General features: G+C 41.7%; 3 protein-coding genes across 15 annotated transcripts; 2 read left to right on the forward strand and 1 right to left on the reverse strand.

The window, feature by feature from the left end:
- Positions 1-3,895: 3,895 nt before the first annotated feature.
- LOC118095080 (butyrophilin subfamily 2 member A1-like) lies at positions 3,896-21,056 on the forward strand. 11 transcript variants are annotated; one of them, XM_035136015.2, is made up of 16 exons: positions 3,896-4,061; positions 5,565-5,795; positions 6,050-6,236; positions 7,955-8,085; positions 8,246-8,348; positions 8,672-8,743; positions 9,702-9,977; positions 10,480-10,578; positions 12,414-12,440; positions 12,840-12,866; positions 13,675-13,701; positions 14,031-14,057; positions 15,450-15,476; positions 16,126-16,146; positions 16,245-16,271; positions 17,487-21,056. In XM_035136015.2, exons 5-16 carry the CDS (start codon positions 8,324-8,326, stop codon positions 18,023-18,025), a joined length of 1,194 nt encoding a protein of 397 aa, XP_034991906.1. In that variant the 5' UTR covers positions 3,896-4,061; positions 5,565-5,795; positions 6,050-6,236; positions 7,955-8,085; positions 8,246-8,323; the 3' UTR covers positions 18,026-21,056. The 11 variants fall into 11 exon arrangements, with proteins under 11 accessions (XP_034991906.1, XP_034991910.1, XP_034991911.1 ...); XM_035136019.2 differs by having other exon boundaries at positions 5,565-5,683; XM_035136020.2 differs by lacking the exon at positions 5,565-5,795.
- A 139-nt stretch (positions 21,057-21,195) lies between these two features.
- LOC118095074 (erythroid membrane-associated protein-like) lies at positions 21,196-42,121 on the forward strand. Of its 3 annotated transcripts, XM_035135997.2 has the most exons (12): positions 21,196-21,610; positions 22,674-22,780; positions 22,989-23,333; positions 24,503-24,898; positions 25,576-25,920; positions 28,930-28,983; positions 29,901-29,972; positions 35,581-35,601; positions 36,516-36,548; positions 37,079-37,120; positions 37,669-37,695; positions 38,067-42,121. In XM_035135997.2, exons 2-12 carry the CDS (start codon positions 22,708-22,710, stop codon positions 38,579-38,581), a joined length of 1,923 nt encoding a protein of 640 aa, XP_034991888.1. In that variant the 5' UTR covers positions 21,196-21,610; positions 22,674-22,707; the 3' UTR covers positions 38,582-42,121. The 3 variants fall into 3 exon arrangements, with proteins under 3 accessions (XP_034991888.1, XP_034991889.1, XP_060137528.1); XM_035135998.2 differs by lacking the exon at positions 37,669-37,695; XM_060281545.1 differs by lacking the exon at positions 22,989-23,333.
- A 127-nt stretch (positions 42,122-42,248) lies between these two features.
- LOC118095078 (butyrophilin subfamily 3 member A2-like) lies at positions 42,249-58,269 on the reverse strand. Its single transcript, XM_035136009.2, has 13 exons — positions 58,135-58,269; positions 55,104-55,200; positions 53,956-54,312; positions 52,882-53,166; positions 52,320-52,418; positions 51,384-51,410; positions 49,413-49,439; positions 48,824-48,850; positions 46,805-46,831; positions 46,032-46,058; positions 44,722-44,742; positions 44,521-44,547; positions 42,249-43,707 (listed from the first exon to the last, which is right to left on the reverse strand). The coding sequence occupies exons 2-13, from the start codon at positions 55,168-55,170 to the stop codon at positions 43,112-43,114; spliced, it is 1,587 nt and encodes a 528-aa protein (XP_034991900.1). The 5' UTR covers positions 55,171-55,200; positions 58,135-58,269; the 3' UTR covers positions 42,249-43,111.
- Positions 58,270-71,235: the final 12,966 nt, after the last annotated feature.

Genomic DNA, 71,235 nt, shown 5'->3' on the forward strand with positions numbered 1-71,235 from the left:
TCTGCATTAGGACAGTTTGGGTAGGTGAGAAGTTCTTATCTTGCCATAACAACAATTGGCCCCAAATTACTTCTGCCAAAAAGCCAGTATCAGTAGGTAACTGTTTTTGTTTGTTTGTTTTCAATTTTCAAGCCATCACCATCCCGAAATATAGAAACAACAGCCTATGCAACTATTACTCCACTGTACAGGCAACCTGCCTGAGAGACCTCAAACATTTCACATGCTGATGCTGCATCCTCACAATGCATGACAATTTATGGGAAGTGATGATATGGAAGAAGTTTGAACATGCTAGAGCTGGAGTGATTTGGGAGCTTTGCAGCCCCCAGAAGATCTGAGAAGACTTTCATCCAATTTTCTGTTTATTATTTTATTTACTCTTTCCTGCTTCTAATCATGCAAGGGTCATTTATGTGTTTTCCCACTGTTATGCACACTTAACCTTCAAATCCTACCATATCCTCATAGTTGTGTCTGATTGCAATTTCATTGGTAATGTCAAATGTTAAATGATGTAAGCACAGGTAGATGGAATTACGAAAGCGATGTTCATTCTGTTGTGTTAATAATGGTACCCTTGTTTGTTCAACACAATAGAAATACCTGGGAATTCTGCTTGCTGACATCCTAGGCCTGTAAATATGGGTATCACAGAAAGCATAGAAATCATGGAAAATGTAATTTGCCTATTGATTTATTGTATACAAAGTTGAAGTAATCAATCTCTCCTCCACACATGATAATGTTGGAGATTATCCTATATTCCAAATTAGCAGTGCAATCCAAGCCCAGGATCTGTCCAGATAAGAGAGTTTAGAGAGCCTTCTCTGCAGTTGCGCCTGCCCTGTGCAACACCCTCCCATCAGATGTCAAGGAAATAAACAACTATCTGACTTTTAGAAGACTATATGGAAGTTTTAAATGTTTGATGTCGTGTTGTGTTTTAATTTGTTGGAAGCCACCCAGAGTGGCTGGGGTAACTCAGTCAGATGGGTGGCAAATGTTGTTGTTGTTGTTGTTAGATTTTCCCAGGGCTGAGCCAGGGCAATGCTGGTTAAGTTCCCTGTTCTGGCTGAGCTGGAGATATGAGCATAAATTCCCACTGGTGAAACATAAGCCAGTGTAAGTCTAAAAGGGGGGTGGTGAGAGGGACATGATGGGGCAGGGAGATGCATACACTTATTCCAAATGCAATCTACTGGTAGCATGATCATGTGTCTTAGGGCATAATTCACAAAACTGGGCCCACACTCACCTGCCAGTTCAGGAATAGGGGTAACATATGCTTGCCAGTTTGGGCATGACTCAGTCTCATTGAACATGGTGGAATTTCCTTCAGCCTGAATGAATGAAACTGGGCTTCCTATCTCTACTTCATGTACACATAGTACTCTAGAGACCTGAACACCACACAACAATATGAAATGACTCATAACACAGTATGAGTTCAGAATTTAGGAACAAGCAGTGCTTTTTTCTGGGGGAACTCCAGGGTATGTAGTACCAGCACCTTCCCCCACCCCTTCAGTGTGGCACTTACTGCAACAACTTCATGGTGAGCCCTTGCTTAACCCCAACCCCCTGCTTCCCAAAGGATAGATTGGGGGGCACCACTGCCTCTGTCAGCCAATGCCTTGATAATTCATCACTCCCCTGGTAGACTGAGCCCTGGTGGGCTCTCAACCAGTCAGCAGGGGGTGGGACGGGACATGTTTCTCTCTGCAAGCCAAAATAGGAAAAGGCTGGGTCCCTCCAGTGCTGGTTAATTTGGGTTTGGTTAAAGGAAGATAGCTATTAAAAGGAAAATTTCCTGGATGCCTAAATCCAGGTTTGGGGCAAATCCTTGTTGGCAAGAGAACTGCAACAGAGATATAAAATCACAAAATATGCAGCAAAGTATGGAAATACAGGCTGTTAAACCTTTAAAATATCCCCTTCTAAGTTGCCTCCAAAGTTCCCTGCTACCCTTAGCATAGAAAGAGACCACAGGTTTAGTAAGTCAAAAAAGGCTTACTTACGAACTTTTAAAAGGTCAGAGTCATGTGTCATGGTCATATTTTTTTTAAAGCATCTCGTGGAGGTTCTCCACCTTCTCCTGTCCAGTGCAGATTCCCCTTTCTATTTAATCCATGATGAATTTGACAATGTATAATTGAAATCCTGCTGCCAATTTTTTTTATTTAAACTTTATTTGACAAACAACATTAAAATGACATAACATCCCACACCACACCCTAATATACAACAGAACACAACTATACAGAACTACACAGAATTATACAATATCTGCCTCACCAATCACTAGTTTTATCAATAACTAATTTACAGAACAGAAAGAAGAAAACAAGAAAAAAAAATTAAGAGAAAATAAAATTGACTTCCGATTAAACCCATTGTACTGTCACTTATTTTGGTTATTTTACACACAGCATCATACTATTATTTTGTCTTCCTAATTCTTATCCAAAGTATTTGATTATTTGTCACATTCGTCTTACAAGAATCAGTCAAGGTCTGCCAGAAGATTTTTATTGTTACAATGATTTTTTAAGTAAACTTTAAATATTTTCCATTCCTTGTGTACCTTCTTCGTTGGATATCCTCTGACTCTCCCTGTCATCTTGGCCAACTGTAAATATTCTATCATTCGGACCTGCCATTCAGTTATTGTAGGAATCTTTTCGCTTTTCCAGTTCCTTGCCACCAGAATCCTGGCTGCGGTTGTTGCATACATGAAGAGTGGTCTAACATTATTATTTTATTTCTGATAACATTGTCGTGGAAATTTGGTCCCAAAATGCGCTTCCCTGTTAGAGGGACAGGCGCGGCTTGGAAGCTCCGGGATTGCGCTTGGTTCGCCTCCGCCGGGAAAATGACAGAGACCACACGATGCTGTCAGGAAAAACAAACTGATCCCTTTATTGCAGAATGCAAAGCTACAGCTGTAGGGTCCCTGCCTCTGGAAAGAAGGAAGGACCCCGGGAAATGGTGAAGTCCCCCTATATACCCTTCTGTTCATGCATGGAATTCTCTGGACTGGGAGGGAGGGGGAGACAAGGGCGACGGGTGGGAGATCGGATTAACTGGGTGCGGAGATGACTTTTCCTTTCAGATGGAGAGATGTCAATCTCTCTTCTCCTGTCGTTGATGGTGCTCCCCTTTGTTTTGACAGGTGGGCAATCCTTCGAGATGGGCGCAGGAGTGGAGCGATTTCCTGACGATTTCCATGAGGTGATTTTCATCCGGCAGGTGTTTTCCTTGAGGCCGCGGAAAGATGGACTATGGCATATTTAATTTGAATAAAGTTGTCAAGCTAATCTTTCTATTGTCCGTGTCTTCCTTCGTTGGGTATGGGACGGTGATGGGGAGGTTTCAGGGGGGCTTGGGGTCAGAGAAGGGTTGCACAGAAAATAAGTATGGAAAACATTTCTAATACATCCTGACGTATACAGTTCTAAAATATAAAACAGTGATTTTCTAATACAAAGAGATACTAACAAACCTATTTCCTAATACAGAGGAACACTAGTCTAATTAATCAAGAGTAATACTGAGGTTGTGGTTAGGTTCTTAGGCATATAGGGAGGGACGCCTTTCAAGGGATATAAGGGGTTTCTCACATTTAAGGCACATAAGGCCAGCAGACATATAATCACAAGAAGCAAGCATATAATCACGAGAAAGTAAAAGTTCATAGCAAGTTTGTATAAGGTTTGTATAAAATGGTAAGGCTGTATAAAAATGGGCTGCGTTACTTGGTGGAGTTTAGAAAGTGTCACTTTGAAATTGGGTTTCTTCCCCCCCCCCCTCTTCTCTGGAGACGCTGTATCGGAGCTTGTAGCACTTGCCTCTTGGTTTCGGGCTGTCAGTGTTACAATGTTTACTTATGCCTCATTGAGTTCCGTGAAAGGATTATTGTTAGCTTGGGCTGTGACTCATCGGCTGTTTGTCTTGAACAGGAGGGAAGACGGAGCAAGGAAATGTGGAGTTTATGATAATTGTCTAGGCGAGGGTTGCATATGCTTGTCCTTAGGCGAAGGGGAAATGCAGATGTCTAGGTAAGGGTTGCATATGCTTGTCCTTAGGCGAAGGGGAAATGCAGAGTTTATGTTGGATTTTAGGAGGTGTTTGAATATGTTAATCCCTGCGGAGGGGGTGCGGGTCTCTGGAGGGAAAGAGAGCCAAGCTGTGGCGGCGAAATGGTGGTGCGAAGGACTCTGGGTAGCCGTAGCTGTCAAGCTGTGGTTACCCCTCTCTGTTCATTCGTAGCGGTGTGTAGGAAGTCCCAAATGTGAATTCATAATCATAACAATATTATCCCCAAAAGGAAGGCCTCTGGGTTTGTTTGTTTGAGAATGAGAAACTGAGTAGTTTTTTAATTCATTATAAATGGAATCCCATAATTCTCTGATTACCGTGCATTCCCACCACATATGCATATAAGAACCTGTACCTTTTTTGCACCTCCAGCAAACCTCTGGTCTCTTTTTATACATTTTAGCCAATTTGGCTGGGGTAAGGTGCCATCTATATTGCATTTTCATAATGTTTTCTCTAAGATTATAGCATGCCATAAACTTAATATCTTCCTTCCATAGTTTATCCCACTGGTCCATGCAAATATTGTAGCCAAGGTCCTGGCCCTTGCTTACCATTACCCCTTTCACTTCTTCCTCTTTTACCTCCCACTCAAGAAGAATATTGTACATCCTTGAGATATATTTCCCTTTTGATTGTATTGATTCTTTCTCAAATTTAGATGTTGCATTCTCAAATCCTTTCTTTCTATCCATGCTTAATCTCTCATTTATTTGAAAATATTGTAACCAGTCTGTCAGATATATCCTTATTTCTTCAAAAAAAATTGATTTGAGTTTATTATTGTTTCCTTCTAACAGGATTCTATACAGTATATGGCCCAGTCTCCTTTCATGTTTTTCTTTTTTACAGTCAGGGGTTCTGTTGGTGAGGTCCACAAGGGGATTTTGGGTTCTAATAGATCTTTATATTTATATTTTATAAAGTGATTTTCTTACTATATGGTTCAAAAATCCCTTGTGAGCCTTCACCTTCTCATATACCAAATACGCATGCCAGCCGAAGTGGTTATTGAAACCCTCTAAGTCCAGCACATCTGTATCTTTTAGAGTAATCCAGTCCTTAATCCAAACTAACCCGGCAGCCGCATGATATAATTCAAAACCAGGAAGGGCGAACCCACCTCTCTCCCTCTGCTGCCAAAATTTCTTGATAAAACCATCTTTTTGTGTGAAGATCCTGAAATCCCGATAGTTCCTGAGAGTGACTTGTGAAGGCATTGGCACCTTGAAACTTTATGTGTCCCAAGTTGTTTGTAAGCGTTACAATATTCATCTGAGCTAACATTACCCACACTTTAACTTTTAGTTGTTGTTTCTGGCACAAGTTTCTCTCTTTGCTCTTCAATGTTCCAAAAGGTGCCAGTTGCATTTCCTGGCTTGGAACTGACTGTTGAAGCAGCAAGAGGTTAGTCCTTTGTTGATTGTTTTTGGATAACAAAACCATTCCCCTTTTCCTTTCAGGTGTGTGTTTGTGTTTCGGAGAGCAAAGGTCAGGAACTGAAAGCCACAAAATAAATTGAAAGTGTCAACAGTGTTAAAGCCACCCTTTCTTGGAAAAGGAGTGGTTGTGGGGAAATCAGGTTTGTTTCTGTCCTGGTGGATTAAAAGTGAAAGCCTCTTTTCTTGTAAGGCACTCAATTCCAGGAAATCGGCTCCTGCAGAGACAGGCTGAATAAATTCCTCTCTTGATATGTGAGCAACAGTTTTCTATCTAAGCCAAGAGTTTGTGGGCATGAAGGGACAGAATAAGACCACCTGTCCTTTGTCATTGATACTATCTAATCTCTGTTTTAGCACTTTGACCTCAAACTGAGGAAACTGCTGTGCAAATGACTTGTTAGTGATTTGTGTGTGAGAGAGTGTGTCTGTGTGAGAAAGGACGCACATAGTTTGAGAGATGGTGGGAAAAATGTGTTAATTCGCTTTTATTGTATTTTTACTGCCAGGGAGGCAGCAATTCAACCTCATTTTCATGTGGATACCTATTTGGGCATCTAGAAGGCCTTTATTAACTAAAAAGCATTCTTGAGGGCTTCCCTGGCAGAACAGCTACTTGGAATTACCATTTCCTCAGACTTATCCCACTGCTGCATCAAACCTCAAGACAGAAATATCATGGTGTGGGAGCCTAAGGTCAGTGTTTCTCAACCACTGTTCCGCGGCACACTAGTGTGCCGCGAGATGTTGCCTGGTGTGCCGTGGGGAAAAGACGGCAGTGGGGCGCCTGGCTGGCTGGCTGAGCGTGTGTGGTTCCTTCCAAGAGGAGCCTGGCAGGCGCCAGCAGGGGGAAGTGCTTCTGCAGGGAAAGAAGGCAGAGTCAGCCTTCCGGGGCTTCCGGTTTCCTCGTGCTTGCTACGGACACGCTTTGCCGGAGCTCTGAAGAAGCTCCGTGAAAAAAGCGGCCGCCTAAAGGGGTTTTGGGGGCAATGCAGAGGCTAGGCGACCCCGTGAATCCTGGGGTGACCAGGACGAAACTGAAGCCTGCAGCGCCAGTAAAAGGGAGACCACCGAAGCCTACATCTCCGACGAGGTGAGACGGCGGCGGGAACTCGTGGCGCGAGGCAGAGAGCAACCCAAGGCGAGCAAGCCTTAGAGTCCGAGGGGGCAAGGCGGGGGAATATCCATTAACATAACTCCAAAATAAAACATAGAAAAAGTCATTAGAACCATCGAAAGAGAGGGGAACCGGAAAAAAAGACTGACGCTGAGCGCGGAAGTGACCAGCTTATTAAGGAAAAAAGGACTCTTTCCCCATTAAATGAAATAGACGCCAGTGAAGTATTTCGTGGGGAAAAGAAGGGAAAATACGAAGGAAGCCCTTCTAATATTACAAAACTGTTAACACTGGATTTCTTACGAGGCAAACATTAGTTAAAAAGGGACAAAAAGAACAAGAGAGACTGCGGTGTGTTTTACTTTAAAGACAGAGACTTTGTTAAAAGGAGAACTGAGCAGCTAAGAGTGCCGGTTCTAAGGAGCAAAAGCAACACTAATTAGGAGACTCTGAACGCCAACACAAAGCCAAAAAAAAAAAGTAATTTTTTTAACATTTTCTAATGGTGGTGTGCCTCGTGATTTTTTTCATGAAACAAGTGTGCCGTTGCCCAAAAAAGGTTGAGAAACACTGCCTAAGGTAACAAAACAGCTAGAATGCAAATACAAATAGTTTTAATGTGTTTTAAGTGAGGTCTAGTACCGGTATATGTCATGTTTCCCCCGCCTTTGCACTCTATTCCACAAAACTGGCAGGTGGGAGGAAGCTTCCTTTTTTGTGATCAACTGGAGATAATTTTGCCTCCTGGGTTTTCCTTAAACTGCAAATGGGCTTGAACAGGGATGGGGAAGATGTGGCCCTCTGAATGTTGTTGTACTACAACTCCCATCTTCCCCAACCATTCACCATGCTGGCTGAAGCTGATGGAAGCCATCAATATCTGGAAGGTCACAGATTCCCCTTCCCTGGGCAAGCTGCTTAATATCTTGAATCTGAAAGATTGGCTGGTGGGGGTGGGCTTTATTTGGTAGCCAGCTTCCTTTATAAGGTGGTTTGGGCACAGCCTGTCCTTACTCTCCATCCAAGGAGCCACCTACACTTAAATGCAAGAACTCTTTATGAAGAGTTTGTGTGAATTCTTAGACTTTAAGAAGATCAAGGCTGGATCTAGACACATCAAAAAACATTTCAGGAAAACGCGTTGTAAAGCTCACAATGCAAAATCACATTGCTGAAGGATTGAACTCTACAGCGCCATCCGGTGTCACAGTGTTATAACGCATTTGGAACGCTGTATTTTGACTGATGTAGTTGATTCCCAAGTCAGGTCTTCTTAGAATCTCCTCTCCTGTTTCAGATCTGAAATCAGAAACGAGGAACCTTTGGCCATCCAGACATTATACCAACTGCAATCAGACCTTGTAGGCATGGCGATGGTCAGCAGTGATTGCAACTGTAGTCAGCAAAAACTGGAGGCCCACAGCTTAGGTAACCCTGTCTTAAAATTGTTCTGGAGTCACAACAGCACTGCAGCCTAGGTTTTGTCCCAGTCTCATTGCTGAATGCTGAGTGAGGGAGTTGTTCACCTACATATCAATCAGCACACAACTCATGCAATTCCCCTTCCCTCTCACTGCTTCCCTTTCAGTGTATGATTAACCATTAACTGGAAAAATCTACAGCAAGAACAACAGCATATCACTTTTCATGCACTGCAAGCCGAATCATGAATATTATTCCACTTTTATGCGGTAAGATTTTTTTATATCTCTACACAAAAAAAACCCAGCAAAATTACCCACAGAAAACCCCAAATATTATGGGTATAAGGGGTGAAGGAAAATTAGAGAACTATAATCAAAAGGAGACTAAAGTTTAACTCACCTGGGAATACGTCTCATTCAATTCAATATGGCTTTCTTCTGAATAGAAATGTACAGGATTACAGCCTTATAACTTGGTGACAGAATAGAACTCCTCTTGAAATCCACTCTCATTCCCTTTCCATGTGGGTTTTGCCTATACATTTTTAAATTATCCAAACTGATGTTCAAATGATGCTTTGCTTTCATAGCCTTTCTCGCCAACTCCAGGAACAGTGCCATTCACTTGCTGCCGTTCCTGATTATGAGTTATTCAGCAGCTAGTAAGTATTCTGAGTGGTGTTTTTTTTTTAAGTAATTGCCTTGGCCAGTTCTCTGCTCTCTTTTTACTAGAAATGTCAGCTTTAATCAATTTAATTGGCAGTCAACTATAGATTTAATTGTAGGGACTTTCATTTTTATTGGTAAAGAATATATTACAGATGACCCTTCAATTTACTGTAACAATGAACCTAAAAGTGATACAAAGCTCCTTCAGTGTCTCAAGAGGACGGCTAATTTGAGTTTCTGATCATACATTTAATCCAGTGAATAGTCAATTCATGGGTTGGAATTATAGAACTGGAAAGGACCTTTATGATCATCTAGTGCAAACCCCTGATGATCAATAAACCTGTTTTGCGTTCAGTTTTGTTCATCTTTTCCTGTCTATGCAGTTTTGAGCATGCATAGAAGTGATTGCCCTTTTTTAATAACTGCTGTTTCAATATCCTTCAGACTGAGTCTTATAATTCTGTCCCCAAGCAAGCCTACATTTTAAGGGCGTGGAAAGCAACAGTTACCAGAAAACTTGATCATTTCTGAGCACACTCAAAACAATTCTTTGCTACAGAAAATGTTTGCTACATTCTTTGAAATAGAGTGGGTTTGAAATTGACAAGCGTTACCTCAGAGCCCAATGTTTTTTCCTGCTATGCAGTTCACAAAGTGGATAGCATCATGTACTGAATATTAGAACTTTTTTATTTTTTCAAACCCAGTGACCACTATTAATACTACCCTGAAACATAGGACTCACTTGTGATTTTCTACAATATGTTTGCGTCTCCAATTTATTTTATAAAAACTAAGTGGTGGTAGGATTGGGTTGGCATGCAAGTTTCAAGTACCCCAGTTGAATATCATTGCTATGTAACCCAGATTACAGAAATAAATACAATTTTTGCCCAAATACTTCTTGGTGTTTATGCTTCACACTGAACTATCTTCCTATCTCTTTAGGTAACAGTATGAGCCCTTTGATTGTTCTTGACCAATATGAGGGTAGTGGGATCAGACTTGTCTGCAAATCTGAGAATGTGAGATCTCCTGAGCTTCTGCAGCTGTCATGGATGGATGGCAAAGGACAGGAACTTTCTGCTACTCCAACCACTCTGGGCAAAAGCAGCATTGAAAATTCTGTTCTTCTAGAATCGGGTTCTGGGAGTGCTGTCTCCTGCAGAATCACCAATAAATCTTCAAATACACCAATGGGATCAACGTCTCTTGTAATTGCAGGTGAATGAGAAACGGTGCTATATAGAAACTGATGATGAATGTGTAGAATGAACACAATGTTAACAATGAATATCCAAAATGCTCCCTAACAATCATATGAACTTTTGGTGGAATATTATTAAGTGTATTAAGTTGCCTATGCGTATTGAGGATTAGGAGGAAAGAAACAGTAAATCCAGTCTTCTGAGTAGGATTTATTTTAATACTGCTTTCCTACATGGTCCATAGAACTAGGAAAAATAAATCCTATGAAGATTTGAAATATAACAAGAAACATGGATTGTTGCTCAAGTCCCATTATGGTTCCACATTGGTCTGAACTTAAAAATTCTGTCAATGGATGCAGAATTTGCCATGTGTCTTTTCTGCTATCTGCAGATATTTATATTTATTTAGCATTATTTTGAAACTTGGTTTAATCTGTGCTTATTGTTTCCTATGGACAAATTAAAAAGAAAAAGCAGAGACGATATTCTAACTGTTGACTTTGTTCTATTCACAGATATCTTTTTCCCTTCCACCTCCCTCTGCATGGTTGGCTTCTTCATCATTGCAGTACTTATCATCAATGTCATAATTTTCACCTATTTGAAACTAAACCGTAAGTTTTCCCATTGTTCCAGAACATGAACACGAAGACACACACACACACAGAGAGAGAGAGAGACAAACATTAAATGGGTGTAGAATATCTTTATCATCATGTTTCTGGATTTAGAAAGAGAGAGAGAGAGATGGATTGGATGTGCATTAGGGTATATAAATAACCACAAGCAGAACAAGAAAATTCAGAATATGAAGTTAATTTATAACTAGGTTTATGCCCACTTCCCTACTTTCTATAGGGGCTGGTTCACATGTCAGTTGTGCAATGAAAATTTTACTATGTATTGTAGTAGTATTACAATTAGTATTATAATAATACAAGTAGTATTATTACAATTGTATCCCATCTCTATTCCAAGAAGCTTATATGAATGAATGAATGAATCTTTATATTTGCATCAACCATCAGCCATAGCAATAAAACAAAAACACGATATACAAAGAATAAAAATTAAAAAGTTGATTATATAAAATACATTTTAGGGTTTTGAATCAATAGTCTAATAGTGGATCTTATTCTAAAAACCTTGCAACCTTTGCTGTTACCTGCTCATCTTGATCAGGTGCCAAGAGAAAGGACACTGTGGCAGGGGCTGGGCGACCCGGAATGGACAATAAAAGAGGGGTGATAACCTCATTCCTCAAGTCTTTATAAAGAGTGCAGGCCAGAAGGGCATGCACCAGCGATTATGGATGTGATATCGCATACATAAATTAAACAGAACTGTGAGTGGTCCAAGGCCACCCAGTGAGCTTGATGGCTGAGTCAGGATTTCAACTCTTGTCTCTGGGGGCCTAATCTGACACCACCACTCCCAGGGCCACAATGCCCATGAGGCAATGTAAGATGGCCACCTCAAGCAGCTGGAGCCACAGCAGTGGGGGAGCTGGCCTCCAATGAAGGAATTGTCTGCTGCTGCCGCCACATTGCTAGCAGCCTGGTGGTGGTGCTGGAGGAAGAGCAAGCAAAGACTTTGAGTGAAAAGGCAAACAGGAAGGAAGAGTTTGGGCTTTGCAGCTGTGCAGCAGCAGCCTGGAGACTTTGCAGACAGCAGCCATCCTGCCCCCTCTCCCCATAACCCACTTCATCATTGCACTTAAGACCTAAACTCAGGCAGGCCACCGTAATGCTGGTGTACTTGCAGGTGGTGGCAGTGGGGCGGTCACAACACTGAGACGTGGTATGGTACATTTTGCATCAGGCATCAAATCCTCTTGGGCTTGGCCCTGAGCTTTCCATACTGACTCTTTTATAGAAGTGTACACCTAAAACCTCAGGAATGGCATGCAAGGTTAAAAAAAAAACGCAAAGGATCCCTGGACAGTTAAGTCCAGTCAAAGGCAGTTATTGAGTTGCGACGCTCATCTTGCTTTCAGGCCGAGGGAGCTGGCATTTGTCCACAGACAGCTTTCCGGGTCATGTGGCCAGCATGACTAAACCGCTTCTGGCACAACAGAACGCTGTGACAGAAACCAGAGAGCACAGAAAAGCCGTTTACCTTCCCACCACAGTGGTACCTATTTATCTACTTGCATTGGCATGCTTTCAAACTGCTAAGTTGGCAGGAGCTAGGACAGAGCAACAGGAGCTCACCCCATTTCAGGGATTCAAACCACCGACCTTCTGATCAGCAAGCCCAAGAGGCTCAGTGGTTTAGACCATCACATCATAGAGCCAGGGTTGTCTATGGCCTCCTGTTAAGCATGCACCTGCTCAGAATCAAAAAATTATTGTCACATAATGCTTAGAGTCGTTTCCCCCTATAAACAAAGAACATGCATATAAAAATAGAAAGTATATTAAAAATATTGTTCTTTATTTTATTTCAGACGATCGTTGGAAGATTGCTTTTTCAGGTAATCACTGTATCACTTTATGGAATGATTTATGGGATTGCGTTAACTGGGAGAATAATGGACTGAGCAAAGTCTGCTGGGTGGGGCAAAGTGAAGCCATTCAAGTCCTAACTATGTTGAGGTTCTTACCAGGGCTGAAAGTTTATGCATTGTTTGTTATAAGGTTTATTATTTATAGCCGGGTTGGGTTTCCATACATTACTGGGTTTCCATACATTACATAACAGAGCATGGATATTAATTTTTTATTGCACACCCACCCGATAAATAGATATTCTCTGATATGGATTTTAAATGTTTCATAAGTTGATCATCATTTTAAGATTTTGTAAGTCAAATGTTTTGTAAAGAGCACTGAATAAATGTGAATAATACTAATATATCCCTCCCCATGTGCAGAAAATGAAACGTTAGCATTAGAGGAAGGTAAGCACGGATTTTTCTACTCGTCCTTCTTAAAATTGCACATGAATTACCCTGAATATGTTTACTTCCATGACTGGCACCATTGGGCATCCCCTGGCACTGGAATCCCCTGCTCTTCCTCACTTGCCTATCCCCTCTGAGAAAATGTTCTGGGGCAAGAGGGAGGGGATAGAGCTACACCCTCTGCTTGACTTACCCTCTGCATCTGGGGCCAGCACTGTTTGTGGCATAGTCCTCTTGGCTAGTTTCCAACAGTGATCTTTAGCATATTGTGCAGGGGAAGAATATAAGAGTACAGCCTAGTAGATAATATCTATGAACGGAAAGAAAAATGTTTACCTCCCGCTCATAATGAAGCACACACACTTCCTGTGTATGTGTCTTGGATATATCTGTCTAGTATCAGTTGCTGGTTTTCTCGAATATAAAACCCAAACCAGAACTGGAAGATGAGATACTGCCAGTGGGTCAGATCTTTAATTCCCAACTCCCCGAAGGCCAACTTTTGTAGTTGGATGTTACCACTGCTGCCCAACAGAATCCCCTTCTCCTTCAATATATGGCATGCTAGTGACTTTAAAGGTATTGCTTATTTGAATGTGAAAGTTACATCTGAAATATGGCTTTAAAATCTGATTAGGGATATGCTTTTACTTTATAGTTTTGAAAAGCCCACTAAAAACATAATGAAATTCAGAGTATAGCTCTCTTCCAAATCACAGTGGATTCATGTGCGTTCTCCCTCATTATCCACAATAATATTTCTCCTCTCTCTCTCTCTCTCTCTCTCTCTCTCTCTCTCTTTAAGAAAAAGCACAGCTTCAAAGGAAACTAGGTAAGAGTTCAGTTTCTGCCTGCCATAATGGTACAATACATTGGGGTCATTCATTGTAGATTTCACGCAAATATCATTCTATGTTTATGTTCCCAGATACAGTTAGAACTGAAGTTTGCACAACTGCTATGGAGATCCACATGCTACACTTAAAATTTCACTGTCAATACGTTATCATCCCCATGATCATAATTATACTTGTTTATATCCTGCCTCCTGTGGCAGCTTACAAATAAAATAGAAATGTGAACTTACACATTTCACTTGTTACACATTTTGCTCACCATGTGCTCACCATGTGCTAATGCTATCACTCTTTTATTCTTCAGAGAAAGTAAAAGAAGAAACAGGAAAAGGTAATTCCGTAGCACTAGCTGGGATGTCAACTATTCTTAATAATTAATAATAATAATTATTATTATTATTATTATTATTATTATTATTATTATTATTATTATTTATCTGTACCCCACCCATCTGACAGGGTTGCTGTAGCCACTCTTTCTTTTACAGCCTGATTCTCTCTCCAGTTGTAGCTAACCTGGCAATTGCTCCTTAGCAGCTAAGCAGATGATGCCCACTGACATCATCTGCTTAGCTAAGCAGATGATGCCCACTGCTTAGCAGCTAAGCAGATGAAGCCCACTGACATTTAATCATAAAATAGAGACTGTATTGAATGGTCTAGTAGACACTAAATATGAAGAGGAAATCCGTTGCTTCACCTTCTAGCCAAGGAAATGCTACTTTAGAAGTTGGTGTATTTATAATAATTTTTAAACTGCTTAATATTTTAAAAATCTCTAAGGTCCTAGTCCTCAGAATGTAGTGTAAAATGTTTTGATATCCGCAAATCAAACCTGATCTAAAACAGTATATATAATTAGATAATGGTATCTGCCTTAAATTTTAGGATAGGTAGGTAGGTAGGTAGGTAGATAGTTTGGATACTTTCTGGGTACTTGTTGGGATTCTAGACAGGACAGAGTTAAACACTCCTGTGGGCATTCTTATTCTCTGTGTGACTGCCCATATTATCCGGGCATTTTCTCCTTTGTTCTCAAGTTCTGTCTCACTCTGTCTGAGTCTGTAGGAGCAGGGCCGTCTTAAGAATATCTGGTGCCCTGGCACCATGGTGCGAAGATCCCTCCAGCGCCCCACCGCCCCGTTTCTCAGCGTGGCCGGCGCCCGGCGCCCCCCTGGCAGCCTGGAGCCCTGCGCCACCAAGCTTGGCCATAGGGCCGGCCCTGTGTAGGAGTATGAGTCTGAGAGAGTTAGTTTTTATTTCTGTAAGAGAGATAAGAGCTGCAGACATGCAGCTAGCTTCAGTTGGATTTTCTGTTACTTTATGCTTCTAAATAAAGACTTATTCGAATAGAAGCATTGGTGTCAGTTGTTATTTGAGACACCACGCCTGAGACACAGACAACTGCCATCGTCCTTGCTGTGCTGGAACTCTACTACATTTGAAGAGAATTGAAGTGTGGCTGAGCGCATTTGGAAGAGTGCTGGGCAGCCATAAACATCGGACAAGGTTGTAAATCGAGCTGATTACCCTGCCGGCAGCAGACTCCGTGGGTCAAAAGCCTCTTATGACTCACAACCTTAAAATGCCACAACAGTACTGTATAGGAAAACTAAAACTAAGCTAATCTTAAACTTTCTAAACATTCTAAAAGGCAAATTGAAAATCCCTACCTTGCTTGTATTCATAAAATATTGATCCTTTTCATTTTGTTCATTTGCAGAATTCAGGAAAGTGCAAGATAAATTCGGTAAGGATGTTTTTCAGTAATATTCAGTAACGTGTGACTGAGTGGATGGACGGTGCAGCACTCACATATGTTTTGTGTTCACCCACAGGCTGTTTTCACACATGAGGTTTAAATTGTCTTTGTTTCCTCCCCCCCCCCCCCACTGCACTCACAAGCCATAGAATGCACCTGCCAGGGCAAATAACTAGTAGTGTCACTGACAAGAAAAGTGGGTATCTTGTTGAGGTACTTTTTGCCCTCAGATAGGCCCTGGAAGAAACAGTATTTTCTCTGCCCAGTAAATCTATCCAGGAAGGATATAGCTTGCTGCTTGACTAAGAGGTCATAAGGCATTCCAGAGTCAGGATCCAAAAGCCACCCTCAAAGTGTGCCCCCCTTCAATTTGCACTTTAGGTATTTTTATTTATTGAAGTTATGCATTGATCTGAGGTATATAGCTATACTTTAACTTACAAACTATACTTGAGACCTAAAAACTCAGGCTACATTCAGCTTCAATTGAAGAAGAATTGAGAAAAAACCTTGCACTTCTTTATTTCTCCATGCTTAGTTTTAAAGCCATTGCATTGGATTGGTTGAAACACTCACTATGTTATGTCAGAAGACCTTTGTGAAACAGTTGCTGATTGAATAATATTTTCATTTACAGCAAAAGCCGAGCATGAACTAGGTGAGTTGGATCAAAGCATGTTTTGATTCTTCCATTCTTCAAATGTAAACTCTTGCACCATTGAAAATCTCACTATTGCCTATTGTTTTGCATTGCAGAGTTCAGGAGGGCATTGTCCTGTGCAGGTATGATCATTTCTGAATATAGAACACCTTTAGCAGTTGTCAGTCTATATTCTCAAGGCCAAATGAGATAGTATAGTATATTAAAGGCTTCCTTCATTTAGTATGCCCGTTTTAAAAAATACAAATAGTGGTGGTGGGAAGTGATAATTATCAGTATTTCAGAAGACTAATAAATTATTACAGGCAGGTGGGGAGTTTAAATCTCTTTCCTTGACCAACTACATTCCTGACTCCCCCCAAGCTGCTATTTGCATGTTCGTTGCTGTGAATGTTGGCACCAATGACACCCTTCTTCCCAATACAAGCAGCATCAATGGAGGAGCCATTTTCATCTGGACCACAGCAAAATAAAAAAGGGTTAAACTTCCCTTATCCATCTGCTGTGATTCTGATAACTATCAACTCCCCACAACAATTGCAATCTACACTTTAAAAATATGCATATTGACTACAGAGATATAGTGAATGTCATAACTATTTCGGTCTTCAGTCCAATCTAGAACTATTCCATTTACATCAGTTGAGGGGCCAATCAATGTGCCAAATTAGAAAGTCCTTGTATTTAGAAAACTCCAGATGTCCTTTCCCCATATACAGGCAGCAAAGAGTTACTGTACTATAGATTAGAGCATTGATTTCAATTTCAAAAGCTGATGCTGGGTTCAACATTAGCATTTTAAAAGCATGTTTCTTCTATATTACATTGAAGTCAACAACCATAATCCTTGGTTGAAATTTATCTGTTTAAAAAATGTTCAGCGAAGAACAGTTCAAAGTAAAAGTGTTTTGATGTTAGAAATATTTTTCCTCACAATCTTCATTCCAGTCTAGAAGTCATAAATACAGTTCTTTTTTTCTATTAAAAATGTTTAGGGATACTCTCTTTTTGCTACTCATATTGAAATACTGCCCCTCAGTGAGGTCAAACTTAGATTCACAAAATGCTTAAGGGTATGCATACCCTACGTACCCCCCCCCCAAAAAAAAGCACTGCATAAATACATGGCAAGTGCATTAAATTAGACTCCATGTGGTGGTAATAACCAACGATGTGGTGGAATGTAAGTTGACAGTTGTTTTTGAGGTGGGTCAGAGATATTTCACCATACCATTGCAAGGGGTCACAAGCAATGACCTCACACAAAAAAGATCCCTGTGTTTAATATGGATAGTAACAATCTTCTTTTTAATGACATTATTGTTTCTTCCTGCTAGTCGATGTCACTCTGGATCCGAAATGCACACATGCCAAACTCACCATCAAAGAGAAGAATAAAGTCAAATATAACCATTCCTCCTTAGAACAACCAAAAGATCCCAAAGGAGCTCTGATTGCAGTGGCAAATGAGGGGTATAGTAAGGGGGAGATGTACTGGGAGGTGGAGGTTGGGCACAAATGTGAGTGGGAGCTGGGAGTACTTACTATAACTGCAAGAAACAGACTAGAAGAGGAGATGCTGGAAAAGCCACTGGAGGAGGAATATATTGGTATGCGATGGTTCCAGGGTAAGTTTCATTGCACTGGAGGAAATAGCCTAATTGATGGCCAGAATGAAGAATGTGAAGTTGTAGGTGTGTTTCTGGACATGAATAAGCAAGCGCTGTCATTTTATAATGTCCAGAAGATGTGCCCTATTCTGTCAATCCCTTATGGATTCTCTGAGGAAATGTATCCATTCTTCAATCCGGGGAGTGATGATAGGTTCTTGGAAGTCCGACCAATAAGCATCCCTAAATGTTTAATATCCGTGTGAAAGAAAGTACTTCCAATGTTTTCTACATGTCACTGAGCCTTGTGAAAGGACTAGTTTACACCTGCTCCGTTGATTTTGATTTTTTTTTAAAACCTAATAAAGCGCAGTTATGTAAATGCTCCATTAGGAAGCCTAACTTTTGAAGTGCCTGTGTTACAAGTCATCATTGTTAGATGTAGTTTCCATCAGATGATAACCATATATTATTGAACCAGCCTACAGTGATTGATGGAGGGAGTTTTATCATGGAAACAGAAACCAAAGGGCAGGTATCTGTTGCAGGTGTTACTAGATCTGGTTCAGAAGAAGACAGATTCATTCTAGAAGCAGAAAAAATGATACCTCCTTCATTCAGAGACATTTGGGCTAGCTTTTTCTGTATCGATTTTGACCCTGGAGAGCACATGCCACAAGTTATTAATGTGTCTTGTCTCTTCAGATATGCCACAGGTTTAGCCCCCCCCCCCCGATTGTTGGATTTTGTTTTGCAGAATATGCAGAACATCCCACAACCTCAAAAGCACAAGATACTATAAACATTTCTGAAATGCCAAATTTCATGGATAAAACTGTGATCCTTTTCAGAAGAAAATACAATATGAGACAATAGAATCTGGAACTTAAAAACTGCAGGCATATAGTATAACTTCTGGGATGGGCAACAATATTCCTCCTTGAAAAAGCTATTTGTATAGTTTATTCTGATCACAACATTTTTATTTAGTTCAGTAATCCTATTACTGGAAATTAAAGAACAATTACCAAGGACAGAACTACTTTTTACTAAAAAGAATTGAGACTTTCACCAAACATGACAGCCCTGTGTCAACTCGTTCTCACCCTCTGGAATGTATAACACATCTTATCCTATATCCTGTTGCCATTAGCTCTCTCCATGAGTTACTTTAGGGTGAGGAATTGGATCTACCCCGTGTACTGAATCCTTACATTTCCAACACCACCAGCCAACTTTGACAAATGGGTGGGGCCACCTACTTGTCTATCATCTGACATCTTGTGACAGTTTTTCCTTTGCATACGGTACATGAATTTGAATAAATTTGCAAGCACAGATGGTCACGTATGACTTCAGAGGTAGGTCAGATAGATGTGGCTTGGCCACGTGGCTTTGCAGGCCAAATGGGAAGTCCTAAGCTAGTTGTTCTCCATTGGCTGCCCTACTTTTATTTAAAGGACAAGCGTAGTGAAAGCTGCAAGGTCATACATTTAGATCAGCCCTAAAAAACAACAACAGAGGTTATAAACCATGCAAGGAGCCTACACACGCAGAGAAACTTCTAAGTGCAAAAGTTATGCTCAATGTGGTGATGGGTGGGCGGGAATGAGGAACAGCACAACCTTTGAAGCCAAATATTAAGGGAGTCAATGTAAAAGGGGGGGAAATGTTGTTGTTGTTGTTGACAAAACGCCTTTTTCCTAATGGAATTAAAGGTGGCTTGCAGATAAAACAAGAATCACTAAAGGCATAGAAAAACAATAATTAAAAACAATTAAACATTGATAGAATTAAAATTATACATGTCTATAAAATCTGTTTAAAACATGCAAATAATTACAATAAAAACATCACGACACCAGCCGTTTCATTAAAAGCAGTCACTTCCCCAAAGCCTGTTGGAACAAGAAGGTTTTCAGCTGCTGGCAGAAAGACAAGGAGAGAGCCAGTCTAGCTCCTCTAGGGAGGGCGTTCTTGAGTCTGGGAGCAGCTACCAAGAAGGCCCTCTCTGCCATGCCAGTGACCAAGGGTGCCAACTTTTATAAAATATTAGAGGGAGAGATAAGTCCCACCCAGCATAATCGATCACAAGACACAACATGCACACACCATTTGGATGGCTATGCCCCTCAAACATTTTAGGGGGGACGAAGAGATCTTGACCTCTAGGAGTTGGCTCCTATGGACAAGACCATAGGAGCTGCACCCCGTCTCAATCAGGACCTGCCCCCCCTCTTGGCTCTCAGCTTCATCCCTTGGGGCTCACCATTTCCTTCCTACTCCGCACCATCCTGCTGACATCTCCACTGTGGCCATCACAGCTGTCACAGCTGCCGCCGCTTTGAAACCTACAACAACTCTACTTTCCAGCCAATGTACTTCCAGATGGCAGCCCTGCACTTCCTGAAGCTGATACCTCATCCAGAAAGAGAAAGAAAAGTGCTTCTGTCTTTTGGTTCCACAGTTTGGTGTGAGCCAACTGACTCATGCCACAGTGTAAAACTAAAACATGTGCGTCTGTCTGTCTTTTGTTCTGGCATGGCCAGAGCATGGGAGCCAAAATGGAGCATCCAGAACTGGGATTCAGAAGCCACGGGGGCTCCTGTAAATCCCGGATTTCACACTTAAAACAGGACACACAAAAATCCTTCCAGTAGCACCTTAAAGGTAAAGGGTAAAGGGACCCCTGACCATTAGGTCCAGTCGTGGATGACTGTAGGGTTGTGGCGCTCATCTCACTTTATTGGCAGAGGGAGCCAGCATACAGCTGCTGGGTCATGTGGCCAGCATGACTAAGCTGCTTCTGGCAAAACCAGAGCAGTGCACTGAAACGCCGTTTACCTTCCCGCCGGAGTGGTACCTATTTATCTACTTGCACTTTTTTGCATGCTTTCGAAATGCTAGATTGGCAGGAGCAGGGACCGAGCAACAGCAGCTCACTCCGTCGCGGGGATTCGAACCAGCGACCTTCTGATCGGCAAGCCCTTGGCTCTGTGGTGCATGCACAAACATAGTTGGCCTCTAAGGTGCTACTGGAAGGAATTTTTTAAATTTTGTTTCGACTATGCCAGACCAACACAGCTACCTACCTGTAATTAAAACAGGACAGTTGCACAGTAGGCACTCTGCTTCAGGATAGCGTGTTTAGAGCCCTGTTGGTGGAAACAAGATCTGAGACTCTTGGCTAAGATGCCAATGAGGTATACAGGCCAAGAAGGTAGGAGCAGAATTTATTTATTGATCTGAACTATGAAGCAACCATATCTTTTAGCTATAAAACTACCAGGGCAGAAAGGGTGTGTAACAGTTAATTATTGAAAGGGAGCAAAGGTTGTATATGCAGGCAGTTGAGAATTATTCTTCCTTGTTTGCTCTCCTCCTCTGAATTCTGTGGTGACACACCCATCTGAGGCACCGTCGTAACCATTTTATTCTGATTCAGTGCAGGGAGGATTAGTTAGAAATCTAGTCTCTGTCGTATTTGTTATTGACAACTCATCCATTTCAGATATATTACTGTATCTTTTACCTTTCCACTTCATGTAGTACAAGGAAGACCTTGACAAAAACATGGAAGGTGACTTGTTGCTAGTTGGCTCTTGCAGTAGAAAGAGGGCCAATCCTTTCTACTCCAGCCACCTATTCATAAAGCCCGCCTTTATTCAAATTTGATGCTACCTGATACCACCTGATCAGTATTTCAGGTTGTTGCTGTTTTAATCCAATGAATGAAAAAGTCTAAAGGTATGGTTTGGAAGAAGCCATGTGGATATGGATCAGAGGAATGGATTATTGGCTCATATTTCAATTCATCTGCAAAATATATTGCCCAGTTCTGAGAATTAACTGTAAGTATGAGAGGTCATCTGTTTCTTATGTTATTTTTTATTATGAAAGATGATCCTGGTCTGTCTCTACTTTTTGGGTTATTCACTAATTATGCTTGGCAGGGTGATTTTTAATGTTTTAATAAAGCTAGGGGCAAAGGTGTGTTTGTGGGGGGGGGGGAGACCCACAGCACGTTTTGAAAAGCTGTGGGTATCTTTACAAAGAATAATTAAACCTTTACAAAGGTAAATTAAACTATTGTCTCCTTTATTAGCTATACAAATCTACTGTATGCTTGACAAAAACTTCTCTGCTCTTTTTTCAAGTAATTTGATACTGCTATTTATAAAGCACTCAAAAACATCCCGAAATTGTTTTTGAATATGACTGTAATATCCAGTGAATATCTATGCAAGGGCCCTATCCAACAACGAGAGATCAATTGTCTGTTGCACTGGGCGAACATGGAGTCCAGTGTCCAGCTCTTTCCTTCTCTGCCCCCCCCCTACTTCTTAGGGTTAGATCTTCTCTTCCTGGCTTGGGGCCTCTATGGTCTCCGTCACTCCCTTTTTAATCCTGTTGGAGTCTGCTTAGCTGACCCCGGCAGCTAGACCTCTCCTGGGGGAGAAACACGAAGAAGGGCCTCAGATCATGATTGCGGGGTCCAGGTTGATTCCTACAGGGAGAGGCAGCCTTTGGCATGGGATTGTGCAGTCGGCTGATGATGGAGATGCACTTGATGCTGATGATCAACAGACACTTAACCTCCACCTGCAAGGACAACTTGTAGGCTGCCCAGGGTGGGAAAAGAGGGAGCAAACACTCAAAACAAGATCCAGGTTAAGGATGAGGAAGGAGGCAACATAGCTTTTAATTTAGAAGGACTGTTAAAAAAAATGCCAGTGAACCTGGAAAGATCACATTTGTCACTCATTCTGTGGGGAAGTTTATCAATTAACTGAAATCCAATTCTTAAAATTATTCTGTTCACAGATGATAATAATAGGTTTGTGTTGAGTAGTCAGGACACATTGCAAAGGCATGCATTGTTTAACCACCTTTTTTCCCCTTTTATGCTGCCAGAGATCTGGATGGCTGCCTGGTATTTCTCACCACAATGGAGGGAGTACTGAAGCATATCTTTCTGGTTGGTTTCACTGTTATCAGTTATGTTGGAGAATGGAAGAAGGGTAAGAAGCAATTTGCTCTCCCCAGAAACACTGCTTGATTTGTCATTGTAGTTCTTATATACAGCATTACACAAGATTGTTTTCCTATAATCATGCAATTCTGAGCTACCAGGACTTCAAGGGGGGCATTTTATTATGCTGGTATTGAGATCACATAGACCTCAAACTAATTCCATCAGTCAAAGTTGCTGTTTTTATTTCCTTACAGCTGTTTATATTAAAGGAACTGTAAGCCCTGAAATTGCCCAAGTTGGACAAGATGTGATATTGGGCTGCCAAGTAGGAGGCTGCACATCCTCCAGGCTACAAGTCCACTTATATAAGTGGGAAGGCTCCAAAAATCAAACCTTCTATATCCACAATAGCACAGAGCAGCATCACAGCGTCCAAGAAATTAGCATAGCAGAGAACAAAAAACACAAAGGATACTATGAGAATGGATTCCTTGAAGTGACTCTCCTCCAGGTGCAGCTAACAAACAGTGGGCAGTATGTGTGCTCCATGATGTGTGATGATGTCTATAAAGAAGATATTGTGGAGGTGACAGTAGAAGGTAACTATGAAGCCCTAGGTGCTATCTCCCTCATCCATGACTTGTGGAGACCTAGTTTATACCACTGAGGCTTCATAGAAGTCTCAGAAAGGACTTGAGGGTTGAGGAGGGGATGTTCTCTCTTCCCCCCCCCCCCAAAGCTTTCTGTCCACTTGGGTGGGAACTTAGATTGTTTGTCCCTGGCATTGGGTAATTGGAACAGATTAGGAATTCTGCAGGTTTACAAAGTACCTCACTGCCCAGCAGTCTACATGCCTGGGCTGACAGAGCTAGTCTCAAAGGCTCTGCTGAGTAATCCCAGACTGTTGGTTCTGGTGGAGTTCAGCATGCTTGCCAAGGGCACTAACTTTGGGGTGGCTCAGGGGTTGTCCCAACCTGTCATGGGCCCAACACATGGGGCAAGCCACACTCTGGTTCTAGTTTCCGGGACTGGACAGGAAGAGGGATGTGTGGAAGTGGAGAGGGGGGGTATAAACATCAGTCACTTGTCATGGCTGGATCACCTCTGGTCAAGAATTAGGCTTCCAGTGCCCATTTCCCCTTCTGCAGAGGTAGGGGACCTGTTACGAAGGTTCACCCTTGAAGACTGCTAGATCTAAATGGCTTCCAGCTGGTTCTGAGGGATTCCCCAGCTGATATGACTGGCACTCAGGCAAAAACAACTTGCAATCATAGAAATATGATGGGTTCTAAAAATATACACCTCAAGTGTCAAAAAGATACATCTTCAGTATTTACCAGAAGCCATGTAATGAAGATGGCGGACACATCTCTGTGGGAACTGCACAACTTAGGGGTTCCCACAGATAATGCCCTCTCCTGAGTGTCTGGTGGTGATGGAACAACCAATGGCACTTCATACACCAATCTTAGCACCAGAGAATGTCTGTAGGGAAGGAGGTGGCCTTTCAGGCCTAAGTTAGTTCAGGTTTGAAACACTAAGGTGAATACTTTGAATTGGACCCAGAAACAAAATGCAAATTTTCCAAGTTGAATTTTAAAGTTTTGCCGAATGTTGTGTTTATGGGAAATGATAGCTTCAGCTTTATACATCTCTATTTTTCACTCATTTCCTAGTATATTTGTAAAAAGCTGTGCTATCACAAATATGAACTACTGTGTGAGTGTATGTATAGTATGAGTTATTAACATAAATGAATGTTTTCCAGGTTTAATTAGTGTTACTGTTGGGGATGTTGCCATTCTTCCATGCCAGATGATTGAGACCTATCATCCCTCTCATTTGAAACTGCAATGGAGAAGAAGCAGCCCTGGGAAGAGCAGGATGATCTATTCTTACCAGCTTCATTGGGATACCTGCCCATCAGTTTGTTATGGAGACAAATTTGTTCCTAGGTGCCCTTATTCAAATAGACCCAAGAGCCAAGTATGGCTTACGAAGAAGTACAAACTAAAGGCAGAGGTGTTGAAACGCAATAATCTTGGGGATGGAAATATTTCCCTGAAACTAAATAACATTCAGGAGGAAGATGCAGGGAAATACGAATGTTCCGTGAACTCTAACTTGCATCGCAAAGTGGTAATCTACAAGCTTGATGTGAGAGGTAAATAATACCAATGTCGAAAGAAAGAAAGAAAGAAAGAAAGAAAGAAAGAAAGAAAGAAAGAAAGAAAGAAAGAAAGAAAGAAAGAAAGAAAGAATCAAGGAAAAGGGTTTGATAATAACATCTTTTTCACATGAAAAGTAACTGGGTTCGTTGCAGGCAATTTCAAAACCTTGCTTTTGGTTATAGTCAAAATTAAATGGCACAATAGCTCTATTTTAAGAGTATTTGCTGTGGGTTGTATGTTATAACTGATATTTCCAAAATTATGCGTGCTTGTGAAAAATGACTATGGACATCCTCCAGCCCTGCACCAGTAGTCTACTGGTCAATATTTGCATCTGGCATAAATGGTCATATTCTTAAATTGTGCAATCCTATATCAGTCTACTCCAAAGCAACCCATTGAATTCAATGAGACTTACTTCCAAGTAGATGTGGATAGGATTACAGCTTGACCTTACAATCCTACTAATGATTGATCCAATGTATGCCCATTGATTTCAACTGAACTTGTTCTAGACTAAAGTGGCAATTTTACACACACCTGAGAATCAGTTCAATTTAAATCAAGAGAGTTTGCATGAAGTATGCATTTATTCAGTCATTTATTTGCTAAGAGGTGAGGGGTAAATGAAGTCCAATAATATTTCTTATTACCTTTTCCACCTCTGCAGGTGTTTCAATTGTCGGCAATGTTAATCCTAAAATTGGCAGAATTGGACAAGATGTGATATTACATTGCCAAGTAAGAGAGTGCAAATCTTCCAGGCTGCAAGTGCAATTATATAAGTGGGAAGGCTCAAAAAATCATACATTGTACATCCACAACAGCACAAACCAGCACAGGGTTGAAGAAAGAAGCACAGGAGAGAGTGATGAGAATGGTATTCGCAAAGGATACTATGGGCTCCTTGAAGTGACTCTTCTTAATGTGCAACTAGTAGACAGTGGCCAGTATGTTTGTGCCGCAACATGTGATGATGACTACAAAGAAGATATTGTGGAGGTGACAATAGAAGGTAATTATGAAGGCTTAGATGGTTACAACTTCCATAATTCTTCTCTTCTGCTCAGCACAAACTGTAACCCACTGATCTGCTAAATGTGTATTTGATAAAAAAAATTCCTTCCTAAATGCATTTGGGGTTGCAATAAACACTTCTTCCTTTTTAGGACTGGGAGTTTCATTTTTTTTAAAGAAATTGTTCATTTATTTAAAAATTACATCCTGCTTTTCACTATCTGAGGGTTCAAAGCAGTTCACAGCAATACCCTATAGAAAATTCAAAACCTAAATTAAACCTCCAAAATTTAAAACCTCAAGTATCTAAAATCTTAACAACTTAAGTTTCCTTCCTCCTCTTTCTTTGCCTGTTAGTGGTACTATTCTAGCTTTGTTGTTGCTTTTCTAGCACAATCATGTACTGGTGTGGCCATGAGTCTGTAGAGGACCTCATATATTCTGTGAGGGCTTCAGGAGATGTTTCCAAAAGGGTAATGAAAGAAAAAGAGGTTCCGGAACTCGCCATGAACGCTTCCCTTGTTCTCTTATGATGGCAATGGAGCCCATCTGAGAGGTGCCAGAACGTCTCAATCCTTTTTTTTTATAATGATTTTTATTAGTTTTATACAAACAAGACAAACAAAACATAGAATATAACACTGTCCCTTCAATTTCCCTCCACCCACCAGTCCACTTCTGCCACCAGTAGGACCCATGGGCATTGAGAATCAAAGGGGTCCATTATAAGTTGGGTTTGGCCTCCCCCCTCCCTCCTCCCCCCCTATCCCCTCCCTGCCACTGAAAGGACAGGGATGGAGGAGCTCTGAGGGTTGGTTTCCCCCCAGCTCTTTCATAAGCATACTTAAACAAACACACACAACAATAGGGAAAAAATATAAATTCCCAATTCTTATTATCTTAACCTTATAATTGTGACTTCCTCGATACTCTTCCTCCTGGTTTTCCTAATTTCTTTAATTAATTATGGCGGGTTTTCTAATCCAATTCAAGATCTTATTCTTATAATATTGACTTAATCCTCCTCCTTTTCCATGCTGCCCTCCCACAGGCCCCCTCCTGCCACAAGAGGAACCCGCTGGGCACAGCACTTCCAAGGTTCCATTTTTGTGTCTGGGTTTCCTTCCACCCCCTCCTCTCCCCTCTGAGCACCCCCTGCCACTGGGTGCCTCCGAGTAAAGAGAGGAGGATAGGCGGCTCTCTGCCCAGACACCTATCTGAACTCACAAAAATTAATATTAAACTAAAAATTCTTTCCTCAGCCATTCTTCTGCCTCCCTCCAGAAAACACAGGGTTTTTTTTTAACTATCATATCTCTACATTAAATCTTAACCATATACTTTATCACTCCTTCCCCTCTCCCTATGTCTTTTTCCCCAATTGGATCAGCATTTCCGTTATCAAGTCAAGATTTTGACAACCGTCATTCAAAAGCCAAAAACAAAACAAAAACCTTTTAACTAAAATTTTCACCCCACACCAGTTCTTTCCCAGTCCCATCTCCAGGCCTTTGTTCCCCCCTGCCCCTGTCCTTCCCATCCCTCAATAACCCCACTCCACATTTTAGCCCCTCCAGGATCTTCAATTCCATTGATCTTCATGTCCCTTTGCTTCTCATTTTCTTGCTTTTCTTGTTTTTCTTCCTTTTGAAATCCATGCTTTGCTTCATCCAAAACATATTTTTTGTAGTCCAAGTCACCTTCAAAATTCTCATCAGGTTGTTTCTCCTCACACACAGTCTCAAAATCAACAGTCTCAAATTCCAAATTGTCCTCTAAATTCTGAGCTTGGACTTCAGCCTCTACTGATGATAAATTGGGATGTTGCCGTTCCTTGTAAATGTCCTCCCATGTTTGTAGGTAGTTCAGCACAGCCTCCTGGAAGGCTCGAGAATACTTTGTTTTCATACTTCTCTTAACCGCAAACAAACAGGAGATAGGGAGCAAAGGGTACTGGAAAATTCCTTCCTGTTAGACGATCGGCTCCATCTTGGCTGGTCTTTTCTTTTGTCTTTAACTCCATCACAAATCCATTTTTAATTCCAATTTGTATAGTTCTACCTCATTTTCAATCAATTTTTACTGTTCACAGCAATGCAATAAATCCACCCAGTCTTTTGACAGTTTGACAGCTTTTGACAGCTGTCAAAACGCTCTTCCCCTTAACAATGCTGTACCTCAAGGGGTGCCGGACTCGGGAGCTGAGAAGGTTCGGAAAAGTCTTTCTTTCTCTCGGGTCCACCGTCTCTGAAACTTTTTCCTCTTTCGGCTTGAGTTTATTTAAAACGCCTCCCGATTTGCCATTAGGAAGAGATCGACTTCCGTTTCTTTAAAATCTCTCCTATTTTTCCAATTGATGTTTTTAAAGTCCAAATAAGAATTTCACTTACTTTGTGGAAATCTTTTATTTTCTTTGGAAGTATCCGCCGCTTGCCGGGTCAGGACTCGGAGCTTCGCTTCTTGGAGGTAAGATGTAGCCCAAAATGGCTCCCGCGGTTCCACCCCGCTGGCTCTCGATCGCTCTACTGAGCTCTCGGGCAGCGGGGGATCTGCGAAACGGAGCAGCCGCTGGGCGCGTGAGTCACCGGGACTCTCTACCCGGTGTTTTTACGGGGAGTCCGCTCGCTCTGCGGACTTCCCCCCCCTCCGCAAGGCCAGGGACTTCGGCGCGCGAAGTCCCTGCGTCCTTCTTCTCCGGCGCGGCAGACCGGAAGCCCAGAACCTCTCAATCCATGGCTTGACTTTAAAAAGTAGGAAACTGAAGAAAAAATATAACTTCCTCTCAGACCTCCTTGTTTGACTTCTGTAGTGCCCAATGGAACATCTGCCCTGCTCCTGAATACGGATAGATTTTTTTAATGTGGCCAAAGGGAAATAGATGGGCCAAAGCTTTGTGTAAGTTCTAGAAGGAAGAGACCTGAGACACATTCCAAGATGAAATCTGAGCTTGTATGAGCCTCTGAAAGCTTCTGATGGTAATTTAATTAAGCCTGCTTTTGTCTTTTAGAAGTGCCTGTCCAAAGTGCTGAAGTCTGGAAGTTCTATACCTTTCCTTTCCTAGGTAAGTTTCCTTACATGAATGGAATAGGTATGAAATTCATTAACATGCAGGGTTATGAACCATGACATATTTATTAAGATATGTTTTGAGCTAGATAATTAAAAATAAGAGGTAGTGCTTACCTTTCATTGTGTCAGCTCGTCTTCAAATATACTTTTTGTATTGCATTAAATCAGAAATAAGTTTTTCCCCTTTCTATTTGACAGAACAAGCCCACAGTGATTTGGGGCTGTTCCAACAAGACTTGAGCAACACTTGGATTCCACTGAAGCTGACCCAATTCAGTTCCAAACATGGCTGATTCCAGTGTGCAGCCCTATTGATTATGCACAGTTTAGAATACATATGAAAGAGTCTAGCCCAGGGGTCAGCAAACCTTTTCAGCAGGGGACCAGTCCACTGTCCCTCAGACCTTGTGGGAGGCCAGACTATATTTTGGAGAAAAAATGAACGAATTCCTACGCCCCACAAATAACCCAGAGATGCATTTTAAATAAAAGGGCACATTCTACTCATGTAAAAACATGAAGATTCCCGGACTGTCAGTGGGCCGGATTTAGAAGGCAATTGGGCCGAATCCAGCCCCCAGGCCTTGTTTTGCCTACCCAGAGTCTAGCCCCACTCATACTTTTATAATTATTAGTGCATAAATGTTTTTATACAGTTATATGAATTGTTGTATGTACCTGTTTCTGTGCTGGTCATTTGAGGAAACCTCAAGTCCATATGCATATGATAATGCATCTTGTCTGCTAGATTTTTTTGTATTTTTATTAGTACTGTTAATGAAAACCCAAGAAACAGGACAAAAATCCATGTGAATAAGCTCAAAGTAATTCCATTCCTATTAAAGTTTCTTTGGTTCTTGTAAATTGCGCTTTTAAAAATAAAAGGATAACCTTTTCATTTCTTTTCAGCTTTCCTCTTCTCAACTTTCCTCTTCTCAACTTTCCTCTTCATAGTGAGTTGGCATATTTCTAGAAAGATGGGTGAGTTTAATGTTCTCAGTTTTTTTAAGTGTCTGGTGGTTTTTTAACTTCGTAAACCTACTTGCAGTGTTTTAGCCCTACCTTCAATTATGAACTAATATCAGAGACAGGGCAAGAAACCTAATCCTTTCTTAATTGTAGCCACTACATTTCTAGGACACAGAAAACTATGGAGTGATTTTCTTCCAAGGGGCAGTAGATGTGTTTTGTAACAGTGAACAGTGCTCGAAACTGGTATGGGAAGTTGCTTTGCATGGACAGGCAGAGTCCCCCAAACCCCAGGTGACCCCTGAGCGGAATAATGATTCAAGACAACTTGCTATGGGATTAAAATTGGCCACAACTTTATTAAGATTCAGATTCAGATGTAGGGAGACCTTGGCTCAGGCATTAGGCATTTAGCCGGGGATCTAGGAGACTTCAGAATGTGTGGGGATTGGGCTGGCTCTGGAGAACATATGTTCAAGGAGAGAGCCCCCCCATTCACCGCCGCTGGAGGGGACAACCTTTTGGCGTATGGCCAATGCCTAGCCTCAAGAACCCTTTAACGGGGAACCCTGGTATCACCGCCTCAAAGGGGGCATGGGATCACACAGCTCCACGCCCCCCCCCCTTTAGGAAGATAGCCAAAAGGATTCCACCCAAGGCCTGACACCGCCAAAGTTGTGACGTATTGCTACAGGAAAGGTCAAACCTGCCAATGCAGGAAAATTCTTTTCCGGCCCTTCAACAGCGGCCCTGACATAGCAGTGCCCGTGTACCTGTGGAAAAGAGGTTAACCTGCAAAAGAAGACTTAAATGAGGGTGTGGAGGGTGAGAGAAGCTCTGGAGCTGGCTGCCGCTTCCCAGGTAAGATTCACCTTTTGTTGTGTGGGCTGTATGGTCCCTCCCCTTACCTGGCCAATCCCCTGGCAATGCCTCCCCAGTGGGATTGGACGATTGGCGACCACGCAAAAGTTGCCCCCCATTTAATGTGGGGAGCGGTCATTCCTTCAGATATTTGAAACCCAAGTTGTTTAGGGCTTTAAGCATCAATCTTTCAACAGGGCTCAGAAATGAATAGTCAGGCAACAGAGTTATTTCAACATTAAAGGAATGTGATTCCATTTGGCTGAACCATTGTGAGGAAAAGTTTATACTGGCAACAAATTGGCATTAGCCACCCTAGTGTTGGTGTCATACTTGGTTTTTCGGTCGAAGGTCAACTAGGTACAGGCCTATTTGGATTCAGCTGGTCAAACACAGAAAAAACTCAAGGAAAACAACAATAGCCCGTTCAAATAGCACCTATACTTGAAGTAATCATCCTATGACCAAAAGAGGAGGGTATAGGAAAGCTTGTATACTTGTAAAGGCTCTTACAAAAAGGAATGTTTATTACAACACCTTTGGAAGTCGTGGCACATGTACCACTCAGGATGGGAGCAGGGCAATGTGGTGAAGAGGAAGAGGGAAGCACTAGGTTATAGTGGGTGGCCAATGATACAATTCAGTAGTTAACACTGAGACGGGCCCTCCTTGCAGACTTCAATTGCAATAGAAGATGGGTAGGAAGGAAAGGCAAACATAATCCATGATTTAATGCAGCCATTTTATTTTTGAAAACAAACAAACTGTCGGCATTGTTAGCATAAATCCTATACATGGCACAGATACTGCATGTGGCTGAATTGTTTACTTTATATGATTGCTGTAATTTTCCCACACACAGGAGACTGTGTAACTTGATCTCCTGTCATGTGATGTTCTTTGTTCTCTTTCTACTTTCACTTTCTTCTGAACTGGAGAGTGATGGCTGAACACACACTCTCTGAATAAACGTAGATTAGCACCTACGATTGTTTGCTGTCTTCTTTACCGAAGCCAGTGGCAGTAGTAAGAATATTGGTGATTTACACCCCAATATTCTAACAGTGGTAGCAGAGGATTGTTCCGATCTTCGGACCTCTGAAAAGCGTGAAAACAGGCACGTAAACAGGCCTCAATCTGCAGCAGCTGATCCTGAGGAATTTCGCCTGCTTGGGAGTCACGGTTCCTGCGTTCCAGGGGAGGAAGTGCACGGACGTCTGCGTTCCTTATCAATGGAGCAGTGAGTAACCGGGACTGATTTATAGCGGCAATAAAACCTCTAAAGCGGCAGCTTAATTGCAGATGCCTGCCGAAAGCCTAATTTGCAGCTTCTTTGTACTTTGAAGTCAGAAGCTAGCAGCACGCTTACAGTAGCAAGATGGCTAAAGCCGGGGATTCAGATCAAACACCCAAGAGTTTGTGTCCTCTGTTAAATGACTCAAATTACGCAACGTGGAGTGTTAAAATGGAATGTGTTCTTATCCGGCAAGGACTTATTGAGTTGATTCAGAACGCACCGCCTGTTTTGCCAGGCCATAGGTGGTTGAATCGCAACGCACAGGCAAGGGCAACAATAGTTCTGCATTTGGACCCATCACAGCTGGTTCATATTCGGAACTTAGACTATGCTTATGATGTTTGGACTCATCTTCGGGACGAGCACCTGAGGTTGCGCGCTGGATCAACAACATTATTCTTTCAGAGATTAATTAATTTGCGTCTGAAGGAGGGAGGAGACCTGAGAGCCCATTTGCACCAGATGCGTCAGCTACGCCAGGAGCTAGCTGACAGAAACGTCAATTTGGATGACGACATTTATTGCTTTACAGTGCTAAATAGCCTTCCCAAGTCCTATAATGCTATTGCAGCCCAGCTGGGGGCTCAAGATCCTCAGCAAATGACTGCAGCAGGAATTTATGCTTCATTGCTTAATGAGGAGGACAGGACCCGTGCACAGGCGGAGGCTAACGGGGAGCGCTACTCACCCTCACCTGGTGCATCTGCAGAGACTGCACAAGCCCTTAAAACTGTGGTCAGATGCCAGTTATGCAATATTCCTGGGCACACAGCCAGGACATGCAGACGACCCCAGAAGGACTCAGGAAGTCAACAACAGGCTTCTGGGCCTAAGGGGCGAGGCAGCGGCGGTAGCGGCAGCAGCAGCAGCAGTGGCAGCAGCAAGGGCCCTACAGCACGCAAAATGCTTGTAATGCTCACTCAGCTTGATGACCAAGACGACGACGGGTCTTATCTGATCATAGATTCGGGATCTTCGCACCATCTGGTGAACAACAAGAGACTGTTCCAGACTTTTGAAAAGCTGGACTCCATCGTGTCACAGGCAGATGGCAATTCCTTGAAATCCATTGGAAAGGGAACTATTTTTCTGAAATCTCTAAATTTGAGTATCAGTAATGTGTATCTTGTTCCAGAGCTGAAGCAAAACCTTTTCAGTGTTTCTCAAATTGATGAGAAGGGGTTTGAGCTGTGTTTTCACAGGGGCACCTGTGTGATTTCTAAAGATGGAGAAGTTCTTTTGACGGGACACAGAGACAAAGATAACCTTTTCAGATTATCTTATGATAAAAGTGATGCATGTTTTAATGTTGTTGATGATTGTTTAACAGGTCCAGAGGAGCCTAAGGTGGCAAAGAAGCAACCAAGCAAGAAAGGTCTAACACATTGTTTCCAGATCGTTTCTGCTCATGTTTTTGGTCCTATGCCGAAGTACCTTGGCAAGGCCAAATATTATCTTCTGATAACTGACCACTTCTCTAAATATACGTGGTTTTATCCTCTGCAAAAGCCTCAGCAGGCTATTGTGAAATTTTCTGAATTTCATGCTAAGGTTGAACTGAAACATGGTTGTAAAATTGAATGTTTATTGACCAATGACATTCCTCTTTTTACTTCACAGGAGTTTCAAGCTTTTTTTGATGACAAAGGCATTCACCACAAGTTTGCCAAGACCCAGGCAGCTTGGGACAAAAGCTTATGTGTTAAGGTTAACACTGAGTTAGAAGCAGGCATGCAAGCACAACTGCTGAGTTCAGGATTGTCTGAACAACTGTGGGCTGAAAGCATCTCATTTTTCCTTTACCAGTGGCTCAGACAGGTTCCTAAAGGACAGAAGTGTTCTCCTTATGAGATTCTGTTCCAACAAAAGCCTGATGTGAGCAACACTAAGGTTTTTGGAACCAAAATGTGGGTGGCTTCGCTTGAGGGCAAGCCAGTCCAAGGCATTCTGTTGGGTTTTGAGGAAGATCAATACAGAGTTATGTTGCTTTCCTCCAATGAGGTGATTCTTACTCAAGAGGTAGAACACTCTCCTACGCCACAAGAAACATATGTTCTTGATGAATTTCCCATAGGTGCCAATGATTTTGATGCTTCCTACACTGAGACAAGTGGTAGTGATAATGATTCCTTTGCTGAAGGCTCTACCCCGAGTAGCTCTGACACAGGGGAGACAGTCATACACAAAGGAACTCATGCTGTTTTTAACAGACCATCATCGGATGATGAAAAAGTGCTTGAAGCACTAGATCCACTGTTTACCATTGGTATGAGTTCTCCCAAAAGTCCTGAGGGGGAGAATCTCAGTAAACAGGATTTGCACCTCTCACGCAGGTCTGAGAGGATTAGAAGAGGACCCAAGAGGTATTCTCAGGAGTTTGCCAACACAGCAATTGCAAATTTAGCTGTGCTTAGAACTCCAAAACAGGCAGCAGTCACACAGGCTAAGCCACAACAACAGGTTGTCAAACGCAACACTGTTTCTGTCAACAGAGCGATTGCTCTGGTCCCCTGGAAGCCAAAGCTGGTCAATCCAGTCTCAGAGAGTTCCACAGCAGGAAAGTCCTACTTTGTTTATGACAACTGTCTGTTCACTTCTCTTAATGATGCTCTCACATTTGCATCTTTTTCCATTTCAGGATTCAGGGGAGATGTTAGCATAAATCCTATACATGGCACAGATACTGCATGTGGCTGAATTGTTTACTTTATATGATTGCTGTAATTTTCCCACACACAGGAGACTGTGTAACTTGATCTCCTGTCATGTGATGTTCTTTGTTCTCTTTCTACTTTCACTTTCTTCTGAACTGGAGAGTGATGGCTGAACACACACTCTCTGAATAAACGTAGATTAGCACCTACGATTGTTTGCTGTCTTCTTTACCGAAGCCAGTGGCAGTAGTAAGAATATTGGTGATTTACACCCCAATATTCTAACAGGCATGTGGTTTGCAGAAACAATTGCTCCCAATCAAAGTAAAGTGTAACATTTGTTTCTCTCGGTGAAATAAATACATAGCAAACTCAATGGCTGGATCCACATGCCACAGTAAGCCACAGTTAATGGTTTACTCATTAGCAAACAGATCACTCCTACTTTGCTCCTCCCACCACCATTGATGAGGGAAACCATTGTTCTATCTTGTCTTTGTGTTTTGTCCAAACCAGGCATCATGGTTTGATTCACTCAAACAAACCACAATCACAAAGCTAAGTATAAACCTTGACTTCCATCAGGAAATAGTATGGAGGAAAAAGGATTAAATATTCCCTTCCCTGCTGTGATTGCTCAAATCAAAACTTCAGTCTATTGTAGTTGCTGTGATGTTTTGTTAGAAGTGAGATAACTGAATCATGGCTTCCCTCTGTTAACTTCTTCTTGGGCCCTGATTATTCTAGGATGTGTGGTTTATTATTTCAAAATATCTACCTCACATTAAACCTTTGATTTTCTTTGCAGAAGAATTAAAGAAAGGCTATGGTAAGTCTTGTAATAGATTCCACCTTTTAAACAATCAGTTGGTAGTGAAAGAAACACATCACAAATCTCATGCTGTTCATGCTGATAAAATTTTCATTTAAAAATTCATATGAAAAGCAAATATATCTTACCTTGCAGAACAGTTAAAGGCAGAAAATTGTAAGTCGCAAAAACTTTTCAAACAAAATCTAAACAAAATATTGTTGCACATCGCCCCAATCTTAGAGCTGTGTGAGATTCCAGGGGTTCCAGGCACTTACCCAGGTTTTGGGTTCTTTGGAAAAGAGTGACTGCGGAGATTGTGGTGTCTTTATGATATATGGTATACAACCTGAGCCTATGATGGAGGGGCTCATAGCATCAACACCCCATAATGTTTTGCTTCTCCCATAGTCACAGCTTTGGATTCAAACAGAAATCAAGCATGGCTCTGACTCTCTGGCTTCTTCCTGCTTCCATCTCAACTCTCTCACACAACTCAACTCCTGCTCTTGTCCACTCTTGTCCTTCTCACTACCAACAAGGTGTGGGAGAGGGCCCACCCATTTCCCCTCTGGCACAGAACAACTTCCTTTCTTATGTTAACAATCTATACTTATAGGCCATTATGGTCCTTGTCTGGCTAATTCAACAATAGGATCCTTCATTAGATTTTAGCATTTGCTGGAGCTAGGAATTAGAAGGGGCTCAAGCATCATACAGTCTGACCCCACCATGAAGCTCACAACAAAATTAGTTAGGTATCCTAGAAGGATCTCTCTCTCTCTCTCTCTCTCTCTCTCCCTGTGTGTGTGTGTGTGTGTGTGTGTGTGTAAGGAAATATATATTGCAAATTGCAAATTTGATTTATAGATGCCATAGCATGATTTTTAAATTTGTTGTTAAGATAAAACCGTATATGCTCTCCTTTCTAGAAAAACTAAAGGGAGAAATGAAGGCAAAAACAGGTAAGTGTAAACACAGTGAATCTATTCTTTCTTGGTTTGGAACTTACTCTTCAAGTAAAACTAAGTTGTACTCAGAGTAATTGCCTAGCATAGTCATGTTCATTCTTTTCAATGTGTCTGCTGTGAGGAAAACTTATAAACACCACCCATTATTTTTCCACTTCTAAAAAGGTAACTTCTAAGTCACACATTGCCAAAATAGCCTTGTCAGTAAGTATGTGCCAACTTCTTGCTCCACATGCTATAGCCCTTTAAGAAATTACCCACCCCCGATCTGAAAAAACCCTATTCTGAAAGGAAGCTTCTTTCTTGAACATTAATGAAAGCTTTCTTCCAGTAGCTGCAATAGAATGAGAAATCTCATTAAGTCTCTCAGCTTTCAACCAGTGAATCAATCAACTTATAGCTTCAACTATTCTACGTTTCTCATTCTGTCAAACAAACACATTTCAAACTCCTGATTTATTGGGAAGCATGTTTTTAGTTTTAAACTTGTACTTCATGTGAGAAATATCTTTTTTCCTTTGCAGAACAATATGAAGCAGAAAAGGAACAATTGGAGACAGCTAAAGGTGACTCCTACGTAATGTTTTGCACATTTGGGGAGAAAATACAGTGGTACCTCTACTTACGAATTTAATGCGTTCCGAACGCACATTTGTAAGTCGAAAAAAATTGTAGGTCGAATCCCATAGGAATGCATTGGGAGAAAAAATTGTAAGTCGAAGCAACCCTATCTAAAAATTCGTAAGTAGAAAAAATCCTATCTAAACCACAACCAAGATGGCGGACGGAGCTCCATTCGTAAGTAGAAACATTCGTAAGTAGAGTTATTTGTAAGTAGAGGTACCACTGTACATTCTTTAGGAGGCGTGGGGAAGCTTTGGCCTGCCAGATGTTGCAGGACTACAACACTCATCTTTCTCCGCCATCCCATACTGGTTCTTTGTCCCAAAATATATGCCTTGCCCTCTTCCTTTTAATTTTCTCCTTTCCTATCCTGCAATGCAGTGTGTGTGTGTGTAATCTCACCATACCAACAATGCTAGATCTTGTAAGAATTCAGCTATGGTTGTCATCCTTCCTCACAAAATGTTTTCGTTCCTTTCTTTACATACAGAAATATTAGCTGCCCACTTACACAAAGGTGAGAATAACAAATACTTTTAAAAATTCACATTGTTTGATAAATGAAAAATAGGGTTTTTTTAAAGCAACACAAAATAACAAGCAAGCAAGGTATACACTGGTAGTAATCTGTGCACAATGCCTGGGCCTGCAAGTATGCTGAAGATTGCAGCAGAATTACATTGGTGCATACATGGGTTGAATTGCTTTTTGAAACAAGCTTTGTTTAATTCTCTTGGATCAAAATTTGTATTTTCCATAATAAGTCACAATGCCATGTAGCAGCAGATGCGTGTGTATCCCACAAAGGGATGCTGGTGTCCTCATAGAGTAACATAAAGCAACCTTCCAGTCTGTGTTTTGAGTTCAGCCCTTTCCTTTCCTTTGCAGATGATGTGGTCTTGGACCCCAGGACCGCTCACCCAAAGCTAAAAGTGTCTGAAGATGGCAAAAGTGTTTGGAACACAGGAAATGTTTCTAAGGTTTCTGACTGGGAGGAGCGGTTTGACTCCCGCACATTCATTCTGGCAAATCATGGATTTTCAGAAGGCACACATTACTGGGAGGTGCAGATTGGACAGAAAAAAACCTGGGACTTGGGAGTTGCCTCTGCAACCTCTTCAAGAAAGGGGGAGATCACCCTGTCTCCTGAGAATGGCTACTGGGTCATAGGATGTGATGATGGGAAAGATTACTGGGCTCGGACAGAGCAATGGACCCGCCTGAAAGTAAATGGAAAGCTTACAAAATTAGGAATATTCCTAGATAAATCAGCTGGAAGCTTATCCTTTTATGATGTCTGCAGTCTAAGCAAATTGCACACTTATAAAACACTGGGTGATGGGGAGCTCTATCCCTTCTTCTGTATAGGCTCTGTAATTGAACAGCCATTGAAAATTGTGTAATATTTGAAAGAAAATGAGATTGTGGAGAAAAAATGAAAACAAATTCCACAGATAGCTGAGAATTAATTAGCACAGGTCTTTAGTTTAACCATGATTTCTTTCTTTCTTTCTTTCTTTCTTTCTTTCTTTCTTTCTTTCTTTCTTTCTTTCTTTCTTTCTCATATTGGTGTCAGAGAATAAAAGATTCAGAATAGAAGTAATGTTACAAGTGACTGTGCTATGTACAGTCCCCTTCCCCAATCAACTTTGTGGCTCTAATCCAGAGCCCCTAATTAAAGCAACCTTTCCTTTGCCAGCCCAGAAACCCATCCCAAATTAGTTTGGGAAGGGGCTAATTTTTAATCAGGGGAAAAAAAAACCACAACAAACCACCTAAATATATACAGGGCTGGGAGGATGACAGGTGAAGGAGACATTGCATCTGAGAACTGAGGTTCAATTCTGCATGGGGTTCCTTTATTAAGTGTCTTCTCTGATTGCAAAGCAGCATTGCTGCCTTCACTCAAAAGTTGTCAAGCAAGGGGAGCAATCCTGCAGGGCAAGTCTTCAGGAAAGGAGGAAAGTTAGGTTACATTGGGGAAGGAAGAAATTCAGGTGGCATCTTCCTTTTTCTGGTATAGTGCAGACAGTGGGCATATAGATCTTTGCCTTTTGTGGGTTTTCCTAAAGGATGCCTGCTTGTCTTCCAGCTTGATGCCCTGCCCCATGACAGTCATCTATCACTCTGGGCCATCCAACCTGACCCACAGTGATTGACAGCTGAGTCAACCAAACTCAGCTGACACCTGAATTTTTCTAAACAGGCCTGATTTGTCTCAAGATTTTGCTGAATCTGTGCACAGCCCCAACAAATGAGACGAATCATGTATTGTCTTTACCAAAGTATTCAAGTCTTATCTATTTTCTCAGGCTTTTAACTCTTGATGTAGTTTTTGTTGTTGATTAATTATTTCTAAATCACTCTGATAACCTGATTAAGGAGATGGTTATAAATTTTCAAAATGAATAAATATATTGAATATTCAATACATGTTTTCTTTAGAATTTTGTATAATTAATTTTGACATATATCAGAATTAAAAACTGTAGTGTTAAAAAATCCTCATATGAACCCAATCAGAGCAATCCAAACAGGGATATTTCTAAATATGTTGTCCAGAAGCCTGCCTTTGCATGGTGTCCACAGAGATGGACTGGATGTTGGCCAATAAACTGGGCTTGAATCCTGGGAAGGCAGAGGTTCTTTGATTGAATCGCTCCCATGTTTGGGAAATTGGCAAGTTGCATGTTCTGAATGGGGTTGCACTACCTCTGTACTCCTGGATACACCTTTGTCACTAGAAGCCTAAGTGTCCTCTGTGACTAGGAGTGCCTTTTACCAGCTCTGTGTGGTTTACCAACTACAGCTGTTCTAGCGATAGCCTGATCACTAGAATCCATGTGTTGGTAACTTCAAGGATGGATTACTGTAAAGCCTTCTATGTTGGGCTGCCCTTGAGTCTGGTTTAGAAGCTCAAGCTAGTGCAGAAAGCTGAATGGCTAATAACACATGACAACATTGTTAAAGCAGCTGCACTAGATATCTACTTACTACCAAGCCAAGTTCAAGGTTCTTGTATTAATCTACAAAGCCTTGAACAGCTTATGTCCAGAGTACCTCAGGGATGACCTGAACCCTTATATGTCAGCTTGTTCACTGAGATTTTCTGCAGGAGTGCTATTTGTCATTCCCAAATTGATGGGGGTTCATTTACAACAAGAAGAAAACAAGCTTTTGGTGTCATTCCTGCAGAACATTCTGCCAATAGAGATTTTAAGAAAAATACAAAGAAGAATGTACCTTTCCCTGTATTTAGAAGAAATCATTATCATGATTAAAAGACTCTGTTCTTGACTACCAGAAACCAAACTGCAGTTGGTATTTGTTTCACTTTTGCTCTTGACAGGTTGAGAGCAGGTTGAATGCTGCTGAACCCTGGCCAGCAAAAACAGATAAAGTTACAGATTAATTTAGGGGAAGGGCTGAAGCTCAGTGGCAGAGCATTTCTCTTGCAGACAGAATTAGCATATGCTGATTTTATGCAAATGTGTGTCCTCTTTTGCGTCTTTTCTGGTGATGTGTAAGTAGCTACCCTATCAAGAAACCTTTCCTCCTCTTCAGTTGAGCAACTGCCTCCCGGCAGTAAAACATAATGGTTGCATTAGTAGAATATTTGCCAATATGATAAACAGTGTATTGTAGAGGTAGGACTGCTAAGGCCACTGAAAACCGTGGTTCACTATGAAATTCCTGCTAGTAAAGACACAGGTGGGGGTACCTCCTGACAATGCTGTTTGCAAGTACAATGTTTTAAGTGGAGAAAGAAAATGACAACTGCTGTAGAGAGGTTCTGCAAAAGAAACATACAAACAAAAAACATACAGTCTGGGCAGGGCAGATCCCTAATTTGGAGGGTTCAAGACATTCCCTACTCATGGGAGCATGTTTGCAGGCATCACTGCTGGTATAAGAGAAAAGGATTGGAAGGAATCCTTGCTCCAAGTGTCCTGTGCCCCCCCTGCCCTGATGTTCACCTCAGCATGCATGCCAATAATAAGAGCATCACCAATGACACTCAAAAAGTGTAAGGTTGCCAAGAGTGCCTTTAACCCAATACAACCTCATCTGATTACTCCATCTAGTTCAAGTCTTCTATAAATACAACTCAAAAAAAACAGCTCTCTGCAGATCCTCTAGAAATAAGTCACAGCCTGCCTAGGACAGGTGGATGCCATCATCCTGGAAAATGCTGGGGAAGATCAATGTGGATCCTCCCATGAGGAATGTCCCCTAAACAAAGTCCTTAAACAGACAATTCATCTTCCTGTGGGCCTATTCACCTTGATTGGTAGGTGTGCCTCTCACCACACACAAGGTTCCAAGAACTCAGACCAAACCAAGGAAAGAAGGTAGGGATCCAGCAAATATCCTTTGTAACTCTCTAGGATGTTAATTCCTGTCCATTTGATGAAATAATTCTCACCCAAATGGGTGCGTAAGATGTGGGGGGGAAACCCAGGCTCCTCAAGGTGAGGAAATGTGGGCACAATTCAAAGTGTTTCTGCTGACCTTTAAAGCCCTAAATGGCCTCAGTCCTGTATACCTGAAGAAGCGTCTCCACCCCCATCGTTCTGCCCAGACACTGAGGTCCAGCGCCAAGGGCCTTCTGGAGGTTCCCTCATTGCGAGAAGTCAGGTTACAGGGAACCAGACAGAGGGCCTTCTCGGTAGTGGCACCCGCCCTGTGGAATGCCCTCCCAGCAGATATCAAGGCAAAAAGTAACTATTCTACTTTCAGAAGACAACTGAAGGCGGCCCTGTTTAGGGAAGTTTTTAATGTTTGATGCTGTACTGTTTTTAATATTCGGTTGGAAGCCGCCCAGAGTGGCTGGGGAAAATCAGCCAGATGGGCGGGGTATAAATTATTATTATTATTATTATTATTATTATTATTATTATTATTATTATTTTCTTTTCTTTTCTTTTCAGTGGGAGTCTGTGGCACATTAATGCACTCAGTGTCTAGTTAGGGACTCTTTTTGCTCTTTCGGATAAAGGTGTCTGTACTTGCTGAATGAAGCAGCATCCATCTGCATTGTCTCTTTTCATTTCCATGTAATAAACCACCATTTCCCTACTTCCTAGTGTGACAAGTTTTTTTTTTTCTTTAACTGATAATGCTATTCACATATTGACTCCACAAAAAAGGTACTAATCCTCTTGGACCTGTGCACTGAGTTGATGTGTACGGTGTCCAAGCATGCTTGTTCAGACATATATCTCTTTTTACCTTCTGCTCAGTTATGAAGACATCTTCCCCTCCTCTGCTTCAGACCGTTGCATACCCCTGCTTTAATCTTTAACCCAAATTCCATGTCTCCTATTCCCTCCTTTTTTGCAACCCCCTTTTGTTCCCCTATTTTCACATTCACTCTCTTTTCCCTTTCACCTTCTTCCTTACTTTTCTCAATTATTCCTCAAACACAGATTGCCCCATTTCAGTCTCTACTCTGCCTGCTTTGCACATGAACTCTACTACATAAAGGCTTTCAATTGAACCAAAATGTTCGGGGGGGGGGGGCAGTGAGGACATTAGCATTCAACTTGCAACCAACTCTGTTTTTGGTTTTTATAAAAATATTTTTATTTACAAATATGACAAAGGCTCATACACAAAAATGAAGGAAAATTTACAATAATGGCACAATATATATTCTATTTCTGAGAATGATCTGTGTTGGAGGGAAGAGGTTCAAGAACAATGCCTGACTTAGGGGCAGCATAGGATTCCTATGACGGTCGAGTTGGTGCCATAAATGTGCATCCATAGCAATGGGGGTTTAAAAAAAAATGAAAGAAAAAGAAATGGCAAAAGCAAAGCAAAATATCCATCAGTTCAACCGTGTTAGTACTGTTTCCATTATTCTACCCTCCTTGTGAAGCCTGGGCATTTCATGCCAACAGTTCTTCCCTGAGAACTCTTCTTTTCTATCAGGGTTTCTTGAAAAAGTTTAAAAAGCTTTTCTTTAATGACTTGGGACCACTGTTTTCTGAAGCACTGCTTTTCTCTGATGGCTTAGGGTCACTGTTTTCTGAAGCACTGCCATAATCTAAAAATGGGTACAATTTGTCAGTGGATTTAATGGGGATAGAATCTATAAGGAATCTGGGATTACTGGTGTTATAAAATGAGATTTCCCCCTTTTCTTGATCTAGTAACAAACCAATCACTGAATAAGACTGATGTGGCTTCTTTTCAATCTCTTTCTCACATGGACCGGAAAAGAATTTTCCTTGGCTGCTTCTCAGAGCCCAGCGGCCTTCCTGAAAGGACCTAAGAGCCTTTCTCTCTCTGAATTTGTCCCTTTCAGCCTGAGTCAGCACCCCCAGCTCCCAGTCCACCCTCTCTCCCACCTCCACCTCCCAGTAGTGTTTCCCAGCAGCATAACCTTCTTTCCCTACAAAAATCCGAGTTCCCAGAACAGTTGCTCCTTCCCCTGGGGTGAGAGTTTGAAGGCTGGTTCTTTCTTTATCCCCACTGGTGCTGATTTCTGGATGTTTATAATATGAATCCAAAGTGACAGCAACTATAAGGGAAGCAATCACAGAGAGAAAGGAAACATGTTTTAGTTCTGGAGCAGTAGATGCCTCAATCTGCTGCAGCAAACACATTTTATCTCATAGTTGACCAATTATTCTTACTGCTCAACTTGGATATAGAAACTTAACTGGTTTGTCTATATAGAAATGCCAACACACTTATGTAGAAACTCAGTACAATGAGAAGGCATGGCTGTAGAGGTGTTGTGATCACCCCTCCCCCTGTTTCAGAATGGTTTTGTTTTGTTTTTACATTGTGGATCTGTTTTCCGCCCTGGGCTCTTTTGAGATAAATAAATTATAAAGTGCGAACTTCTCTATACAGACAGCCACATGCAAAGTACAGTCCTAAAGAAATCAGTTAGCTCAGTTCCTCTCTGGTTTGTATGCATGTCAGCTATACAAATACATACAACTAGAGCAAGGATAGGGCAGTTTTAGGCCTCCCAATGCTGAATTCTGGTTGCCTTAGAATTAATTAAAACTATGAAAGCACAATTAATCCATTGCTACTGTGATCACTGGTGGAGGAAGGGGGATGCAGTCCGCCCTGAGTGTCATCCCTGAGGGGGTGACATCGCCCCCTGCTCCCCTGGGACATTCGCCCCACCCCCATGGGACTCCCCCCCCCCCCGGGTTCACAGCATGTGCGCCTCTCCAGATGCTGGACCATCTAGCTTCACCTCTGACTTTTATGTTTTCATATGAAAAAGGACAGCAAGTGAAAAATCACTGAGTGATGGCATTTGAATCATCTATGCAGATCCATGCATTAAGCCTAATTATGACAGTTTCCTTACCTGCGTAGTCCTGAGCTCTTCTAGCCTCTGCAAACAGAAGAGAAAATTGATCAGTCATAGAGAACAGGGAAACATCTATGAAACAAGTGAACAGCCCAGAATTTTTCAGAATTGAAAAATGATTTAAATGCAATTAAAATGCTAGAAAACAATACTTCGGTACAGAACAACCACTGCCTCATCAAAAGGAATCTGCCTTACCCAGCTCATAGATGAGACTACCTGAAACGAAAGAATATTCCAATTAGTGATATCGTTGTCAAAATATATGGGTTTGCATCATGACAAACTTAGTCCACATCCTCAACTTATATTTATGGCATTATTATACCATGACTAAGGGACCCAGGTGGTGCTGTGGTTAAACCACTGAGCCTAGGGCTTGCTGATCAGAAGGTCGGCAGTTCGAATCCCTGTGACGGGGTGAGCTCCCGTTGCTTGGTCCCAGCTCCTGCCAACCTAGCAGTTCGAAAGCACGTCAAAGTGCAAGTAGATAAATAGGAACCGCTACAGCGGGAAGGTAAATGGCGTTTCTGTGCGCTGCTCTGGTTCGCCAGAAGCAGCTTTGTCATGCTGGCCACATGACCTGGAAGCTATACATCGGCTCCCTCGGCCAATAATGCGAGATGAGCGCGCAACCCCAGAGTCGGTCACGACTGAACCTAATGGTCAGGGGTACCTTTACCTTTACTTTATACCATGACTACTTTTAAAGCATCTTGAGAACTGCAGTTTGTTAAGGATGCTGAGAGTTTTTAGGAGACGCCTTATAGAGCTACAATTCCCACAGTGCTTTAATCATCAATCCTCTGGGAGGGGAATAGTGGTTTCCTCACAACTCCCAGTACCCTTAAGAAATAACAGTTCCAAGATGCTTTGGGGGAAGCCATTCCTGATAAAGTGGTATAATATTGTTTTCAATGTCTGCTGCAGGTGTGACCTTGGTCACACTTCGGTCCTATTGAAATTAAAGTAGGAAATTAGTCATGGTGACCCATTTGTCCCATTGATTTAAAGGTGGGCCAAATGCAACTACGGTAACTTAGTCTGGATCCAGCCTATGAAAAATATATTGCAGGTTAAACTCATAATACTATTACAGTGGTACCTCAGGTTTTGAACGCTTCTGGTTACAAACACTTTGGGTTATGAACTGCGCTAACCCGGAAGTAGCTGCTCCTGGATGCAAACTTTGCCCCGGATGTAAACAGAAATCATGTGCCAGAGACGCACGCACAGCGGGAGGTCCCATTAGCAAAAGCGTGCGCCTCTGGATAAGAACGGTTTCAGCTTAAGAACGGACCTCCAGAATGAATTAAGTTCCATATATTTGGAATTCCACATAGTACTAACTATACATGAAATAAATGTTGGGGGGGGGGGGGATTCTGAGTCAAATTGTAAAATACAGTACTTTCTCCTACCAAAATGGATGTCACCGTCCTACTCCTTCCCTGTTAATTCAATCCCCAACCCCTGCCTCCAAATCCATACATCAAGTTTTGCCTTACCAAAACGGTATTCTAGTTCAAAAACACCTATAAAAGAATGACTTGAATTAGTACAATGAAGAGTTAAGAAAATAAACGAGAATAAGTGAATGACTAAGATGTGAGGTCAAGCTACACAACTGAAAATCCATACAGGTCCTATTTTCGTTTCAGTGCATACTAGATGCAAAACCCACAGTGCTGCTCCCCGTGACCCCCCGTGACCCCTTGTTCCTTGCCACCGCCAGGCATCCACCCCCTGCTGCTCCCCACTGCTGGGTGTTCATCCCCTTCTTCCCCACTGCAGCCATGTCCCTCCTATGTATATATTGAAAACTGTTATTATCACATACAAACTTTTATGATAATGAGTTATTTCACTGCCCCAAGAACAATAAATTATTCATCAGCACAATATCCAGCAAAGTTATTTATTTAACAGGTGGGCCTGTTCCCCATGCTCTTTATTCTACTAGGAACATGGATTTGTTTATTTCATTTTCTATTTTTAAAACAATTTTTATTAAAGATTTTCTTGGGTTATAAAAATAGGTGCCTTGTCTCTATTTTCATAGAGTCATTTTGAAATGTACATCCGACCCTTGCTCCCAAATGCCTGTCTGGAGATCTGGAAGAAAACAAAACCCAAGGGTTCTCTCAGTGCCTGCTGCTGGCCTTTTGTTGTGTATCAAGGAGCTGGTAAGAATGGCTCACATAAGTGCAAGAAAGAAGCTTGCAGTTTATCAAAGACTATAGGCACTTTGTGGCTAGTTATTCATTAAAGGGATACTCACTTGCTTGTCCTGTGCGTTTCTCAGTTTCTACAGCAACAAATGCAAAAGAGTAAATCTTAGCACACATGAACACAGCTTTTCATTCAGTTCCTGGGATACTTGGTTCAATTTGAGCAGAACACTAGCCTGAAGCAACCCAACTTCCATTCATCGTAATTTCATAGCCTCTGTCCTCCTGCAATTGTGCAGGTTACAGTACTTTCCTATGGATACCTGTATGATGTGTGCTATTTTCATAATAAAACCACTGCTCTCAAACCACCGACAGGGAAGCAAATTCCTTTTAATTTAGTTTCTGCCCCGCAGAAAAAAATCCTAAACCTATTCGTCCATAATTTGGAAGATTTCTTTTCCCATGAGTACTTCTCTCTTATATGCTGCTTTCATATATGACTGTAATGACCGCTCCCCACATAAAATGGGGGGCACATTTTGTGTAGTCACGCGCAGCCCCCTTGACCCCCAAAAGGCGACTCCCCAGAAGTTCGGATCTGGCACCACCTCGCCAGGCATGATGCAGGGGGTCTCCGCCTACCGCAGCCAACTGCCCAATCCTGCCTGGGGGAGGTGTTTGCCAGGGGTCTGCCCTGGTAAGGGGAGGGTCTTACAGCTCACACAATAGAAGTTGAATCCTACCTACAGGCACCAGTCGGCTCTGGAGCTTCTCCCACCTTCCATGCCCTCAATTGACCATTTCGTTGCAGTTCAATGACTTTCTTTTTTTAAAAATAATTTTTATTGATTTTATACCATAATACAAATAATATCAGATCTTATTTCTTAACACAATGGACTTCCCCGTATCCCCCTCTTGAGTTCATTTTTAATAACTAGAATTGCAGTTTCAAAATATCTTAATTTAACCTCATATCTTATAATTTAAACGATAATTCTTATACTTTAATACATACAAACATCTTTCCCTCAATTGACCATTTCGTTGCAGTTCACTGACTTTCTGTTGCAGATTAACCCCCTTTCCCCACAGGTACGCAGGCAGTCCCACGTCAACCTGCATTGGCAGGTTTCGCCTTTCCCATAGCAATATGCCACAACTTTGGTGGTGTCAGGCCTTGGGTGGAATTCTTTAGGCTATCTTCCTGAAGGGAGGGGCGTGAGACGGTGACCTCACCCTCTTTGCGACGACATGATCAGGGCCCCCCCCTTAAGGGGTATTGGGGGGAAGCATTGTCCATGCCAAGAGGTTGACATTGCTCCCCCCTTCCAGCGGCAGCGAACGGGGGGGGGGGGAGGCTCTCTCTGCTTGAACATATGCTCTCCAGAGCCAGCCCTACCCCCCATACATTCTGGATAACCCTGAAGCCTCCCAGAACCCCAGCTGGGGCCTGGGAGAGGATAACACCCAATGCCTGAGCCAAGGTCTCCCTACATCTGAATCTCAATAAAGTTGTGGCCAATTTGTAATCCCATAGCACGAGCATAATGTCTTGTGCTCATAGCACATAGCACAAGCATAATGTCTTGTGTCATTATTCCGCTCAGGGGTTGCATGGGGTTTGGGGGACTCCGCCTGTCCACGCAAAACAACAAGGGGATTTAAGTTAGTTGTGACCATATATAGACAGTGGCAGGGTTTGAATTTCTGGTACGGTACTGTACATTATAAGGCACACATTAAAACAGAAGAATACATATATTATTCTCCCTCTTTTTATCCCCCCAACATATAAATGTGATCACATATCTCCTTCTCCTTGGCTTTCTCTTCTCTAGTTAATGGATCTAGTTCAACTTTTCCTTTTTTGATATATCTGGAAGACCCTTAGCAGCCCAACTCCAACTTGCCAGCATTATGGGATGCCTCCAGTTTGAAATGCCTCTTGCAGTTGACAATTTGAACATGGTTCCAGGAGTAAAACTTCATAGCAATACGAAACGCCAAGACAGGAGATGAATCGATACTGCAGAAAATTGGGCTTTTGAAATCTTGCAAGTATAGAAGAAATCCTGCCTATATATAAAAGGGAACGTGAGAAAAGGGAAATAATCTCATCTTACCTATTGCTTCGGTTAGATAATTTTGGTCTGAAAACAGTGATAGCAAAATGTTAGTCATATACACTTTATACATCCATGTAATTATGATTAATCAAGGATTTACTTCCACCAATATAGCCAAAGGGCTATCTTATGTGGGGAGAGTCCCTTCACTATGCCTGTTAGCTACTATTGCCAACACAACTATTATTAATAATACAAGTTATGGGATATAAAACATTAGCTTGTCATCTTGTGAATGTGACAGGATTATTCCTTGCTTGCTCAACCCAACCCAACCTCTGCTTTGATTAATTTTAGTCACCAGGGCTGCTGTATGACCATCCATTCATATAGCTATCTCTGCATATTAAGTTGTGCCAGGTAATAAGAGCATTTATTTATTTATTTATTAAAAATCTATGGTTTACTCATTTATTGTGGTTAAAATTTTGCTATTTTTCTCCTGCTCCTCTTTACAGGGCTTTTAATAAAGTGTTACTGCTAGTCACCCTGAAAACAATACTGATAGGGGGAGGCAGATGCTAAAAATATAAACAATTATGGAACAGTACTATAGAAGAGGTGAATCTCTCTTAGAGGCATTTACCAGCTTGTGTTTTGTTCTTCTTCTTTTCTGCAGAAAACAAGATGCATTGCAAATTATTCATTTATTTACTGAACATTATATGCTGCACTGTATCTATTTAGAAAGATTCGTAGACCACAATTATAAAGCTTTTAAATTGATGCACACACGGAAACTATTGGTCAAACTCAGCTAAACTCAGTTAAAACCCACAAGACTGATTAAAAAGTATACAGAAGATAAATATCACTGAAACAGAGCATAGATAACTAAATATATACCTGGGGAGACTTGCTGAAATAAAGAAGTTTTTGGCACCTGCAAAAGTGCAAGTTCTGCCAACTGAAACATTCAACTTGGCATGTAAAGTGGTTCCAAATTGTTAATGGCTTTACGTACTAATAGTAATACCTTCAACTTAGCTTAGTAACAAAGTTGCAGCCAGTGCAGCCAGTATTGCAGCATTCTGCACCGACTGCAGTTTCCAGATCAACCACAGAAGTCCTGCAAAGATTGAATTACTAGGGTCTTGGCATTTCCAATGATGGAAATCACAGTTCAGGAATGATTCTAGCTGTGGCACTAGCCCAATGTGATAAAAGGCACTCCTAGCCACCAAGGTCATCAGGGATTCTAATGGCAATATTTAAGGTAGGTGTCATCTTCAGAAACAGAAAACAAGCATTTAATGCTTCTCTCCAAAACAGCCAGCAATTAATTATAGCCATTGTGGATTTCCCCACTTCTTGGTTACATCTAACAAATCATAATCAAAGTAGATGCACTATAATCAATGATCTTATTTCAGTTGAGTCTACTGATCTCAGCAGGAAGACGATATCTGAGCATTACTTCATCTACCAGACTCAAGTGTTCCTGTTTTCCAAGGGCGTCCCTGATTTAGAGAAGCCCTCCTGATTTCTGATTTGATCACAGAATGTCCCACTTTTCCTTAGGATGTCCCTATTTTCAGTGGAGAAATGTTAGAGGGTATGGAGTTGTGTGGCAATGCCCCTCCCTCCACGTGAAATAAGACACGAGACACCATGAATAAGTTTAAGTGGGCGAAAGGGCCACAACTTTATTGGTTACGAATGATGAGCGGTATTGGCTTAGGCATTGGAACCTAACCGGCTATATCCGACTGTAACCCGTGTGTTACAGTCTGGGAGAAATTAACCACCAGAAAGGAGCCCAGTGATGTACATCTACTGGAACACCTCCTGTGGCCACCGTTGGGGGGTGCCATAAGGCCCTGTCCTCCGCAGGCCCAGGACAAAGCTACCGCCCCCGGAACCCCTTTAACGGAGTTACTTCTCCAATTTCTGGGCAGGGGATGATGCAATCTGCCCCCCTTCTTCTTTTATGCAAATTTCCAATGCCTAACCGCAAGACTCCCAAGTTATCTGAAAGCAATCCCGTATAGGGAAGGATTTTTTTTTTAAAAAAAAAGTTTAATGTTTTATTGTGTTAATATATGTTGGAAGCTGCCCAGAGTGGCTGGGCAACCCAGTAAGATGTGTGGGGTATAAATAGTAAAATTATCATTATGGAATGGGACATCCCTATTTTCATTGGAGAAATGTTGGAGGGTATGATCTACATTTAATTGTCCATCACTTAGAGACATCTCTGATACTCAGAATGTATCTTGACTGCCCTTCATCACTAGATCTGATAGCAAAAGTGTGAATATAACAAATTCACAGAATATATGAATATATGAATACAATTTTAAATCAACAAATAAACATTTAAAAAGGCAAATGAAACCCCAGAAAAGCAAAATAACAGAACATTCCATGGTTAGCCATAGTTGAATAAGGCTTGACCCTCTGTAGAGGTGGAATTTGCTTTCATCCAAGAAAAAGAAAATAGTCATGCCAGGGAATTTGATTATGATCCTTTATACCTCTCCCAATAACATTGCAGTGAACTCTCTGTCCTTTACATAAATGATATGTATAAAATATGCCATTGTCAATTACTCACCACATTGAGATAACTTCTGATAACTCTCTGAAAGAAAGTATAGCAAATTATAAAAATCAGACCGTTTATAACCATATTTAGGATTGGGTGGGTGGGAGAATCACAAATGAATGCCACTGATTATTCTTGCCAAGGACTCTTGAGTTTGAACCTGAGGGATACCAGCATGTGTCACTGTCAGATGGTGTGAAGATTCTTGATTAGTGAAGCCTGGTATGAGTCCCTGAGTCTGGCCTTTGCCAGGTCAACAGCACCTCCAGCTGTTGTGCCTTAGTCTGTGGGTCATGCCCCTTAAAAAGGACAAGCAATTTCTGCTTTATTTCCATGACCTGCCAATAGCAATGGATAATTCTACGAATTTTGGTTTCTCTCCATTTCTCATTTTAAATCTTAAGTTTAGTTTGCATTATTCTGCATTTTTTCTTCATGAAAATTCACTAACATTTTAGTCCTACACGCCACTCATTTTTATAAAAGGTAAAGGTAAAGGGACCCCTGACCCTTAGGTCCAGTCGTGACCGACTCTGGGGTTGCGGCGCTCATCTCGCGTTATTAGCCGAGGGAGCCGGCGTACAGCTTCCAGGTCATGTGGCCAGCATGACAAAGCCGCTTATGGCGAACCAGAGCAGCGCACGGAAACGCCATTTACCTTCCCACCAGAGTGGTACCTATTTATCTACTTGCAGTTTGACGTGCCTTCGAACTGCTAGGTGGGCAGGAGCTGGGACCGAGCAACAGGAGCTCACCCCATCGTGGGGATTCGAACTGCCAACCTTCTGATCGGCAAGCCCTAGGCTCAGTGGTTTAACCCATAGCGCCACCCGCGTCCCTCATTTTTATCAACATAGGTACAAAAAATAGAAGGTTTCTGTAACAGTTCACATCTACAGTTACCGGTAAATGAGATTATGAAAATGACAGATTTAAAATACTTACGTCTCAGTTTGTACCCAGCACCAACAAGAAGGCAGATGAAAATCAACAGAATGATTAGGAAGGGTGCTAGCCAAGGGGATGTGGTAGGATAAAGGGCATCTGAAACACACATTAAAACCTCAGTTACAGCAAAACTAACCCAACCAGTTTCAAGTTGCAAAACTAACCCAAATAGAGTCTGATTTTGCCACTTACCTTCATTGCCCCAAATTCTCCTGAACTTCCCATTTTGGGGGGGATTGGCAGAACTGAGCGAAGTTGTGCCAATGGGGTGGGGGTGGGGTTTCAGCTGTGACCTGCCTGCCTCTCCGCTGAATAGTGTATATGGGATAGAAGCCAGAAGACACTTTAGCCATTACCCCAGTTGATAACTGATGAAATGCTGCTGAGCAGAACTACAGTTGAAGAGATTCTGGATAATCCATTCAAACAAAGTCTGGTGTACTTCAGAGGCATCAAAATTGAATAAATTTCCCAAACCTCTCTCTTCTTATAGTACTTGTACTGAAGAAAATATTGAAAGCATTGAACCTCTTGGCCCTTTTGCTTCACCCCTACTCACCAGAGATCAGGATTCTTGATTCACTCTCCATCCCGAGGAGTTCGTTGATGATTTTGCAAGAGACTTCATGGTCAACTCCTGACTCTGTTGTAATGGAACTGGAAACACTGAAGTTCCCAGCCATGGTCTCTGTGTTTGTAGTGTCTGACTGTTTACTTTGGACTTTCCCTTCACTGTCCAGCCAGAGAGCCTTGGGCTTTGGGTACCAACCGTTGGAGCTGCAGGTGAGGCCAATCCCCCAGCCTTTATAATCCACCAAGGCAATGGTGGGCTCTGTTCCTTTTGCTGAACAAGAATAACACCACATATTTATTTTCCATCGTTCCAAATATCATAGAACCTGTCTAGAGTTTCTGCACTCTGACCAAACACCAGGAATGATACTTTATTACAGTCAGTTCTTACAGTACACATTTTGTGCCAAATTTTCTTTTTTAGTATTCTCAAGCTACAGGACGATTGCTCCTGTGAGTAGTGCTCATGGCTGCAAAGAGATGAAGAAGTCTGATTGAGTGACCTGGGTTCTACAGTTTTAAGTTTGACAACTTGTATTTCTGAAAATGAATCCTTAATGTGGCCCACAGCACCTGGTGATATCCCGGCATCCTCAGACATGCTCAGGAAGAACATCCAGGAGTTAGTGCAGATGGTGGAGGCAGCAAGGCTTGGCTGCTGCTGCTATTCTTCATGTGCTTCTCTCACTTCTGCAGCCATAGATCTTGTGCTAAGTGTCCATGCATACTCATAACCCCATCCTCCTCTAGTACCCAGCCCAGTTCATTTTCTTACTCTGCTCTTCCTCTCACCACAGAGCCCTGGAGAAGGAGGTTAAGTGGCAGACACACCCACACACCCCACATATGCCAAAACAAAACAAAACCCAATTGGCTTCTGCGGGCTTGAAGCTTGCAAGCTGCATGCAGGGACATGGTATTCCCCCAAAGATGCTCTTGCCTACCTGGAGATTCAAGTCCTCTTTCTGCACCATGGAGGGGAGCAGGCAAACCTAGAGATTCCAGGTCAGCCCCAGAGGTTTAGCAAACCTAATAATAAGAATTATAAGAATAAACTCACCTGCCAAAACCAACTCAACCACCACCTCATCATACCAGTCCCCAAGGAAGACTATACAGGTGTAATTTCCTTGGTCAGACAGATGGCTTTTCTTCAGAATCAGAGACATGTTCCCTTTATTAAGATCATTCTGGGAAAGCTCAGCTCGACCTTGGTATCTGTTATCCTGTGTTTCTGGCCTGTTTCGACCATAGTAGGATTTCACGTCAGTTTTTTCCGAGGATTTATCCAAGATCCACTGGACCTTGATGTTGGTGCTTTCCGGTATGCTTGAAGTTGTTAGTTGACATGGCAGGATCACTTCTTTTCCAAGGACACCAACTATAGGCTTTGGGGGTGGATTGATTTTAAATTGACCTTTGGGGAATAAAAATATATATCAAAAGTTCACCTTAAATTGACCACTACTGGCAGTAATTCCTCCGTGTAATTCTTTTTTGGGGATGGAAAGATATGGCAACCATGTAAAAAGTGTAAGATTCTGCACTCAGGCAGGGAGAACCAGCTTGCCAATAGTACATGTGAAAAGGATCTAGGGGTTTTAGTGGACCACAATCTGAACATGAGTCAACATTGTCATGCAGTAGCAAAAAAGCTATTGCTATTCTAGGTTGCATCAACTGAAGTATAATGTTTTGATGAAGAGAAGCAATAGTCCCACTCTATTCCGCAGGATACTGATGAACTTCCAGACGGTAAGAGTTGTTCAACAGTGGAAAAGATTCCCTCAGAAAGTGGTAGACTCTCCTTCATTGAAGGTTTCTAAGCAGAGGTTGGATGGCCATGTGTCATTGATGTTTTAGGAGAGGTTCCAGGATTGCAAGAGGTTGGACTAGATGACCCTTGAAGTCCCTTCCAACTTTAGGATTCTATGATTCTAAGAAGCATGTTTTGCTCAGCTGTAATTTACACCAGTTATCTTCAACATTTTTCGACCCAGAACCTACCTTTAACCCAGACATGCATTTGGGGATTCATTTCTTACTCTTTTATCACAGATTTGCATGGTGGGAGTGCTCCTGTGTCGACCCACCTTGGCCTATTAGTGGGTTCTGACCCACCAGTTGAAGACCAGTGCTTTACACACAAGCATTACCTCAGAGCTGAACTGCTCACTGCAATAAACTTTACAAAAGTAGCTTGCTTACCTGAAGTTAGCACATGGGAGATTTGAAGAAAGATAAAAATGCAAACAATCGTTGATGAGGAAGACATGGATCAAAGATCTGAAGAATAGGACTATACCTGTACAATTGTTGGAAGAAAGAAATAAAAAATAAAATTGCAAGATGCACTGGTCACCATTTATTACCGGTAATTACTGTCAACAGCAATGTCTACATTATTTAAATAAATATAGGCATTTTTGTACATTACTCTTCATGTATTATACTTTGGCTTTGTTAAAACTTAATTTATGCTATATATACCAGGAATGGTATACATTATACAAGATGGTATCCTCTTTTGCAAGTGGATCTTGCAAGTGGGTCAGAGGGCCATATTCAATACAGTGTTTTGTTTTGTTCTTCCTGGTAACCAAGCTATTTTTGATGTATTTTTATTATTCTGATTATCTTGTTTTGAATATATATATATATATATATATATATATATATATATATATATATATATATATATATATATTGCATTTATTACACACCACTTTTCAGTCAATGCACTTGAGGTTGTTTACAATTTTAATATACAGTAGTAGAACAAAAATGTAGTGGCAGAGACCTCTCAGGTTGACTGACAACTGATGGCATTTGCTCCTGGCCTCGGCTTCCTTGCCATCCCTCAGGGCAGATGGGACTTAAATAGCCCCAGAGAAGGTGAATGAGGGGCTGTCCCAGTAGTTTTCTCAGGCCACTGTTAATTCTTATCGGGAGCTGATGCGCCAATAATCCCTAGCCTGGGTATCCCAGTTTCTGAATTTCCTCAAGGAAGACGGTAGCCCTAGGGACATGGGGGAGGGGCTGCCTCAATGAGTCTGTCAAGTCAGTTGGGAAGTTCTGTCAGAAATCAATGATATGGACTCTCTGGTCTGGGCTCACTTGCTTTTATGGGCTACTATAGATACAGTAGTGATTTTTTTGGTCATTCATTTGATGTGTTTTGGTTTGAGCACAAAGTATGTGGATGAATGGTACACAAATAAAGTGGCAACATTACTGTGAAGTTTTTTCACTTTCCTCTAGAGTTGGGAGCAGCTTGGAAAGGAGATTGCTACTTATATAGTATACATTCACTCCAGTGTCCCCTTTTGTCTTTTCTTCTACTCCTTCTCCACAAATAGGTATATTTGTAATTTCTTATTATTTTAAATAAAACAAAGGGAGTTATAGCTGTGCATTTCACCACACCAGCAGAATGTATGTGTCAACTAAAGCTGTTTTCTATGGACACACTTATCTGAAAATGCGGCATGTATAGGATTTTACTTTTGTTTATACAGTGGGACCTCGACTTACAAGCTCCTCGACTTCCGACATTTTCGACTTACGAGAGGAAAAAGTGGCCGTGCGCTTACAATTTTTTCGACATCCGAACGGAAAACCCGTTCGCGGCTAGATGCAGTTTATCGACGTATGAGTTTTTAGATGTGGTTTCCTCGACTTACAAATTTTTCCATTTGCATTTCCATTTCCAATGCATTCCTATGGGAAACCGCTTTTCCTATGGGAAACTCGACTTACGAAGTTTTCGACCTACGATGTGCATTCGGAACGGATTACATTCATAAGTCGAGGTCCCACTGTATATAATACATTTTATGTTATATATGTATTACATATATAGTAAAAAATAATAATTCAAAAGCCATCTACTCTGTCTCTATTTTAAGTGGATGGATCATGTTCTCTCCCACATCTCGTCAGTATTTCAGGAAATTGAACGCCCTGCTCCAATATTGTTAAACCACAATAATAAATTTATAAAGTTGCAGGTAAATTGTGTTGTGCAGCACCATGTATGCATGTCACACACTTACTGCTCTGTTGGTCCCACCCCACTCAGTGATCCACTTTCCTCATGTAAAGTTTGATACAGAGCTTTTCACAACACAACATATTGAACTATAAGAAATATTCCCATAATGGGAAACTTCATCCTCTGAAGTGAAAAACAGGTTTTGTCTAGAACATAGCTGTAAAGTTCTCCCTTTTTTAAGGGAAATTCCCTTACGCTGAATAGGCTTCCTTGCGAGAAAAGGGAAAACTTGACAGCTATGGTCTAGAAGTGGCTGGTTCTGCATATGCACCGAAATGAATGACTATACAGTATGGGAGATCCATATTCAAAAGCAGGAAACCCCCTACAAGTTGAGAGACGGTCAATGATATCCCCTACGTAGAAGTCCAGGAAACTAGTACAAAAAGTATCACTTGCTAGTGTAACATGGGAGTGGCAAAGAAGCAGCCATTTTATGTCCATTACAAATGAAAAAGCAACCACCTCTACAGGCTTCTGTGGCTAGGGAGGGTCTCTGCAGAAAGGAGCAAGTCGCTTTCATTCTTCTTTCTCTCAAACGCACATTCATACTGTATTTGTAAACTTACATTTTGCATGGAAAGGGTCTAGAATTGGCTGGTTCTGCATATGCACTGAAATGAATGACTATATGGGAGATCCATATTTAACTAAAGAGCTTGAAAAGCAGGAAAAGCCCTTCAAGTTGAGAGATGGTTAATGACATCCCCTACTCAGAAGTCCATGAAGTTGGTACAAAAAAGTCTGAGACGTCCCATGGCAGAGCTAACTCTGTGTGCCAAGGGATAAATATCAGTCGCCAGTGTAAAATGGGTGTGGCAAAGAAGCAGCCAGTTCATGTCCATTTCAAATGAAAGAAGCAATGACGAGTATTCAGGCTTTTGTGGCTAGGAAGGATCTCTGCAGAAAGGAGCAAGTCGCTTTTATTCATCTTTCTCCCAAACACACACATTCATATTTGTAAACTTACATTTTGCATGGAAGTCCCTGAAATTTACTATCACAAATATATTTGCAAATGTGGCTTGAAAGTTTCTACACGAGGGTAAACCAATCCTATTTATATCCTGAACAGAAGCAAGGGAAAAGCCTCTCTCCTTTCACCTGACCACCAATTCATCATTAAACAAACACATTCCAATAACTAAAGGAATGAAATATAATTCTGGAAATATTTTTTCTTACCTTCTTAGCAAATGGTGAGATTTGTTCGTCAGTTCCTGTACCTTGCTCCCGCTTCTGGCGGACCTTTGCTACGGGAGTTATTTACTTTCATTTTCCTGCTCTGCATTCAAGATAAGTAACTGCCAGCAATTTGCTCTACAGTTAATGGCTGTGACATTCAGCACCTGCCTCCAAAGGATAGAGGAGTGCCCTGTGCAATCACTATGCTTGTCCCATGCAAACATTATGCTGCACAGATACTTGGAGAGCTAATGCAGTGACTACAGGGTTGCATTTGAGAGGACAGTCCTAAATGAATGGCTCTCTACCCCAAATCTGGTTTAAAGATAACCTTAGGAAGGGAGAACAGAGACCTTGAAGCACTGCAGCAACAATTAGCATCAGGACAACAGCCCAAGCAGTCACACAAGTCTCCTAGTCACAGACTTCCTTTTTATGATGAGCTGTGTTGAATTTCTATTTCTATTTAAAATATAGCAATTATTTTGCTTCTATAGGGGGGAAGCGGGGCACATTGATGCATGGGGCACATTGATACACCAACAATATTTCATTATCAAGAAATGTTATTTGTGTCGCGACATCACAAACATGTGTGAGTACAACAGTTGCGCCCGCGCCACCCGCCAGTTAGCCGTTGGCGTTCAACCACAGTAGGTGTGTTTTTAGCACGGCCAACTAAAAAATTATGTGAAATGTAAAAGTTTTCCAACACTGTTTTGTGTTGTTTAGTTAAGATTTAAAAATACCAAAGGTAAGTTATTCCACTCAGTAATCAGGATTACACACGATTTCTAAATAATTTCAGTGGTTTTATTAATAACTCTTAGTTTTTTTGAAAATGTCCATGGGGCACTTTGAAACACTAAGACACGGGGCACATTCATACATATAAAAGTGCCCCACTAGTGTACAATAGTGCCCCAATATATAAGTTTGCATGAAATCTCTAAACTCATTAAATTTGAAAAGAAAAAAAAACCTGTGGCCAAAATCATTTCTAAATATAATATGACCGATTATCAAGTGTCATATCTCAGGAAAAGACCAGGATCTAGTATGTTTGTCTTCCCCATTGTAGAAGAGAAGGCAAGCGTTGATTTCAAGGATGTTTTGCTGTTGCGAAAACCAAATTTCCCAAAGGGCACATCTCGAACGTCATCTCTTTATACTTTTTCTATTGACTTAAGTGGATATAATGTGCAAGAGAAGCTAAATGTTAAGTAAGTATCTTATTTTTTATAAGCCTTTTGTTTAAATTACTATTTTTTGACTATCTAATGTGAGTTCTTAAACTTTTTAAGTGTTTCCAAAAAATAATAATTAAATGCATAGGTGTTTAAGGAAAGATTAATATAAGTTTTGATGTTTTGTTAAGAAAACCTGCCATAAAGTCTATAATATGTGTGAAACACTGTTAGTTTTGATATGTACAGTCGTACCTTGTTTTGTGACCAGGATCCATTCCAGAGCCCCGGATGCTAGACAAAAAGGACGCACAACAAAGCGTGATTTAGCGCTTCTGCGCATGCGCGAGTGGCAAACGCGGAAGAAACTTCCAGGTTTGCTGTGGATGTTCACTGAAATGGATGCTCGGCGAGGCGGACGCAAAATGAGGTACCACTGTAATTTAGATTTTAAGTAACAAATTGTAAAGCTGATTGTGATCTCTCACAATAAAAATTGTTTTTTTCATTAAATTAAATAATCTGCCCCACTTCCCCTTATGTAATGTATAAATCAGAATTTTTTCCTGCTTTGTTTATGCTACTAACATTGAAGGAGGAGATTCAGCAGCATATGCAAGCACACAGCTCATTCATTCTAAATCATGATAGACTAATGTGAATTAATGCAGTATATGTACAGTTTAGCCCTTTTTATTGCCTTGCTTGCCACAAATCTACTTCTACTCAGCTATGGCTTCTTTCTTCTCAATAATTTGATGTGATTGGCATCCACATGGAAAAGTGCGCCTTCAATTGGGAGGTCAAACTGTTGGAAAGTTACAGCGCCTGCTGTGGCTGTGGAAACTGATAGCAGGGACACATATTATTATTATTTATTATTTATACCCCTCCCATCTGTCTGGGTTTCCCCAGCCACTCTGGGCGGCTTCCAACAAATACAAAAAAACATTAAAATATCACAGATTAAAAACTTCCCTAAACAGGGCTGCCTTTAGGTGTTTTCTAAATGTCAGGTAGTTGTTTATCTCCCTGACCTCCTATGGAAGGGCGTTCCACAGGGCAGGCGCCACTACCGAGAAGGCCCTCTGCCTGGTTCCCTGTAGCTTTGCTTCTCGCAGTGAGGGAACTGCCAGAAGGCCCTCGGCGCTGGATCTCAGTGTCCGGGCTGAACAATGGGGGTGGAGACACTCCTTCAGGTATATAGGACCGAGGCCGTTTAGGGCTTTAAAGGTCACTACCAACACTTTGAATTGTGCTCGGAAACGTACTGGGAGCCATTTTCCTGTGGTTGTGCTGCTGTAGAGGCTCCATTGCGTTTATTCTCTCTGTGACCTGTTATTCCTCCTCTCGTCACTGCTGTGGATGCACAACCTGACTGTCTGTCTCCATGCACTGCGGTCATCTGCAAGGGATTCCCATGTGACCGGGTTAATGTTGGCAGCCTTCATGTCACATTGACAGACATTTGATATGCACAACTACATTTACTGAGATTGAAAAATTGCATCAGTCAAGGGCACACAATGTTATGTTTTCATGGGCTTTCCTACTGGCGGTATGTCTCATTGTGACCACCGAAGGGTTCTTTGGAGCAGGTATAATGGAAATGTGAGCACAGCCCAAGGTGTACTTGCTGCTTATGAAGTAGAACAGCACCTGAGCCCTTGAACTGGTAAGCGGTGGCTTTGCAGGGAGACTCCACTGCCCCCAAACCAGATCTGCTGGTGGGGAAGCCTATGGGCTGGAATTCAGGATCCAACATCTTCTGAAGGTTATCAGGTTAGAGAAGGCTGATTTAAATCCATATGATGGATTTAGCTGTGCCACGCTCTCATAGTTTACCAGTATATTTAAATCTCTGCTTCAAAACACACACTGTCTTTTGTTGTGGTGTAAGACTTTCCAGTAACTCCCCCTTTCACCATCCGTCTTTCAGATACATGGTTCTCAAAGTTTCCTTCAGAACTTTTATTTTCTTCACTTTTGCTCAATGGTAAACATGACATGCAGCGCACCCAGTAGCTAACAAGGCTTTCAGCTCAGCTGGTGAAATCCAGATATGTGCTTATGTAAGATTTACTGTGGACAGCTGTAATATATATGTGACCTGTGGACTTGTTGGATATTGTTGGTGTGTGTAAATATTACTAGAACCACTTTATATGAGATTAAGAATGGACACATTTCCTACTTAGCTTGTTAAAGTATTATCATTGTTGTTGTTTTGCATTTGAATTTCAAACTTCATGAGTCTACACATTTGAAAGTGAAACAGGGCCACCCACATTTTAGGTAGTGGCTACAGCACACTCTGGGACTTCCCAGGTATGCAGAAGTGGATATATTTTATATAACACATGAAATGAGAACTGAGACTATTCATTGGCTTCCAGGACCATGAGGCTGCCAGTGGGGAAGCGGAAATCAGCCTCTTGAGCCCCAAACACTATAAAGTATCCTTTAGGGAGAATTACAGTGGGGTGTCTACCAGAAACTGTTCCCACATAAACAGCAGTAAAGCAGTTTATACTATCCCTGAACTGGCAGGTGAGTGTGGGTCCATGTTTTGAGAATTAGGCCCTAAGTCACATGATCATGCTAGACTGCATTTGGGATAAGTGCATGCCTCTCCTTGCCCTACCACCCGCTTTTTAGACTTACACTGGCTTGTGTTTCACCAGTGGGAATTTATGCTGATATATATCTCCAGCTCAGCTAGAACAGGGAACTTAACCAGCATTGCCCTGGCTCAGCTGGGAAAATCTAATAACAATAATTATAATTATAATTATAATATATTTATATGCCACCCACTTGACTTAGTTACCCCAGCCACTCTGGGTGGCTTCCAACGAATTAAAACACAACACGACATCAAACATTTAAAACTTCCCTATACAGAACTGCCTTCTAATGTCTTCAAAAAGTCAGATAGTTGTTTATTTCCTTGACATCCGATAGGAGGGTATTGCACAGGGCAGGTACAACTGCTGAGAAGACTCTCTAAACTCTCTTATCTGGACTAGGCTTTGAATGCACTGCTAATTTGGAATATAGGATAATCTCCAGCATTCTCATGTGTGGAGGAGAGATTGATTACTTCAACTTGTATACAATAAAACAATAGGCAAATTACATTTGCCATGATTTCTATGCGTTCTATGATACCCATATCTATAGGCCTAGGGTGTCAGCAAGCAGAATTCCCAGGTATTTCTATTGTGTTGAACAAACAAGTGTACTATTATTAATACAGCAGAATGAACATCATTTTCATAATTCCATCTACCTGTGCTTACATCATTTAACATTTGACATTACCAATGAAATTGCAATCAGACGCAACCATGAGGATTTGGTAGAATTTGAAGGTTAAGTTTACATAACAGTGGGAAAACACATAAAGCAGGGGTCAGCAAACTTTTTCAGCAGGGGGCCGGTCCACTGTCCCTCAGACCTTGTGGGGGGCCGGACTATATTTTGGAAAAAAATATGAACGAATTCCTATGCCCCATAAATAACCCAGAGATGCATTTTAAATAAAAGGACACATTCTATTCATGTAAAAACATGCTGATTCCCGGACCGTCCATGGGCCGGATTTAGAAGGCGATTGGGCCGCATCCGGCCCCCGGGCCTTAGTTTGGGAACCCCTGACATAAAGGATCCTAGTGAGGTCAGAGGCAGAAAAGAGTAAATAAAATAATAAACAGAAAATTTGATGAAAGTCTTCTCAGATCTTCTGGGGGCTGTAAAGCTTCCGAAACAGTCCATCTCTAGCACGTTCAAACTTCTTCCATATCATCACTTCCCATAAATTGTCATGCATTGTGAGGATGCAGCATCAGCATGTGAAATGTTTGAGGTCTCTCAGGCAGGTTGCATGTACAGTGGAGTAATAGTTGCATAGGCTGTTGTTTCTATATTTCGGGATGGTGATGGCTTGGAAATTGAAAACAAACAAACAAAAACAGTTACCTACTGATACTGGCTTTTTGGCAGAAGTAATTTGGGGCCAATTGTTGTTATGGCAAGAAAAGAACTTCTCACCTACCCAAACTGTCCTAATGCAGAATATCTGGTATATATTTGTAGTTTTACACAGTATTCTAGGGTCCTTGGTACATACTGTAAGTGGACCCAGAGGGGGTATGAGTGGGGCAGGCTACAATAGTCCACTTCCTTGGGTAATACCAGGCTTGTCGGAGGCCCAGGGAGGGAGTTTTGTTAGAATAAAGTTCTTAGCATAACAGTGTAAGTCCAGCAGGCCCCTGGTGCCCTCCCCACCCCGGCCAGCTTAGCCCTTTAAGTCCTGCTGCAAGTGTACCGGACAGCCCCCTGCCCCTGAACAGCCCTGGGTAATGCACTATATAAACAAGTCAGAGTCAGAATTGAATATGTTCTATTGTACTAAGACTGATCACTCCAGATTTGGCTGAGACATTTTACTCACCACTGTTTGGTGGAGTCCCATAAGTGCGGCATCTGAAGATAAATTCACAGTTAGTCTAGTCACACAGTACAACTTCAAGGATGTGTATAAGTATGTGTACTTATGTGTATGTGTATGATCGTAACATGTAATCAACCTTTTAGGAATGGTTCATCCCTGATCATCAGGCTCTTTCTTGAAGCTATCATTTACTTCAAAGACAACAATGCCCATGCAGCTCCTCAAGGGCCATTGCCATCACTGACACCTCCTGTCAGTCCTGCCAGTATTGAGCTTCTCCAGGGAAAGGTGTCTGAGAATCAGTCAGCACTGAAACAAACATACCTCACAGGCCCCACTCACTCACCAAAGTGCCAATTTGCTTTTCCAGAGCAGAAACACCTCTCGTTTGCTATGTCAAGACTTGTTTCTGCCCTACTCTTCAAAAGGAAGACGCAGGGTGTGTGTAGCTCCTTGGATCAATGTCTCAGCCCACACTTAGCCATACAGTTCACCTGCTGTACCTTTACTCTTGCTTTGCCTGGGTATCACCCAGATTTATGCATTAAAGGGTTTGACAGAAACAGAAAGTTTGAGTTCTTCATCCAACAGTGAGGGTCAGAGTGGACAGGCATGTTGGCTGGGTCTTATGACAGTTATAATCCAACAGTGTTTGGACAGTTCTTCTTTTTTAAAAAATAAGGGAAATGTTTAAAGTATAATCTTCTAAGCTTTGTGTATAGGTTTTTACATTAGTTGAACATTTAAAGATCACTTGTAATAACATGACTATGGTTTTAAAAATGGATAGGTAAGAGTATAAGATTTTGTGGACGTGTATAAATCAGTATCGGGACGCAGGTGGCGCTGTGGGTTAAACCACAGAGCCTAGGGCTTGCCGATCAGAAGGTCGGCATTTCAAATCCCTGTGAAGGGGTGAGCTCCCGTTGCTCAGTCCCAGCTCCTGCCAACCTAGCAGTTCGAAAGCATGTCAAAGTGCAAGTAGATAAATAGGAACCGCTACAGCGGGAAGCTAAACGGCGTTTCCGTGTGCTGCTCTGGTTCGCCAGAAGCAGCTTTGTCATGACCTGGAAGCTGTACGCTGGCTCCCTCGGCCAATAACGCAAGATGAGTGCCGCAACCCCAGAGTTGGTCACGACTGGACCTAATGGTCAGGGGTCCCTTTACCTTTACCTTTTATAAATAAGTGTAAAATAATGGAACCAGGAGGGGGAATTGGAAGGAAGTCAATTAAGGTGTATGATTTTGATTGTGATATTTTGGTTTTTATTATTATAAAGTGAATAAATTGTATCAACAACAACAAAAGACAGTGTCTGGACGGCTGAGCTATCCTGAGAATGCATCTAACTAAGAGGTCAGGGAGGCAACAGAAACAGTTGTATACTATAGGCCTGCAAAAATAGCTCTCTGGAAATCAGTATCGCATTCAAAACCAGCCATTCTGGTAAGGCTACATTGAGAGAAGCCTTCCAAAACAGCTATGTGGTTGTCAGTGCTTGTTGAATGTGTCAGTCATGTGGGTGAGGAACCACAGTGAGAGCAATCTCTCCCACAGCCCACGACTTCTATAAATAAACCCATTCTACCAAATAATGTGTTACAATTTTTGTAGGCAGGTGTGAACCAGAAGCTTCACTGATTTACAAACAACTGCGGAGAGATAAGGGTTTACATAAGGGTTTACACCTGAGCTCATTGGAATGTAGCTGCAAAAAGAAAAAGAAAAACCACTGTGGCACTGTGGTCTAAACCACTGAGCTTGCCGATTGGAAGGTCGGCGGTTTGAATCCCCACGACAGGGTGAGCTCCTGTTGCTCAGTCCCATCTCCTGCCAACCTTTGACATTCAAAAGCACATCAAAGTGCAAGTAGATGAATAGGTACTGCTCCAGCAGGAAGGTAAACGGCGTTTTCGTGCACTGCTCTGCTTTCACCAGAAGCGAATTAGTCATGCTGGCCACATGGCCCTGAAAAACTGTCTGCGGACAAACATTGCCTCCCTCGGCCAGTAAAGCAGATGAGCACCACAACCCCAGAATTGTTCACGACTGGACTTAACTGTCAGGGGTCCTTTACCCTTTTTTTACCTTTCATTAGGTTTGGAGAGTAAAATAGTATTTAAAAACTTAATTAAATTTGTGGTTTTCATGTTCCAGAATATAATATTTGTATCCTAAAACTAAATTATGCCTTTCTCGCAGAAACCTCCAAGGCATTGTACAGCAATACTAAAAAGTTACAGCTGAATTCAAAGTTCTTAGTCCTTCATTTTATATATTTCAAACACATGATTAGGTGAAGCACATAACTCTCTTCCTAGTTTTTCAGCGGAAACATGCATATACTTGTTTTTAGAGCATTTTTCCACAGTCACAAAGTCTTAACTATTTAGACCAAAAAAGATAAAGCTGCTAAACATTATGCAGTTCATCTGATTGCATGCTAGACTTTGTGGTTTTCATGCCCTCACTCCAAAAGGAGAAAAGAATTATCTTACACTGAACTTCTTCAGAGGGCAGGTTTCTGCTGTTGTCCTTGACTGCAGTTCCTTCCCTAAGAAAAGCAAGAGACAAATGCATTTGTGATGCTGCATATTTACTGGTTCTGCAGGCAGAAAGCCTTTTCTGAGAAGGATGAGATCTGCAGGAGATCTACAAAATGCAGGAGATCTGAATTTTTAAACTTGGTTTGAAGTAATCATGAGAAGCTTCAAATCTGATAAGAGCAGAAGCTTCACTATAAGTGTTTAGGCAACAGCAGAAGGCTCTTGTTAGTTCATTCATGTATTTTCTTCCCCTGTACCACGTCTCTGATCTAAATCCCTCCCTCATGCTGCTATTTGTCCAACAGTGGCAGTGGGGAGTTGCAGCAACCTAGCCAGAAAACAGCTTAGGAGAAAGTGTAAAAAACAAGAAACAAAAAATCCCCACACATACTCAACAATAGGGCTGAACAAAGAACAAAGTGCATGAAAAAAGATTGTTTTGCTATGTTACAATGACCTTGTTTTTGGAATGCTTGAAATATATTCCCGTTTTCTTTCTTTCTAAGCTTTCTAAGCTTTGAGCAAAAAAAATTATGTGTGGAAAAGTGGCATACAAATAAAGTGAACAAAGAAATGAAAATCTTACACATAATCAAAAGGAATGTGCTCAGTGTTGGCTCTGTCCTGCCTTGAATATCTCTGATGACACAGCACTAAAACAAAAAAGAAGAGAGGCAAAGAAGCTGTCATAAATGAGGGCTGACATATGTGTGGAATTTCCTGAACATTACTGGGATTTCAAATGCAGAATTAACGTCCGGGTGGAATTTCTAAAAGGTGGTGTTTTTCCTGGATCTTAGGCAAGTCAATCAAAAAATTGCTGTGTGTGTGTGTGTGTGCGTATTTGTAAAGGCAGGGGGCAGTTCACATGAAGGAAGAGTGACAGTTGAAACCACTCCTCAAAATGCACAGTCCTCCGAATGGATGCAAACTATTTTCCCTATTAGAATTCAGTTTTGTACTTTCTTTTTGCTAATATATGCATGCTTGTACACAATTTCTCTCATACCCATGCACATGTGTGCGTGTGTGCGCACACACCACACACGCACACACACAAATGCACACACATAGAAAATGAGTTACAGGTAGGTAGCCGTGTTGGTCTGCCGTTGTCGAAACAAAATAAAATAAGTTCCTTCCAGTAGCACCTTTGTTGTTGTTTAGTCGTTTAGTCGTGTCCGACTCTTCGTGACCCCATGGACCATAGCACGCCAGGCACTCCTGTCTTGCACTGCCTCCCGCAGTTTGGTCAAACTCATGTTCGTAGCTTCGAGAACACTGTCCAACCATCTCGTCCTCTGTCGTCCCCTTCTCCTAGTGCCCTCCATCTTTCCCAACATCAGGGTCTTTTCCAAGGATTCTTCTCTTCTCATGAGGTGGCCAAAGTATTGGAGCCTCAGCTTCACGATCTGTCCTTCCAGGGAGCACTCAGGGCTGATTTCCTTAAGAATGGATAGGTTTGATCTTCTAGCAGTCCATGGGACTCTCAAGAGTCTCCTCCAGCACCATAATTCAAAAGCATCAATTCTTCGACGATCAGCCTTCTTTATGGTCCAGCTCTCACTTCCATACATCACTACTGGGAAAACCATAGCTTTAACTATACGGACCTTTGTCGGCAAAGTGATGTCTCTGCTTTTTAAGATGCTGTCTAGGTTTGTCATTGCTTTTCTCCCAAGAAGCAGGCGTCTTTTAATTTCGTGACTGCTGTCACCATCTGCAGTGATCAAGGAGCCCAAGAAAGTAAAATCTCTCACTGCCTCCATTTCTTCCCCTTCTATTTGCCAGGAGGTGATGGGACCAGTGGCCATGATCTTGGTTTTTTTGATGTTGAGCTTCAGACCATATTTTGCGCTCTCCTCTTTCACCCTCATTAAAAGGTTCTTTAATTCCTCCTCGCTTTCTGCCATCAAGGTTGTGTCATCTGCATATCTGAGGTTGTTGATATTTCTTCCGGCAATCTTAATTCCGGCTTGGGATTCATCTAGTCCAGCCTTTCGCATGATGAATTCTGCATATAAGTTAAATAAGCAGGGAGACAATATACAACCTTGTCGTACTCCTTTCCCAATTTTGAACCAATCAGTTGTTCCATATCCAGTTCTAACTGTAGCTTCTTGTCCCACATAGAGATTTCTCAGGAGACAGATGAGGTGATCAGGCACTCCCATTTCTTTAAGAACTTGCCATAGTTTGCTGTGGTCGACACAGTCGAAGGCTTTTGCATAGTCAATGAAGCAGAAGTAGACGTTTTTCTGGAACTCTCTAGCTTTCTCCATAATCCAGCGCATGTTTGCTATTTGGTCTCTGGTTCCTCTGCCCTTTCGAAATCCAGCTTGCACTTCTGGGAGTTCTCGGTCCACATACTGCCTAAGCCTGCCTTGTAGAATTTTAAGCATAACCTTGCTAGCGTGTGAAATGAGCGCAATTGTGCGGTAGTTGGAGCATTCTTTGGCACTGCCCTTCTTTGGAATTGGGATGTAGACTGATCTTCTCCAATCCTCTGGCCATTGCTGAGTTTTCCAAACTTGCTGGCATATTGGGTGTAGCACCTTAACAGCATCATCTTTTAAAATTTTAAATAGTTCAGCTGGAATATCATCACTTCCACTGGCCTTGTTATTAGCAGTGCTTTCTAAGGCCCATTTGACTTCACTCTCCAAGATGTCTGGCTCAAGGTCAGCAACCACACTACCTGGGGTGTACGAGACCTCCATATCTTTCTGGTATAATTCCTCTGTGTATTCCTGCCACCTCTTCTTGATGTCTTCTGCTTCTGTTAGGTCCTTACCACTTTTGTCCTTGATTATGGTAATCTTTGTACGAAATGTTCCTTTCATATCTCCAATTTTCTTGAACAGATCTCTGGTTTTCCCCATTCTATTGTTTTCCTCTATTTCTTTGCATTGCTCATTTAAGAAGACCCTCTTGTCTCTCCTTGCTGTTTTTTGGAAATCTGCATTCAGTTTCCTGTATCTTTCCCTATCTCCCTTGCATTTTGCTTGCCTCCTCTCCTCCGCTATTTGTAAGGCCTCATTGGATAGCCATTTTGCTTTCTTGCATTTCCTTTTCCTTGGGATGGTTTTCGTTGCTGCCTCCTGTATAATGTTACGAGCCTCCATCCATAGTTCTTCAGGCACTCTGTCCACCAAATCTAAATCCTTAAACCTGTTCCTCACTTCCACTGTGTATTCATAAGGGATTTGATTCAGATTGTATCTTACTGGCCCAGTGCTTTTTCCTACTTTCTTCAGTTTAAGCTGGAATTTTGCTATAAGAAGCTGATGATCTGAGTTACAGTCAGCTCCAGGTCTTGTTTTTGCTGACTGTATAGAGCTTCTCCATCTTTGGCTGCAGAGAATATAATCAATCTGATTTCGATGCTGCCCATTTGGTGATATCCATGTGTAGAGTCGTCTCTTGTGTTGTTGGAAGAGAGTGTTTGTGATGACCAGCTTGTTCTCTTGACAGAACTCTATTAGCCTTTGCCCTGCTTCATTTTGAACTCCAAGGCCAAACTTGCCAGTTGTTCCTTTTATCTCTTGATTCCCTACTTTAGCATTCCAATCCCCTGTAATGAGAAGAACATCCTTCTTTGGTGTCATTTCTAGAAGTTGTTGTAGGTCTTCATAGAATTGGTCAATTTCACTTTCTTCAGCACCGGTAGTTGGTGCATAAACTTGGATTACTGTGATGTTAAAAGGTCTGCCTTGGATTCGTATCGAGATCATTCTGTCATTTTTGAGATTGCATCCCATTACAGCTTTTGCCACTCTTTTGTTGACTATGAGGGCCACTCCATTTCTGCTACAGGATTCTTGCCCACAGTAGTAGATATGATAGTCACCCGAACTGAATTCGCCCATTCCCTTCCATTTTAGTTCACTGATGCCCAGGATGTCGATATTTATTCTTGTCATCTCATTTTTGACCACATCCAGCTTACCTCCACTCATGGTTCTTACATTCCAGGTTCCTATGCAATATTTTTCTTTACAGCATCGGACTTTCCTTTCGCTTCCAGGCATATCCGCAACTGAGCATCCTTTCGGCTTTGGCCCAGCCGCTTCATCAGCTCTGAATCTACTTGTACTTGTCCTCCGCTCTTCCTCAGTAGCATGTTGGACGCCTTCCGACCTGAGGGGCTCATCTTCCAGCGTCATAACTTTTATATGCCTGTTGTCTTTGTCCATGGAGTTTTCTTGGCAGGGATACTGGAGTGGCTTGCCAGTTCCTTCTCCAGGTGGATCACGTTTAGTCAAAACTCTCCACTATGACCTGTCCATCTTGGGTGGCCCTGCATGGCATAGCTCATAGCTTCTCTGAGTTATTCAAGCCCCTTCGCCACGACAAGGCATTGATCCATGAAGCACCTTAGAGACCAACTAAGTTTGTCATTGGTGTGTACTTTCGTGTGCATGCACACTTCTTCAGATACACTGCAACAGAAGTCACCAGACCCTTATGTATCATGAGAGGGTGGGGAGGGGTATTACTCAGAAGGGTGGTGGGAACGGGTGATTGGCTGATAGGTGTGGTAAAGCTGTGGACAACTGTTAATGACTGCAATTGGTCTTACGGGAAAAAGCAAGGGGTGAGATGGCTAGAAATAGCTTTATCATGTATAATGAGATAAGAATCCAATGTCTCTGTTCAGACCAGGTCGCTCCATGGTTTTAAGTTTGGTAATAAGTTGCAATTCTTTCCAGTCTATTTCTGAAATTCTTTTGTAATAAGACAGCTACTTTGAGATCTTGTATAGAATGCCCTGGGAGACTGAAGTGTTCTCCTACTGGTTTCTCTGTCTTGTGATTCCTGATGTCAGATTTATGTAGAAAGTAAGGACAAACTCTATGATTCTGTGATTTTTGGTTGGAGACTTGCTTTGCAAGTGTGTGTTTTGAAAGA

This window comes from Zootoca vivipara, chromosome 13, assembly GCF_963506605.1.
Source record: "Zootoca vivipara chromosome 13, rZooViv1.1, whole genome shotgun sequence".
Taxonomy (NCBI): domain Eukaryota; kingdom Metazoa; phylum Chordata; class Lepidosauria; order Squamata; family Lacertidae; genus Zootoca; species Zootoca vivipara.

Coding starts and splice junctions, on each gene's coding strand:
- LOC118095080 (XM_035136015.2), top strand. CDS start 8,324: ATGAATATTATTCCACTTTTATGCG. Junction 8,349..8,671: donor TATTATTCCACTTTTATGCG/GTAAGATTTTTT, acceptor TTGCTTTCATAG/CCTTTCTCGCCAACTCCAGG. Junction 15,477..16,125: donor GAAAGTGCAAGATAAATTCG/GTAAGGATGTTT, acceptor TTTCATTTACAG/CAAAAGCCGAGCATGAACTA.
- LOC118095074 (XM_035135997.2), top strand. CDS start 22,708: ATGGAGGGAGTACTGAAGCATATCTTTCTGGTTGGTTTCACTGTTATC. Junction 24,899..25,575: donor CTACAAGCTTGATGTGAGAG/GTAAATAATACC, acceptor CCACCTCTGCAG/GTGTTTCAATTGTCGGCAAT. Junction 37,696..38,066: donor AGCTGCCCACTTACACAAAG/GTGAGAATAACA, acceptor TTTCCTTTGCAG/ATGATGTGGTCTTGGACCCC.
- LOC118095078 (XM_035136009.2), bottom strand. CDS start 55,170: ATGTCTTCCTCATCAACGATTGTTTGCATTTTTATCTTTCTTCAAATC. Junction 46,059..46,804: donor GAAACGCACAGGACAAGCAA/GTGAGTATCCCT, acceptor ATTCTTTTATAG/GTGTTTTTGAACTAGAATAC. Junction 43,708..44,520: donor AAGAGCTCAGGACTACGCAG/GTAAGGAAACTG, acceptor CTTCCCTTATAG/TTGCTGTCACTTTGGATTCA.